The sequence below is a fragment of the Furipterus horrens genome, unplaced genomic scaffold (genome assembly GCF_987537825.1).
Source record: "Furipterus horrens unplaced genomic scaffold, mFurHor1.1.pri manual_scaffold_3, whole genome shotgun sequence".
NCBI lineage: Eukaryota > Metazoa > Chordata > Mammalia > Chiroptera > Furipteridae > Furipterus > Furipterus horrens.
In genome coordinates this window covers 102,585,669-102,657,757 of record NW_028327173.1, presented here as the reverse complement: position 1 = coordinate 102,657,757, position 72,089 = coordinate 102,585,669, and the positions used below count along the sequence as shown (strand labels likewise).

The window sequence follows — 72,089 nt, the reverse complement described above, 5'->3', positions numbered from 1 at the left end:
ATGCACCCCTATGTTCATAGCAGCACTATATACAATAGCCAAGTTTTGGAAACAGCCTAAGTGCCCATCAGTAGATGAGTGGATCAAAAAGCTGTGCTACATTTACACAATGGAATACTACACAGCAGAAAGAAAGAACTCCTACCTTTTGCTACAGCATAGATGTAACTTGAGAATATTATGCTAAGTGAAATAAGCCAGGCAGTGAAAGACAAATATCATATGATCTCACCTAATACAGGAAACTAATGAACAAAACAAACAAATGAGCAAAATAGAACCAGAGGCATCTAAACAAGGAACAGACTGACAGTGATGGAGGGCGGGGAAGAAGGAGGGAAAGAAAGGGAAGAGTCTAGTCAAGGAACTAGTATAAATGACCCATGGGCATCAGCAACTAAATGGGGATTGGCTGTGGGAGAGGGGGGAGGTGGGTGGAGCAGGGGAGAGCAAAGGGAGTAAAATGGGATGATTATAATAGAAAAACAATTTTTTTAAAAAAAAAGAGAATTAAGGGACAACTTAAACAAATGCAATATGTGGAATTTGTTTCAGTCCTGATTCTACCAAAGCAATTGTACAAATGGGGTTTTTAGATCATATGTACAATATAAAAAGTATTATTAATTTTGTTGGATGTAATCATAGTATGATGGTTGCATTTCCTAAAAAATCCTATCGGTTACAGATGCTTACTGCAGTATTCACAGTTTTAAAATGACATGATAAAAGAGATTTGCTCTAAAACATTCTGAAACAACACAAAATACCAGCATATGTAGGGGAAAAGGTAAAAATAATATGAGCAAAATGCTAATAATTTTTGAAGCTGGGTATAGGTATCTGAAAGTTTATTACATTATTCTCTCTACTATTTATTGTTTGAAACTTTCCATAATAAAAAGTTCTGGGGAAGAGAAGGAAGCTTTTACAATATCTATAGGTGAGAGAAAAGGGGGCCCTTGTACTCTGTCTCTACCTGTGGTGTGGTGAGGATAGAATGAATTTGGGATATATTTGGGGGAGTAGAGAACTATTTTTTGGTGGTTATAGAACAAACCAATTATGATTACTAGGTTTTTGGCTTTAACAGAGAAGATGGCATGAACTTATTGAAAAACTAAAGGAGGTGGAAAACTGGCAGAGACAGGAAGAACTCAGAAGTTCAGCTTTAGCCTTGCTAGGTTTTACATGGCAATTAGAAATGTCAGTCTACAATTGGACACCCACCTCTGGAGCTCTGGCAAGATGTTGGAGCTAACAATGAGGCACTCAATAAAAAGCTAAAAATATTCCCTGGCAAATGAGATAGAGAAACTGAGACAGATAGCTGAAAAACCCTGGGGAACACAATTTTCATTGAGTTAGACCTGACACTTGTTTTTGACTAACTTTTGTCATCTGAATCCAAAAATGACCCCAATTTTTCTCTATCACATCAACTTTTTAATGTATAGAATACCCTCCCTTTGTTCCAAAAATCATACAAAATGTACATACATAGGAAAGTAAAGAAAAAATTACCTGAATGTACTGTTGATTTAGAGTTATTTTATTCATATGAAGGCTATATATTGTTACTATAAGTCAAATTGTGTACAAGTAGTAAAGTTTTGCTACCAAACATACATATTAAGGTATTTTATCTTTTCAAATGACAGGCTAGGAAATGCCAAAATGAGATACTTCAAACAGTCTCCTTCAGTCGGCAAAGCTTTAACAAATTGCTTCATGAGACCCAGTTTTATGTGCAGAGGTGGGAATATACTATTCTTTCTGTCAACAAGTGGCTCATGTAGAATGTTTGGATCATCAGGTTTGAGGTCAGATCTTGGAGGCCAATTTGACTCCACCCAATGTTTCTCACAAGCTCTGCTGTCCCACATACACAGAAAACAGGGATACTTGGTGTATCTGCATTGCTGACCAAGAAGGAAGCAGACCACTTTAAGGTTGACACAGATGATCCAATTGTGCTTGTGATATTGCAACAGATCAATGACTCTCTTTATGCTTCATATTCTTCATGAAAACAGACTGAATGACCAATTGGGACTGCACCAAATAAATTGCCATTGTGAAGGAGGACACACTTCAAGTTCTGCTTGGACTATCGATGAACAGTTGCCATTCAGTTGTGTTATAGATCAGAATTCCCAATTCCTCCATTAAACTGTGTATATTATGCCAATACACAAAGCCACCATCACTTCGAAAGTACTGCAGAAATGCACTTTCTCTTGATCGAAGGTAGGATGCCTTCACTCCTTTTTCAAGCAAGTTTTCCTTGTGCAGTCTTTATACTAGGAGTTCTGAAGCCTTTTTGGATAGTCCCAAATCTCATGCCAAATCATTCAACTCATGCTGATCAAATCCCTTATGAACTGAGTCATCTTCAATTTCAAAATCTTCATCATTGCTGTCACTTAGTTCTTCACCATACTCCTGTTTTTCGAAAGACAATAGTTCAATGAAAACTGGCACTAGGATTTCAGCTGAATGAGGCACTGGGTGTATAGCTGATGGTAGACTAGGATACTCTATTTTACATTTATTTTTCTTGTTATATCCTGACATTTTCACTATACAAAAGTAACAGTCACTTGAATGTGCTCTCGCCAAACCATAGGTATACCAAATGGCAATTTATCACGTGTTCTCTTTATCCACATCCCTAAACTCTCAACACACTGCTTGCACATCCTGTGAGGGGCCCAAGACTTATCTTGATCACCAAGTTTTACTTTAAAATAGGCAAAATGGGCTTGCCTGACAAATGCGCTGATGCTTGTCCTTTGACTGGGAATGGTGAAACTGCCACAGATATAACAAAACGAATCAGGGTTGTTTAGGCACTTACAATGAGAAATAGCAGAGGCAGACATGATCTGAAGGAAAGGAAATGAGTATGTATGTAAATAAACAATAAATTCTTCTAATTCCTTATATACAGACAGGAATTGGACTGCTCTTCAGAGTATGATTCACTATATAGAACGGCACACCACCTCTCACCACACCTGCTCATGTGTAACTGAATAGCCTAGACAAGTATGAACCTGTCGCTGGTCTCCAAGGTCACCCCCCACCTCTCCCTGCTCGAGGGAGGTTTGCTCTCAGCCAACAGGAGAGCACTAATGCGTCCCTTGATCCAGGCTTGATCCAGCTTAGAGTGGTCGCATTAAGATAAGCTGTACAGAAAAAACTTGACGTGATAGAAGCAAACTAACTGCAGTTTTGAAATCAGCATGACTATTTAAGTCTAAAAGAGCTGAAAAATCAAACTTAACAGGAATTATATTAAACATTGTTCCCCTGTGAATTTGACTGAGCAATTTACAGCCAGATGCAGAAGGTCACTTCCCTAAAGATAATATCTAGGCCTAAGTTGTATTTCATCTCCAGGCCCAGAAGAGCAGCAAAACCAGGTGAGTGATGCCACACCAGCTGCAATTACTAATGACCCCCTCACCTGGCACTGACTAATCAGTGGAGACTACTACTTGAAAGGGCACACCTGGAAAACTGATGAATATTCTGCTGAGACCCTGCCCTGGGACCGCTCTTAAGATTCCCACATGCAGGAGAGATAAAATCCTTCAAGACTAAGGACCCAGTGTGCAAGATCTCTCTCTGGGGACCATGACCACACCTTCCCCTTCATTTCCTTCCTTCTTCACAGATGCATCTTCTAAACTCTAAGTTACCCACAAGACTTGCAACCATGGGAGCAATGGGCAGCAGCAGCTTGCACCAGGCTAAGCCCCTGAATCTGTCTCCAAAACCCCCTTTTCTCTGGCTTCCCAGTGAGCCAAAGCAGCTTAGCTTAGGTTCTCCTGTTACTTCTTCTATGCTAAGCTCTTCCTTGTTTCATTGTCCTCAGATTTAACAAATGTACCCTCATAGTCAGCCCTGGCTGGTTTAGCTCAGTGGATTGAGCGTCGGCCTGCGAGCTAAGTGTCGCTGGTTCGATCTTCCAGTCAGGGTACATCAGAGAAGGAAAACTCTGACTCCAAAAAACCTCCGCTGCCTTGCGGCATACCTCTTCTGGGGAAAGGCTAAGGGAGTAAACCCCGACAGAAAATCCGGAGCCGGAGTCCCTAAGGCGGTTTGACGTTGTAGTCAACACCGGCAACTCCTGCGGCGCACCTGAAGCCAAGCTGTATTGACTCCGTCTTTCCCTTGGACCCTTCAGCTGCGAAGAGAGGGGGGGTCTGCTGCATGGGCAACAGCAGACCCTCCATATCACCCTGCCCAGGCTCTGTAGCTTCAGCTTCACTGGAGAGGACACTCCAGCGTCATCGCAAGATGTCAATTCAACACGGGAGGAGACAGATGCCGTGTCATTCCCGAGTCGGACTGCACAGCCATTCTCGGCGGTGCAGATGGACACTTAAGAAGCTACACCATCGTCTCTCGAGACGGACGGCTGCCGACGACGACGACCCTCATAGTCACCTGGACTCATGTTGTGAAATCTTTCCTGCATGAAGTCAAGAACCCACACACTACTCGCTAATCCTAGGCAGATCCACTCAGGGCCAGGTCCCCAGTCCAGTAATAACAATATACATTTAGGCGTCATCAGACAATAGATAAGATTTTAAACCATGGGATCAAATAAAGTTATTAAGGAAGAAAGTGTGGTTAAAGAAAAGTAATGTGTTAAGAGTTAGAATTTTTCAGAATCTAAGAGAACACTAAGAAATCATCTGCAAGATTTCTCCAAGGTAAAAAAAAAAAACAAAAACCCAGACTTTTGCAGTAACCACATTCAAGCAACAGAAGCTGTGACTTGGCCCCTAGAACACTGTTGCTGGGAAGTTGCAGCTACACTGCCTGGGTGCAGCCTTGGATTGGAAATTTAAGCTTGCAGCCAGCACTCCACTTTCCAAAGAAGTGAAGTGTCATCCAAACCTGGATCCTGGCTGCTTGTCAATATTTGATTTACAGATCACAGAACCCAATGCATTGCTAAGCCTCAAGGCCTGTCACTAAAAAAAAAAAAAAAAAAAAAAATAGTAAGTCAACAGAAACTGGCCTGGTCAAACTATCTACTTCTAGGGACTTTTCCCTAGTTGGCTTGGTCCTGCGGGCCCCTCCCCCAGGATAGCAGTGCGGTGCTAACTCTAAGGAGCTTTTGTTTACTTCTCTGACTGTGTGGCCCTAAATGACAAGCCAGCACAATTCTAAATGTCAGTAGAAACCAGCAAAAAGTCACTCTTCTACCTGTTTGGAAAAACCTCTCACCATAACTTATTTCTAATGCACACCCTCATGAGCCCAGCAAACTTCATTGCTTGCTGATGTCTTTGAGCCTTGATTGCCAACAGAGTGCATGGTTAATGTGACAATGTAAAAGAGACAGATTGGAGGAAAGAGGTGGGATGGAACTCACATTGCAAATCCCTACCAATTTAGTTAGCAATTTTAGCTACTTCTTCTAGAGCAACAAGTAATCTGTGAATTGGTAGAGTGGGCACCCAGCCCCTTCTGACCTGAAATTCACACTTCCAATCTGAGATTTTGTTTCAGTATAAAGTCAATTGCCTTATTAAAATAACTCCAAGTTCTCCCAAGTTTATATTTGAAAGGTGAGGATGGCATGCTAAGGCTCTGAGGGATGCAGTGATAAGAGATGGGAGAGCACAGTGGCTCTGTGCCTGGAGTCTGAAGTCAGGTTCTGGATTGGCTGCAGGGACCAATGTTGAGCAAATTAACCTCTCTCTGCCTCAGTTCTCTAACCTCATCAGTCCAAGAGGGATGCTAATAGCATGTAGTTTACAAAGCTGTTTGGAAGTTTGACTTTGTTAACACAAGCAAGACCCCTAGAGTTGTATGTGCACATAGAAAGCCCAGAGGGAGTATTACTACAACTAATTGATCATGGCTCTCATAACCACCCTGCTCCCAGAGGTGCGCTTTTTCCCTGTTAAGCGTTCTGCTTCAAGTATGGACTAAACTTACTTTCTCTTAGCACTGACTTCCTTCAGGACTGCAAAATTGGGGCTCCATCACAGCCAGACACTAAAGCAGTCTGTGGAAGAAGACCCAGTTTCTGTCTGGAGCTTCCTTCTAAGAGTGAGGAAATCTTTCCCAAGGAGCCCAGCCCACCCTACCTTCCCCAAATGTCTCAGCCAGAACTGAGTCAGTGGTCCTGGTGAGGGAAGGGGTCTACATGGAGGCTGCATATGTTTAATAGTCATTGTTTGTGAATTGAGAAAGAGGGACACTGAGTGATAGTCTCTGATCTCAACTCCTGAGTAAACCAGGCCTGGACAACAGCCTGTTCAGGGACTGAGGATGACTGCTTAAATTGAAGGGCCCAGTGTTCAGCCAACTTAGGAAGGCCCTTAGGTTCAGTCCATTTTTCTGCCTATTGTTCTTCCTCCCAGGGCCATGAAAAGTCACACAGAGGGAAAAGCACTTGTCCAGGGTGCTGAGGAAGCCTGAACATTCTGGACCTGCATGTCTGGGATTGCCTCAAACAGTTACCTGATCCATGGCCACCAGGGAAAAACCAGAGAAAAGGAACCAGAAACATTTCTGATATCCCTCCTCACCTCCACTCCTCGTAGGTTCCAGAAAAGATGATTAGCTGGGTTCTGGTACCATGGGCTTTGGGAATACCATTCATTCAACCAGAATGATGAAAAATGCCTCCTCTATTCACGGGCCCAGCAGGAAATGTTCCACATCTGAGGCAGCAGCTTCCTCAAGTGCAGGCTCTTACCTCACCAGAGCACAGACACAGAGGGGCGGGGTGGGGGGGTGGGCCTAGCAGGTGTGTGACTGGGGAACATGGGGTCCTGTTCCCTCACACTTCCTTGACTCTCTCCTGTGCCCCTTTGGCTGGCCCAGAACTACACCCTGTGCACTCAGGATATCTGAGGGCCTCTCTCTGCATCAGGTGTGTGGGTGCCTTCCCATGCACACAGCCTCTTTTTCCCAGTTATGCTTAGGAATCCACCATTTGGAACGTGACTGTTGCCCAGTATAGGCATATTGCTCAGCCTTAGCCCATCACTGGGACCCATTGTTTTGTCAGACAATGTTTAGGCAAGGGTCGACCACTGGTCCTGGCTAGTGAGAAGTTAGAGGAAGTCTGCTGGAGGGCTCTGGAAAAGGGCCCCTCACTCTTGAAGGAAGGAGATGACCTCAGGCTGACCAGGGTCTTCCCAAAGTTGGGAATTAGGCCACCTGCCAAGGGTCTTTTTGAAAGAAAGCAGGAATGAATGGGTGTCTTCTGCAGGTGGTCTTTATGCCTGCAGCATTGGAGGAGAAGAGGAGATTCCTTGACTCAAAATAGGCCATGTATGGAGAGATCTCCAAGATGACAGCATAGGTAAACACGGCTTGCCTCCTTGCACAACCATGTCAAAATTACAACTAAACTAGAGAAAACTATCACTCAGAACTGGCAGAAATCGACTTGAGTGGAGGTCCTACAACCATAGACTTAAAGAAGAAACCACATTGAGACTGGTAGGAGGGGCAGAGACGCAGAACAGGCTGGTCCCACACCCATGTGTGGCAGTTAAAAATTGAGAGGGATATCTCACAAGTGAGGGTCCCAGCTCCACACCAGCTCCCCCCACCCCCCAGCACAGGGTTCCAGTGATGGGGAGATAAGTCCCCCTGGCTTTTGGCTAAAAGCCAGTGGAGATTAAGTCAGTGGAAGAAAGCTCTGTATTCCCCGGCAATTCCCCCTAAAGTGCCTGCACACAGACTTACTCAGACTCACTCCACTAAGCTCCAGCACTGGGGCAGCAGCTTGAAAGACACCAGTGCCATATATGGAGGAAATTAAGTGTATGGCATCAGGGTAAAAGCTGGGGGACAGCTTTCTCCAAGACAGAACAGCTGGCAGAAGCCATTGCTCCTCTTCTGAGCTCTGCCTCCCCTTCCCCCAGAGCAAGAGTGTGATGGGCACCATATATGAGATTCTATCCACCTCACTCACACTGTTTGCCCCACCCACTTATGAGCCCACCCAAATGGTTAACTGGCTTTTCCAGATAAATGACTTGTCTTGGCTCATGCTTCTTGTTGCCCTAAATTCTCTCAAATAAGCAGCAGCTGGCCTCAGCTAGCCCCTGTACCTTGCTAAGTGGCCTTAGACCCAACGCTAACAGCAGCTGGCCTTGGTTGCCAGCCTGGCCTCACTAGGGCACCTCCAAGCCCAGCATGAGAAGTAGCCAGCTACAGATCACTTTATACCTTATGCCCAGTGGCCCCAGACAGAACACAGTGGGCACTAGAGCCCTGCTGAAGTAAGCCCTGCTCTGTGAAGTGGGATCTGTACAGCTGATCCTCCACAGAGGGCAGAGGTTGGTGGTCAGTGGTCACAGCCAGTCCTCACAGCTGACTGACCTGGGTAAATCCATCTAATTGACCTGCCAACAGCAATCAAGGCTCAACTACAAAAATAAGTTGTACTCAGTCAACACAGAGGGTGCACCTCAAGTACCCAGCTTAGGTGAGAAGGGAGGCTGTGCCACTGGACCCTACAGGATACCTACTACATTAGGCCACACTACCGAGACAGAGAATCATAGCAGCTGTATATAATACATAGAAATAAACATAGGGAAGCTGCCAAAATGAGAAGGCAAAGAAAAATGGCCCAAATGAGAGAACAGAATAAAACTCCAGAAAAGGAACTAAACAAAATGGAGATAAGCAATCTTTCAGACGCAGAATTCAAAACACTGGTTATAAAAAAGCTCAAGGAACTTAGCAAGTACCTCAATAGCATAAAAAAGATCCAGTAGAAAATAAACTAAGTGAAATAAAGAACAATTTACAGGTGATCAACAGTTGAGTGGATGAATCCAAGAATCAAATCAATAATTTGAAACATAAGGAAGCAAAAAACAACCAACCAGAACAAAAAGAAGAAAAAAGAATAAAAAATTTTTAAAAAGAATAGTATAAGCAGCCTCTGGGACAATTTCAAGCATACCAACATTCACATCATAGAGGTGCCAGAAAGAGAAGAGAAAGAACAAAAAATTGGAAACCTATTTAAAAAAATAATGAAATAAAACTTTCCTAATTTGGTGAAGGAAATAGACATATAAGTTTAGGAAGCACAGAAAGTCCCAAACAAAATGGACACAAAGAGACCCACACCAAGACACATCATAATTAAAATGCTAAAGGTTAAAGATAAAGTATCTTCAAAACAGCAAAAGAAAAGCAGGTAGTTGGCTACCTACAAGGGAGTTCCCATAGAACTGTGAGCTGATTTCTCAAGAGAAAATTCGCAGGCTAGAATGGGCTGGCAAGAAATATTCAAAGTGATGAAAAGCAAGGACCTACAAACAAGATTACACTCTCCAGCAAAGCTATCATTTAAAATTGAAGGACAAAGAACTTCCCAGACAAGAAAAAGCGAAAGGAGTTCATCATCATCAAACCGGTGTTATATGAAGTGCTAAAGGGACTTATTTAAGAAAAAGAAGATCAAACCTATGAACAATAAAAGGGCAAAAACTATATATCTATCAACAATTGAATCTATAAAACAAACTAAGCAAACAAGCAGGACAGAAACAGAATCATAGATACAGAGGACAGTTTGATGGCTTCCAGATGGGAGAGGTAGGGGAAATAGGTGAAAAGGTAGTTACAGAATAGTCATGAGGATATAAGATACAGTATAGAAAATAAAGAAACCAAAGAATTTATGTGCATGACCCATGGACATGAACAAAGGTGTGCAGAATGCATGAGGGAGTGGGGGATGCTGGGACAGGGGGAAGAAAGAGGGAAAATTGGGACAACTGTAATAGCACAATCAATAAAATGTAATTAAAAATATAGGCCATGTGCCCTCATTGTCCCAGTCACTACTCCAAGTGTGCATGAGGCTCTCAGGTACCACAGCTGCCCTCTGCTCTTCCAGAGCTTTCACTTGCCCCAGACACTCAATGCTGGAACCCAGATTCAAACCTTGACAGTCTGTGCACTTAGAAATACTTTAACTTTCTTATTGTTTTAGTAAAAACCTCTATACCAGAGAGTACAGCTTCTCAAACTTGAATATGAATGTAAATTACCTGGCAATCTTGTTGAAGTTTGGATTCTGACTCAGTATGTCTAGGGTGGAGTTAGAGACTGTGTCCCTAACCAGTTGTCAAGAGTAAATTACCAGGCCAGGTAACCTTGGGCCTGCAATCCATTACTACCCTATTTAGAGCTAATCACCTTTCACTGTTTCACCTCAGTACAGTGCTTAACAACCACTCTCACCCCATAAGCAAAAGGTAAGATACAGTATTCACTAAAAATTAAAATTTTACAGTTTTTGTTGAGAACCAGAAAATAAACACCTATGTAAGCGTTTAAAAAAAGAATGAAAGAAAGAAAGAGAAATGAAAAGAAAGAGCAAGCTTGTTATAAGCTGGGAGCAGCAAAAGTTAGAAAGTGCTTAGAAAGCAAGAGAAATTTAATTGTCTCCATGCCTAATGTCCTCCATGCCAAATGAAGGAAGCTGAAGCTGAAACTTTCTTTCTTTTTATTTTATTTTTTTACCAGAACATCATATACCTTTATTTCAAATGTAATGGCAATGTTAAAATCAACAAGTTTATTATTAACTGCACCAAATAAACTTAGACATTTAAGTATTTTTAAAGTTATTCCCTCCAAAAAACTGAGGGAGCTTTTCTTTTCCACCCCTCATACCATGGTTCCCAATAGTTGTGTTTCTGGAGAACTTTTAATTGATGAGTAAACTGCTTTGGGGCTATTTCAGAACTTCTTTCCCTAAATAAAGACTAATCTGGACAAATTATATATTGCATAGATTTCTCTACAGATTCTTTTCTTTAGAACCCAAATAGAATTACCACCCAGTACAAATTTTTACCTATTTGCCCCACAGTAAAAATTATTTGTCCTGAAAAATATGTTGGATATGCCCTGTAATTATCCAGTTAATAGAATTATTTTACCTCAATAATAATTTTCATCATATTTCATAATAACCAAGTCAACATGAGACATTATTTCAGTCTTTCCTAACTCATAAGCATATGAACTAGTGTCCAGCTTCTACCTCTTCTATATCCTCCTCCTCCATAAGTGGATGGAATTATTTAATACAAATCTGATGTAGGGCAATTAACCCTTTACAAACATTTACAATTTAGGTTAAAGCCATTGACTATTGTGGAAAAAGAAACACTATAATGATAGAGAGCCCACATACTCAATTCAAAATTTAGTGTTTTTTTCCTCCTTAAATAACATGTACTTAATTGTCATGAGGCAGCTATTTGGTTTTCAATAACCACATTTACAAATACATTCATAGGACTGATTAGACAGCCTCGGTGAAATGATTATAGAAATAGAGACAGTGTCATCTCAGAAAACTCATTTACATATCAAAATCTATTTTGATATCTGAAAGTTTACAAAAAGGCTGAATCCTTCAAACTAATTATGCCTTTTGTAACTCAAGCATTCTTCTCTTGGCAAGAGAAAGCTGAAGCTTATCCATGAAGGTAAAGGTGCTTAATGCTAAACTTTTTTTTTAAGCTTAGATTTAGACTGCTGAAGAAACTGATACCCAAGAAACCAGCATGGTCTTTCTACATTTTTACTATTTTAATATTAGAACCCTATACACCCATTCATCATCTTCCTTTTCTGTATTATTCTTGGCACTCAATCAAGACTGCTAAAGTCTACTGTACTTTGTGTTTTCACATTCTCAAATAAGAATTTAAGATTGTAAAATGTGCATAAACAGTGTGCAAAATAGTTTTGTCATTTAACATATTTGGAGAGATGAGACTGTCATAGCAGAATTTACATAAGAGGATAAATATTATGAATCAACCTTCCTTTTAAAGTCAAATGACAGAATCTTCAAACTGTGCATTGTTTTAACATCTAATGAGATCGTTTGTTTGGCCACCAATATTGGCAAAGCAGAAAAATTTAAATATTGGAGATGGGACTATGGAGGAAAACAAGAAAATTTCAGTTGTCTCATATCTTACAAAAAGTTATCAACCCATCAAAACCATTCCTTATTCATCAGAAAATGATCTGGCATAAGCCAGTCCTGTCAGTAAAGGAGGTCACAGTAATATTTGCATTAGTAACACCTCTAGACTTTTACTTTTTCAAGAATAGAAGTAATATGTTGGACAATTCTCTCTTTTCCAAATCCTTAAACTCATTATCATAGGCACAGAATGTAAGCAAATATAGGATGTTCTCAAACAGATAAACAATAGCACAGCTATGCTACTCTCAAAAATACTGTCTAGTCTTTCCTATATACTCAAATGCTCATGGCCACACTTTTAACAGCCTGCAATAGCTGACATTAAATGCATTTATTGTGCCACAATTCCATCTAAGCTTCCTTTTAGGTATGTTTTAATATGTCCAAGAGACAACACCTGTGTCAGCATTCTTTAAGAGGATTGACCTATAAGGACATCAACTCCATTTTTAAGGTTAGACTAACTACTGTGAGTTTACTGAAGAAAAAGGACAGGAGAAAAAAAAGTTAAGTCACAGCAAACCTCTTTAGGTCAGTTAAAGGCTATTATCCCTAGCTGGGATATTAAAAAAAAAAAATTAATCTCACCAGCTCACACTCTAAAAGTTAATGCCACTAGTAACAACCAACAGCAGTAAAAATATACCTGCCAGCAACCAGACAACTCATTACCAAAAAGCAGTTTAATTCAAATACCGAGACCAAAGTCTAAGACTACCTACCCAAACTATCCCACCCATACTCAGCCACCAGCAAGCAAGGAAGGAAGAATTGCTTTAAAAAAAAAAGCAAAAAAAAAAAGCTCAGTATTTCTTACAAGGATAACAATGGTCCAGCTCCTGAGGTAGTACTTAGAAGGACAAAAGGTGGAGTTGAAGGTAATGTCTAGGGATTAGTATCCCACAACCAGTCTTAAGAAACCCAAAGTACCACAAACACACTAAACTTGTCCATGATAGAGAACAAGATATTGCTGCTGCTTCTTTTTGTATTTTGAAATATACAATATTTTGTAGGCTCTGCACTTCAATGTGAAAGCAGGGCATAAAAGCAAGCTAAAATTAAATTGAAACTGACATCTAAATTTTGGGGACCAAATATGTTAACTGTGAAATTAAACAGATCTAAACCTTCTCCTTCCCACAATCAATCCACCTCATAACAATAACAGAACTAAAACAGTCCAAACATGATGAATTGTGAAAGTCCTTGTGTTACAGAAACAGAGGAGTCCAAAAATCCCTGGAGTTTGTGGCTGGGGGATGGGAAGAAGGAAGCAGCTTTCAGAATGCCTCCACATGCCTGAGGCTGATGGCTGGTGTCTTTCATTATGTAAAATTGCTTGGATGCTTCCAAGGCCTCAGGTGGATGGGAGGAGCCTTGAACCAGGGGATGGTGTGGAAGGCACACAGAGCCTACGAGGGGTTCTGTGAATGGTCAGAACTATTGGCAACACCCACTGCGTCAGAGGACGCAGTCAGGGATATATAGGCAGCTGCAAACACTTTAAGGGGGGCGCGCTCTGGGGCTGTCTCCCTCACTGGTGAGTGTTCACAGAGGTGCTCTGGAGAAGGAGAGGAGATCCACGCGGTTTACAGGAAGAAGACAGTTCGCAAGGAGGCTGAGAATCCAGGTGGTCCTGCATTGAGAGCTGAAGGGCACCACAGCACAGAAAGGACCTCGCCAATCAGATTGAGTGATAGGCAGCTGCTGGTAAAGCTGAACTGTGCCTAGGAAGTAGGGAGACGGTGTTTCTGACCTCCCTAAAACTGGCTAGGTTTGGTAGGGGGGAGGCAAGGATATGTGTAACTGTTAAATAAACAATTTTTCTTTCCACTCAAATATAATATTCAGAGTTGTAATTCTGGTGGCGGGCAATCGGACCCCTAACTAAAGAGCCCGTGGGTTTGTTTTCAAGTGGAACAGCCCAGGGGTTTTGTAACACTTGGAAGTATTAAAACTTAGAGGGAAGGGGAAAAAAAGAGAAAAAACAAGAGCAAGGAGTGGGAAAAACTTTTAAAGAAGGGGGGGGCGGGAATCAATGGGCCTCTTTTTTATTTGGCAACAAGCAAGTGCAAGAAAGTCCATTTGCAATTTGTTCAGTTGTCTATCTTTTGCATGTCTGCATTCTGGCCAGACGGGACTTTGAAGTTTTTCTGCAGCACATGAGCATCTGCAGGCCCTATCCTCTTATAGTAGTTCTTCAAACCAAACTTCCTGTAGAAGTCAATTGCATGCTGATCTGGACATGCAGATAGATATTGTCAAAGTGCCATCTTTTTCACAGATGTTTAAGACATGATTTAACATTTTAGTTCCTATTCCTAACCTTTGATATGGTGCCAGACATCCTAGTCTCATGATGTAAATAAAGTCTCTTCTGATTCTGTGAATGATCCACCCTACAGCATACTGCGCCTATTGCAATATCATTGAAATAGCCAAGTTTTGCTAGCTCGCCTACCTCCAGCACATCCTTGTAGAACTTGTCACTGTAGCTGACTGGAAAGACGACCTGGTTTCATCTCTTCAGCTGCTTAATATTGTGTGGTGTCACATCTCCCGGCTAGATCCGGCTACCTTTCCTCTTCCCCGCCTGCTGAGGCTGTAGTTACCACCGCTATCAACACCGTTGTCGTCACCGACGTGAGCTCTCAGAGTCCTTAGGTCGGGCCACTCAACCCCACTAGCCCACCTCCCCGCCTAGGATAGGGAGCTGAGCCGGGGACGAAGGCCACGAGAGTGGATCGTGGCCTTACAGGTCTCTGAAGAGAGCGGGAGTGTCTCCCGTCGCCGGACTGGGGCTGCCGCTTCTACACGTGCGTATGGGGTAATCAATCGGTTCCAGCGCGGGACCCCGCCAGCCAGGGACCCCGCCAGCCAGGGACCCCGCCAGCCCGGGACCCCGCCAACCCGACCCGCCGCCGCTGAAGCTGAAACTTTCTAATGTGAGATGTGTTCTTGGAAATGGTGCTTTAAATGTTTTACAGGGATTTAATATTTAAAGTATTTTGAATGTTAAGCTATCCTAAAATAATAAATATTTTTGGTAAAGCATCTGATTGATTATTTATTTTAAAATTCCAAGTTTTCATATTCCATTTTCTTAACAGCTGATTTCCAGAACATAACTTTTCTTTAAGAAACTTTCCACCCTGTGGGTTGAAAAGAGTGATTACTTAGAGAACTTGGGAATGTGATCACACGCACAGACCATTGGAGGTCATGAGCCCTCTCTCTTCAGCATGTCATAGTAGATGTGACGAAATGACAAATTTGGAATACAGCCATTTGCTGCAAAACAAGTTGGGACGTTTCTAGGGCAAGGCTGCAATGATTCTAAAGTTTGCCTTAATAATCTTTCTGAATGTTTATTGCAAGGCATTGTGTGTTACTTTGGTTTTTCAACTGATTCACACACACTTGTGCTCATTTAATTTTGTGAGAAACAAAAGTCAAGGAGATTATGGAAATTCATAAGGTATATCACAATATATTTTAGTGATGTGACGGCACACATAGTAGTGGCCAAGCTCAGAAACACAGCCTGACCCACAAAGATCAACAGCAGGAATTTAATCTGGAAAATTAGGAACAGTGTATTAGGAAGCAGACAGAGCACAGTGGAATGCGCGGTGCCCAGATATTAATAAATGCAGAAATCCACTACCTCCCTAGGGCATAAAGGACAAAGAGGGGGAGGTGAAGCCAGGTGCCCAAAAGCCAGGACTACCTGTGTGAGCTGGAGTCACAGAGGGTGCTTTGTTGGAGCTGGGGCTATGGGTATGGAGCCACCAATCCAGAGCTGAAGCATAGAGAAACACAACCATGACATAGCAAGAGAAAGGAGAATGGGGAGGAGGTACCCTGTTTCTTTTCCTTTCTGCCAGTCTCTTGCCAGTACCTCCCATTCACCAGTCCCAACTGGAAGCTAGCAAGGGAGTCTGGGAAATGTAGTCTGATAGAGCAGAGCAGGGGGAGTATCAGGAAAGTATCTGAGAGCAAATGGTAAATAACTGGTACAGTCACTCCTTTTGTAGCTTGCTATCTATCTCATAGACCTACTCACATTTAAGTCCCATTCAATAACATCACAGCTCCAACTACCAGGATTAGCTCTTCTTAATATGCCCTCTCCCTCCAACCTCTGGATCAGTCTCAAAGCCCAGTATCTGTCAGATCCTGATGTGGCTTCAGGTGGCCCATGAGCTACCCCTGTTAATTATTGCCAATTCTCCTCATCCCAAATAATGGGCACTAGGTAAAGTGGAAATATAGGTGCATGTATGTATACATTTTTAATGTATTATATTTTTATATTTGTTTTATATTTTTATTATATTTTACTATTTAAATCTACTACAGTTCTCATTTCTGCAACTGTCATGAGGTCGATATCACTTTCTTTCCTTACCACCCATTCCAAGTTCTCTTCTCCATCATGTGGTAGCATGACACAAACCTTTATTCTGAGTAGTTTGACTCCTCAGTGGTCCAGCCTTTAATGGGGCAGCTGTAGTTTTCCATTAGATTTTATTTTGGACATGGAAGTACAAAGAGGAGTCTCCTAAATCCCCTGAGTGCCAAACCTGGTCCTCTTTTGTCCCCACTTCATAGTATCAACCCAGTGTCCCTTTGGAAATCAGGATGTATTGCCTAGTCAGCTAGTAAACCCTCTTTCTTCAACTGCCTGTTTGTTCCATGGTATAGGGAGGTCCCAAATAGTCCAGTCTCAGTATGCAAGGCAATGGAAACAGTGCTGCATCCCTTGCTGAAACATTCCCCTTGGTGAAACATTGCCCCCTTCACAACCAAGAAGCTAAACTTCCAGAATAAGTTTTCAAGGATGGAAATAATTTATCAAGTAATGGTGAGAGGGATCACTACCATTTCCACCTCTTGATCCCAGAACCTGTGAATTTCTGCCATGGAGAAAGAGGTACCACATTTTGCTCCCTGGCACAAAGCATTCTGTAAGGCAGCCAATCATGTTTCCTTGCTGATTCTATTACTGAATATATCTAAGATTGGACTCATAAAATGCCATGACACCTGCTATGACTGGTGTCATACTCAAGGCCTTATGGAAGCTCCCAAAGACCATATGAGAGGGACATATAAACTGGACCTGGTTTACAGATACATCCACACAACATGCTGGCACCACCAAGGACTGGACTGCTGTTGCATTTAGTCCCTTTCCAGCGTGGCTCTGGAGAAGGGCAGTGGTGAAGAGAAAGTTTACCAGTGTGCAAAACTTTCAGTACTGGAGAGAGCCAGAGGTAAAGATCTGGACTGATTCACAGACAGTGGCTAATGGTTTGGTTGGTTTAGAACAAAATCAAATGGTTTATGACAATAAAGTCTAAGGAAGAGGTCTGACCTCTAGAATGTACGGAGCATAATGATGTTTGTGTCCAATATAATTGCATCCCACTGGCATCCACTGCAGAGGAGACTTTCAAAATTCAGTGTACAAGATGATGTTAATATGTGAATATTATCTTTTCCCCTCAGTTTGCTCAATGGCCCACTTTTCTCACCAAGCGGCTACAGCACCAAGGATGATAACTGTGCGTGAGTTCAGCAACACAGATCACCTGTCACTAAGATTGTTGTGGCTACCACCACTGCTGGGTGCCCAACCTGCTAATGGCAGAAGCCAATACTTCTTTCTCAACAGGACACCAGTTCCAAGAGTGGGTGGTGACAGGCCAGCTCCAAGGTGGTAGGTTGGTTACATTAGGTTCCTTTCCATCATTGAGGGGGAAGCAGTTTGTCCTTACTATAATAGTCAGCTCTTCTGGTGTGGGTTTGCCTTCCCTGCCTGCAATGCTTCTGTAGCCCCGCTATTCATGGATTCAGAGAATATTTTATTTATTGTCACAGTATCCTGAAAAATCTTATTTTGACCAAAGGACTCTTACACATCAAAAGAGTAAGGCATTTTTCACTTCACGATGGATGCCTGCTGTGCATGCACAGCCATATGGCTTGGTGGGTCAGATAGAACCCAGTTCATGATGGCAACTTGACTTTCTGATCTGGTATCCCATGGTCAACTTTTCAGTCTCTACCAGAGCCCAGTAGGAGATCAGAGCTGTTTCTCAAAAGCATAAATTACAATTATCTATAGAAGAAGATATAGCACAGAATAATATTTGCTCTAAATTATAGAACACAGGGATATTTTGGCTTTATGAAGGTTAATGTCAATATGTATTTAGTGCTTACTAAGTGTTCAAAAGCCTCATTGTTTTTCTTCCTCAGATGCACACTAACCCTGGGAAATGATCTCAGGTCTCTTTGAGGATTGCTTGGAGGAAGACTCACAGGTTATATTTCTGACAGTACTAAAATTTCCTTCCTAGGGAGAACTGGCTTTCTCTTCATCAAGGGATTGGGGTTCCTGTGAGGCAGCAAAGGTCTGGGAATTGAAAGAGAAATAACTTCCTATTGGTTACTCAAGTCATGTTTCTGCTAACTGAAAAAATTTTTTGATTACAGAAATTAATGCTTTGATAGGATGCCCATTTGTTTCATTTCAAAGGTGACTGTGATTCCTGTAGTTCACACTTAAGACTATCTTTGCCCTTATTGCACACTGCAGTGATTGTTCTCACCGTGTCTGCTGATTAAGTAATATCAGCTGGACTGATTGCTCCAGGACCTCATCATACCTTCTGAGTCAGAAAGCCCATTTCAACGATGAGTCTCCCACTGTCATCCTCACAGGGCTTTTCAAGGCTGGTGGTTGTCTCCTTATCAAAACATTTCTCAAAGCCTTAATAAAGGGGAGTCTCTGGGTCCTCCAGGGAAACAGTCAGGTTGTGGGCAGGTGGGTTGCACAAAATAATTTCCTTTCAACTTTGTCACATTCTTAAATCTTTGTATTCCTTCCCTGATATCATCCCAGGGAAGTTCTGGCCTCTCTACTTCATTAAATGTAGGTCACTATTGGGCCCAGGTTTCAGTTAACCAACCATCCAAATTGTTAGAGCCATACCTAGCTCTTCAAGCTAGTACATGAAGTCGAGAATCTTGGGTAATAGTCCCCATACGAATAAACGTAGTCCAGTTCAATATTTTATTTTATCTTAGGTTCTTGTGGATATAAATTTAGCAAAACCTTGCAGTTGTTTTAGCACATAAGCTCTCTCCTCCAGAAGTGGACTTTGGATGTGTGGGTCTGACTGACAATGGGTTTGGAAGTAGTAAACCCTGAGAAAGAACACACCTACTAAAGGGCTCCTGGTAGCTAACTGGGTTAAATTTTTTAAAAACAGAGCCTAATAGCCATTTATATACTGGGGCTTCTCACACAAACTGCACTTCAGGGAGAAGCCTGCACTGAGCTGCCTGCCTGCACTGTTCCTGCCCTGTGAGCCAGCCCTTATGAAGGAGTTCCTGGAATCCTATTTCAACCAAGAGGACTGAGCTTTTTCTTGTTGCAGCTCTGAGTAACCAGAATGGCTCTATTCTGACCAATCAGAACAGTGACTTTTGGACCAAACTGCAAGGATTTGGAGCCCTCATTTGCATGAGGACAGGCCAATCAGGGACCAGGGGCGGGGACTTCTGTTCATATAAGCCATCTCCCCTTTGGCTCTGAGAGTGCACTTTCCCTTTCCGTGGAACACTGAAGATATCTTGCAAGTGTAGGGTACAGCAGGTGCAGAGCTGAGCTGTCTAGCTGAAGAGGGGCCTGACCCCAGGGACACCTCACAGTTTCGCTACATCACAATTGAGCCGTTTCACATCCCTGCTGTTTATAGCCATGCTGTGTCACCACTGAGCTGTTTGCACTAAATAAGTTCCCTTCTTCACCACATCCCAAATTGGGGATTTCTGTTAAACTGAATTGGTGCCAATGGCCATCAGTTCACAAAGTAATGAGCAGAGGCGATGCAAGTCTTCAGGAAACTAGTCATTTCCTTGAAAGGCAATGATCTCAAGTTAGTGGCTTCAGATGGTATAGAAGTGAATATTTCTGCTAGTAAGGAAGCCTCAGTGGATTGGGGTGCAAGGTTCTCAGATTCTTACAAATTCATCCAAGTGTTCTCATCTCAAACTCAATGTCCCACGAACCATACTAATAATTTCCTAACATTAACATAAGAGATATGACAAGGTTGAAAGTTGAACTTGTCTTGTAATTTGGAAGCCTGAAAACTATATTTTGAATCTAGTTCTCATCCTGTGATATAAAAATGAGACATTCTGTTAAGGCAATTATGGAATGTCTCAGTTTCTTTGGCTGGGCCTTCACTTGACCTACGAGTTGAAAGCTCTGAGATTAGCACTTTTCCCCCACTTATGATCTCTCTAGGGCAACAAGAAGTCAGTCCTTCTTCATTACTACTATAACTATCATTACCATCATAATGACTACCATTACCATCATTGCTATTATAAAAAGTGCAGTAGCTATTATAGTTCATGTTCCAGAATCTTGCTTTCAAGAGGTTATTCATCTCAAGTCAGTGCAGATGATAATTTAATCATTGTGATTTCATGAATTTGGCAGAGCTTATAACTGCTTTTAAGCTCAAGTAGATAGGCAGTCTCAGAATTCCTTGGACCATTTCTGGAATCAGCCAGAAACCAATGAGGGCAGAAAATACATCTAAAACCAAACAAATTTTTGGCACAGTAATGGACTTTAAGGCTTATACTCGATGATTTATTAGCTGTATGATCTTTAGAATGTTGTGTGATCTCTCCAGGAGTGTTCTCATTTGTACAGTGAAGGTGATATTATTTTTCTGTCCTATCACACTTTGCCAAGTGGCCATAAACTATATATCTCTACTCCCACTGCTTCTAGCTACAGATTTTTGGAACTTGGAGGACATCAGACAAGCAGCTCAAAAATGACTGGCAATGAAGGTTCTGCCCAAATAGAAAAACAGTTCCAATCAAGTCTCTCATTTGAGAATTAAAATAGATAAGGCCTGAAAGCTCTTCAAGATTGAAAAAGTTTGAGGGTCATAGATAAGCTGATGAAGAAGCAGAAAAATGGAGAGGAGAAAACTGAAGGAGGCAGAGACTGCGGAGAGTGAGGGCTGTCATTGGGTGTCAGCTTCTACCCCCACTATTCATAGGTTTCTGCCCTGGTTCCTCACTTAGGTTCCCTGAAAGGCTCCTATATCTTTATTTTAAAACAGAAACAAACAAGTACAAGTGAAACCCTCCCTTGAATGGTTTACATGGTCTGTCTTCCTTAAAACTAGAAGATCCTGGCCTGGGGGGGAAAATCTTTAATACATTGTTGTGAGTATTGTATGAGGTAATCTGTACAAAAATCCAGGTTTACTGGAAAAACAAACAAACAAACTTGTTTTCAGAATCAGATAACTCAGGTTAAAATTCTAAGCCTACATTAGCATGGCCTTAGCACCCTCCCTACACCTCAGTTTCATCATTAATAATTTGATTTGGAATGCTCTTTTGGACCAATCAATTTTCATTCACAAACCTATTTTTCAATGTCTAGTTCTAGAGACATTTCCACAGGAACTTCCTAAGTTCTTCAGGGGGTCACCTCCCTTCTCTGCCTCTGTAGGTTGATCTGATTCTGCCTGTAAACTAATTTATCTTCCTGCCTCATCTCTGCTAGGATATCATGAGCATCCTTTCACCCTTTGTCTCCTGTGGGGCATGGCAGTGAGCCTCTCAGATAGGAGGTACTGAATAAATGTTTCTTGAATGAGTGAAGCATTTACTGTCCATTAGAATCACATTCTTTCTTTCTTTCAATTTTATTTTTTCATTTTATTTTTATTTAATTTTTTTGGGTGACACTGGTTAATAAAATTATATAGGTTTCAGGTGTATAATTCTATAATACATCAAATCTATATTGTATTGTATGTTCACCACCCCAAGTCAAATCTCTTTCCATCACCATTTTCCCCCTATACCCTCTTGTAGACTTCTCCACTTCGTTCCCCTCTGGTAATCACCCTGCTGTTGTCTGTGACTATGATTCTTTTTTTATTAGTCCCTTTACCTTTTTCACCGGGCCCTACAACCTCCTCTCCTCTGACAGCTGTCAGTCTGTTCTCTATCTATAAGTCTATTTCCATTTTGTTAGTTTATTTTATTCGTTAGATTCCACATATGAGTGAAATCATATGGCACTTGTCTTTTTCTGACTGGTCTTATCTTTCTTTTAATTTTCAACTCCTTTTCTTAGAAATAAAATTTCAAATACATCCTGGCTTCATTTGTTGGGCACTTATCATATATAATTATTTCTGAAATATAGCTCATAATAATCAGCAATTACTAAATTATTTTTCTTTTGGTATTAATGTCATGTGAATATTCTGAGATTTTTTTTTTAGCTGAAACTTCAGTGAATACAGAATAAGGTCTCAAGGGACTGCTAAGAGATAAAACATGGTCTACTATGATTGTGTTAAGATAATGGAAAGAATTTTTTAAAGTAGGAAAATTCATAGGAAAACTGAAGATACACTCAATGGAGAAAAACAGACAATTGGTAAAAAATTAACTATAGAATGAGGATGATGTGACCAATTATCAAGAATGGGGCCAAAAAATCTATGGTATCGTTTGAACAATGATGTCATTTCAGGTAAATTAAAAACAACTTCTGAATTCCCTGCTTTTATGAATGGCCCAGACCTAGACATTACTTAACTGCTAAATGGTTGATGATCATGCTCTGTTGGGACACACAGACATCTCTGCATTGCAACGTACCAAACAGTTGTTTGTTAAGTAGAACTGGGACACTCACAATGGTGTTCGCTATGTTCCCAAAGAAAGAAAAAAATACAAGTATGCAGAATAAAGTCCAAGTTGAAATAAATATTTAACTTAGTTATAGGTTCCTGTTTTGTTGTATTTAACTATTAAGAATGGTATCTGTAGTAAGGGGGAGGAAGAATCCATTCTCAGAAGGGCATCTGAGTTGACTGAAAGTTTCAAAGGCATTAATCAGCTGAATTTGTCATTAATTGCTTGATGTGGAAGTCTTACCCCAAGTTCATAACTTAGAAATTATCTCAAATCAGAGTTATGGTATATAAGCTAATTATCATTTTTTTCCTGAATAAAATTATTTCCTTCCTAACAAGCATAAATCAGAATTTTAACACTCTCTCCTTATTTAAACAGATCAGCACGATAAGATCCCTTTAGAACAAGCCTGAGTCATAGTGAAAGGATCTTTTTAACCCTATTAGAAGATTGACAAATGACATCAGTGACATCCCAAGAAGGAAATAAATAGACGAAATCAAATAACAACACCCCAGTGACTTTGGCTCCATGTTAAAGTAAATGTTGGTTAATATCAATCATAGTGCTGTCTTCTAATGGGAGCTCTTTTGTGATTTACTCCCAGCTTGCAGCTAGACACTGAGACAGTGGGAGGGGCCATGGGCTAGACGGACCCAGGTTGGCAGGAGGGGTGGGGCACAGCCTCTTCAGCAGGTACTGAGTGCAAAGAAAGCTTGTATGGCAGACAAAGTGTGAAAGCCCAGGGCCCAGGTTTACAAAAAGAATCAGCAGGCGCTCCAGATGAGGTGAAGGGGCTCTAAGGCAAGGGGAAGCAGAAGGTCCAGGAAACCTGAAGGGCCATGTCTGCAGGGTCCCAGTCCTCATTACCTCCAAGAACAATAAAGCAAAGCTCTAGTCTGAGTGGGAATTGATATTCTTGATGGATTAGCTGGACAGGGCTCTTGGTGGCCAGGGGCCAGATGATAACCTAGTTATGAGATCTGAGGCACATACAAGGTAGAGACACAGAATGAGTTACAGGAACTTAGCTCTTGTCTCAGGTCAGGATTGGGCCTGTGAAATCAAAATGCAGAAAGAACTGAGCCTACAGGGTGGGATCAAGCAGTCCCCATGGCCAGGATGAGTGGTAGGCTGGGCAGGCAGCCTGATAAAGGCTGTAGAGGGCTGGAACAGCAGAGTGCTGGTTTTGATTCTGTGCCCAGTGACTTTAGACTAATCTCTCAACTTCATTCACCTCTTCTGAAAAAAGAGTGGTAATAACACCACTCTCTCCTACAGTTTGAATTAAGATCTCATTTTGCTTTCCTGGTTCCTTGTCATTCATCTGGTCCAGGGGTATATGGAAGATGTTAGTCTAGCATCAGTCTTCAGCTTCCTTATCTCATTCTATATTCTCTCCCTGGATTCCCTCATTGACTCCTACTGCTACATATTTAGTCCTGGCTGGCTTATCTGTTTTAACAAATAGATATATGATAAGTTAGTAATGGCCTAACCACAATAGAAATGTTCTTGCTCAACTAAGCAGCCCAAGGCCATGGTGGGAGGAAAGAATGACTATTCCATGCAGTCTTTCAGGGACCCAAGTTGATGGAGGCTCTGCTGCCTTCAACATATAGCTTCATGGTTGTTGTGTTAGAGCTGCTAGTGGAGGGGAAGGGACATGAGGGAGCACAAGAAGAATGTTTTAAGGGCTAGGAATGAAACTGAAAAACATTTTTGCCTATATTCCCTTGTCTAGAACTCAGTCACATGATTACACCTAAATGTAGGGAAAGCTGGGAAATATAGACAGGTGGTGAGCTCAGAAAGTGAGGGACACTGGGTTTAGGGAACAACTATAAGCCTCTCCCACATTCATCCTTGGTTTCCAGCTATCTTCAGGATATATCCCTGCCCCCACAGGAAACTCAAACTAAACCTGTTCAAAGTCACATTCACTAATGTTCCAATAAAACTTGGTCCTCCTATTATATTTCTTCCTCTGTTAGTGGTAATATTTATTCAGATGTTCACCTATAAACCTCTGAGTAACTTCACTTCTCCCTCTTTCAGTAAGGTCTTCTTTTTTTTTTTTTTTTTTTTTTTTTTGAGAGAGAGAGAGAGAGAGAGGAAGGGAGGGAGAAAGAGAGGGAAAGAAAGATCAGTCCATTGTCCCCTGCACACACCCTGATGGGAACTAAATCTACATCCCAGGCATGTGATCTACCAGGGAATTGAACCTTTCACTTTGTGGAATGATGTCCAGCAACTGAGCCACACCAGTCAGGGAGGGCACTGTCAGTAAGGTTGAGTGGTGGCCATAAAAATGCACAGCTCATGTCTTCTGCTGTGGGGAGCATGATTGATTGAAGGCCCAAGCTGTTGAAGACCCCTTCTGGGTCCATCTCCATGCTTGCACTGCGACCACACTTCCCATGGGCTACTCTCAGCCTGTGACTGAGCATGCACAGCTCATTCCTGCAAGATGTGGGACTCTTTCAGAGGGAGACTTTCGCTTGAGTACTCCCCATCAGACTGACAGAAACTTTCTTAGATTTATGTTGAGTCTAAGACTCCCCTCCCCACTACTCCTTTTTTCTTCACCAAGATCAGACCTGCTATGTGGTCTCCTGGCTCTTTATCTTTATCTTTCACAGGTGTTTTACCTTTATCTTTCACAGGTGTTTTCCCCAACGAATCTCTCACAAAGAAGTCTAAAACATGTTGGTACATGCTTTTCAAAGGACCTGAACTAAAGCAGTTTCAAAGTTTTTCTCTTTTTCATTCCCACTTCCATTGCCCTAGTTCAGGTGAATTCTCTTTCTCCCTTGTACTATTTCAAAAGCTCCTAATGGTTTTCCTGCCTTCAATCTAGTTGTTTTTAAATGGAGCATCTATCCTGCCACAGAATTCCATTTCTAAAATATAGGTATTAACATGTCATTCCTCTGATCAAATGTCTTCAATTGTTCCCAACTGCCACCTATGGAATCCACCTAAATTCCTTAAAATATGGTTCAAAAGTCCTTCACAGTCTCTCTCCAACCTGGCATTCTACCACTGTCCTTCCCATGCTTGGAACATTTGCCTTTCCCTGAACTATATTGCCCTCCCTTTGTCCTCCATCTACCTGAAATGGTTTCCAGTCATTTCTCATTCCATCAAAATATTATTCATTTATTACAGCCCAAATCAAAATCCTTCCTAATCATTAAAGACCCATTTCTTTCCTCCTGTGGGTTCTCACAGAATTTTTCACATATCAGTTACCTTGCATATTTTTATTTAAGTGTATGTCTATCTCCTCTAGTAGCTGGAGATTCTTGAAGAAAAATATGGTGTGTCATTTATTTATTCATTCAGAAAATAGTTTTTGAGCACCTGCTATGTCCTAGTTCTTGTCTTGGGTGTTGGGAATAAATCAATTAAAGATTTTTAAAGTTTCTATTCCTATGGAGTTTTATTCTAACATATACCCAGTGTTGAGTGGTACTCTTGCATATCGCAAATGTCTCACTGTTTGTGCATACTGAGAAGGAAATGATCATTTAAAATGCCTACTAACCAAACATATAGCTAATGGCAATGCTGAAACTCACATCTACCTTAGGAGGAAAAGCGGAATTATGGCTTGGAATATCTACAGAATTTGCAGAACTACAAGAGCCACAATTTAGGCTAAGAACTTGAGGCAAAATGTGGGAAGGTTGATAGCACATCAAATGAAAGGGAAGAGCCTCTGTGTTGAAGCTAATAAGAATCCACATGTCAGCAAAGAGAACATACTTGTCTAGGAGTTATATTCAGAAATGATTTCTCCTCCAGTTGGCTTTGGGAAAAAAAGCATTAATAGGTAGCAGTTATTTTAAAATATGTTCTAACTTTAGGTAGTATCTATAAACTCCTTGTTGTGAATAAGGAAATTAACATTCTTACATTTCTCTTCCTTTCTCTCCCAACTTCCTGAATTTGCCAACTTTATACTGTAGAGATTTACATTTTTATACTGAAGCCACACCTTTACTATAGTACAAGCTTCATTCTTTGTTTTTTCAGTCATCCCTCTTTACCAGTATTTTTACCATGGTTTCTCCCTCCCTTCATTTTAAATTCTGATTCATCCCTTGGCTGGCTAGACTTCATTTTCAGCTACAGTTTTAGGGGCCCTTAGGTGTTAATTTCCTCAGCTACTGAAGAATGCCTGTTACCTTTAAACTCGAAGCACAAGTTGGCAAAATAAAAAGAGATTGGACAGGGCCCATAGACAAGATCATCCATATGCCTCCTGCAGCATTCTGTAATACAAGTCCAGGGAGTATGAATTAATTTGCCATTGACAGTCCCTCATTAGTGCACTGATATCACGTAGTTCCCAAGTCTCTGGAATCAATAACCAGAAGTCAGACCCTGAGTTGGGAAAGGAGCCATAGCAGCTAGTGGCTCAGTGCTAACCCAAGCCTCCTTGTTTGCTCTCCTTGCCTCTCTTTACCTAGGGTATGATCTGTTTGAAAGCTGTGTAGTAAAGAAACACTAGGTGAACTGATGGTTCTAGATCAGTCTCACTTCCAAACTCTGGGATCTGAGGGGGCTCAAGAGAGCCAGTAATGTTTCACTGTGAAATGAACTGCCTGATTCCTATGGGAACGTAGACATATGTGTGGATCAGTGAGATCACAATGGTCAATGAGGAACGTGAAATTTATCCAGGCCATCCCTTCATGTATTCCTTCAACAAGCATTTATATACAAGAAGTTTTCTCCAGTGTAAGATCTACCACAGTCTTGCTTTGTGTGTGAAATGTTCAAGAGAAGTCTTTTTCAACAAACTAGAAAGACTGGAGCCAAAAAGCACTATGTCATCCTTCCTGACTCTTGTCTCCTTGCACTCTGCTTTCTTATTTCCACTCATATGACCCTGGAAGTCATGAAAATGGGAGTCAGGCTTTTCCTTAGCATCTTCACCGCCCATGAAAGGGCAGCCTTTCCCAGCATTATTCTCCACCACTGTACTGGACATGCTCTCTCCCATCCTTCATCTCCACTGACTAATAATTAACTTTGCTGAGTTCACTTTAATTGTCTTTCTTAAAAAGGAGCAGCAAATCCCACAGACGGGCATGTGCAGACACATTGAACACACCTATTGCCCAGAGTCTGGGCTGTGCAATATCATCAAGCCCACTTTCAACCTATTCAGCACTGCCAGGTAGGAAGTGCCAGTTTTGCTCTAAGCATGGGGATTACCTGAATCTGAGCAGAAGCCATAAAGCTGACATGACATGACAGGCTCAGGAAATTTCAGCTGAAGGCAGGACTGGAGCCTTTCCATGAAAAGAAAAGGAAGTATTTTTTTCTCCCCCAAATAAGGAGGCAAGCAAGATATTAACAATACAGTTAAGTACTTTGCAAACTCTGACTTAGGAAGGCAAGATAGCATAGTATGTTCATTTTTCATGGTGATTAAATTCTGTGAGCAATGGGCATGCCTACAGTTGGAGGCAAATCTCCAGGGGAATCTGTGATGCAAACTTAGAAGAAACAGCACTGAGTTTTTCTTTGGTGTTTGTTTCTCTATCATCTGTCTATTAACTATCTACCTAGCTATCTATCTATCATCAATAATTCATTTATCTCTGGACATAGTGACACTGTTGAAAGTAGACAAGGCCATAGTCATGATATGTGAATTTGAGAGAAAAATACAGTTGTCTTTTCAGAATTCAGGGTGTCATCTCTGAGGTTTTCCACTTTTGCTATATTCCTTACTAAATATGATCCCATCACTTTATAACAAATTATCTGTTTTCTGAGGTTCTCTCATGCCCTTTCTCATCAAAACCTACCCATGTTTTCCTCTTTCAGTTCTGTTGGGAGTCACATCCTCTGGGCACCTTTCTCTGACTCTCCAGGCCAAATCAGAGCTCCTCCCCTCACCTGTGTTATAGGAAGGCTTGGTGTTGGCCGGGGTCTCACTATCTCTTAGGATCTGGGTAGGATTAACTCAGGTCTGTTATCTAGCTTCTCAGACTGGAAGTCAGTGCCTATCCCAAAATTTCTCTGAATTTAGGTGTATGTGTGTTTGTGTGTGTGTGTCTGGGGGGGTGGGTTGTGTACTCAAGTCACAAATGTGCCAATTTGGAACCTTCATCAAACTGTTTGATCATTTCTCAATATGTTGTGGCTTTTCTTTCATCTCTTTCCTGACTTAGTAAGAATTGAGGCCCTTTCTCTTTGATCACATCCTTCATGGTAAAAGTGAACTAATTTCTGCTCAGAACAGCAGAACATTTATTGAAGGTTTATGGGTCATAGGGAGTGTTTTTAAAACCAAAGAACTTATAACCCACATTACTCTTTAAACTTGTCCTCCAGCCAAGATTTGTCATAGGTCCTCCTGTTACCGAGCAAACTGGGGCTCCTTCATGTGGCACCTTGGTGTATGACCTAACATTAATATTGTGAAAAACGGGTCTTTCTTTACAGTATTCCAACCTGTGGGAGGGGCTGGGAGTGTTACTGGAAAAACCCGGGTTCTTCTTACAGACACAGTAAAGAATTACAGATCAGTGAGCCTACTAACATGCACATAAAGCTTATTAGTGAATGGGAGAGCAAAAGCAAGAGTGGCCAAAGGCCAGGGTGGCAAGCTCACTCTAGGGTAGCCAGATGCCTTGTGGCCAGAGAGCCAGGAGCACAAGTTCTTTATTCTGAGAACTTATATAGGTGGTGGGATGGGAGTGAAGAAGTTATATATTGATTAATGGATGAAGGTGGTGTCAGCTTTTCTTGGGGAAACGTGACTACCCAAACTTAGGTATGCATGTAGGTCTATTAGCCTGAATCCTTATCTTGCTCCAGACTCCATTTTTTCATCTTATTGTAAAACACATAAGTGAAGGGAGGCAGTTAATTAAAGTTGGGACTATTACCCAAAGTTTTTTAATGCCTCTTTCTATAAGCATTAGGGACTCCCTTGTAAAACAGTTAGTGACCAGATGTAGGCAATTAACCAAAGTTGTTTTATGGGCTTTTTCTTTGGGTACTGTGAACCCCCTTTCAGGCCTTGGAATGAAAGCACAGTTTCAAAGGCTTTCCTTCCCAGATAGTGGAAAGGATACATAGAATTTCAAGGGCTTTCCTCCTCTAGTGCTAACGTAGTGTTTCTTGTGATGTTGGAACATCTGGCAATTTTATCAGACCAGGCCCAGGACTGCTGAGTTAATGGGAGAGACATGTCTCCCTCTGCTTCTAGCCTCCTCTATTAAGTTCTTTGTTAGATTGCAGTGGTGAAGATCCTGCCTTTATTTCCCCTCTGCTACTCATTCTACTGTAAGAAACACTCACAATAAGTCACCAGGACACAGGACTTGAGCAGTAAAGCGAGGCATTTATTCACAAGTCTGCAGAGTCGGGTGCACTGCCAGCCAGGAGAGTGTGCGCAGGAAGTAAACAGAGAAAACTGGTTTACAGTAATGTTATTAGCCACACCCCCTTCTTATTCCCCGTTTCTCCATTGCTGGTTAATCCAGGTTCACAATCTAACTCAATTAACTACTTAACTCAGGGTCTGATTAACAAAGGGTAATTTAGCTATAGGTCTATCTCCAATTTATTTGCTAAGTTATCTAGCTACATTTCCCCATTTCTCTGTGTTTGGTGATGACAATCTTCCTCCTTTTGATCCCAGAGATATGTGTGAGAAGCTGCAGAATGTCATTTCCTCACCCCTTTTCCATGATTCATCTGTTAATTATCTCCTACTGGTTTCAGAGTCACTGGCTTGCTTCTTTATCCCTAATACTACTGTAACAGGAACACTTCAGTTTGGAGCCCTGTTCCCGCATGACACCTAGCACTTCCCTTGCTCCTCAAAAAGCTATAAACCAAAACCAGGCCCAATTGTTATTTATCCCTTATCTGTCAGCTCTCTCCTTCAGGATCTGGGGTATGTTGTCTTCAGCAGGAAAGCATGTGCTGTGTTACTCTGGATTATGGTGAAGTCCAGGAAAGGCACAAGTCCTAAGAGAGTGTCCCCTCCATATGTCCTGAGTTCCAAGAGTCCAGATAGAGCTCAAGTCTGCAAGGTGGAGTCCTTGGTGGCTTCAGAGTCAGCTAGAGCTGGCATGATTAAAACAGCAGCATGCCTGCTTTCTTACTAGCCCAGGCCACACTACATAACTGCTTGCTGCTTTCCACGTCACTGCTACAACATCCTCTTACATCATGGCACCCACCCATGATGCTTCTCCAACATGTTCCTTCTCAGATCGTGGCACACCTCCATCATGGTTCTCAACTTGCTCCTTCTCTCAAGGCTGTCTACCCTTCCTTTTAAATCTTGAAAGTCCCATATACCTTTTGCCCTGGGACAGTAGCATAGCTATTATCTAGCTATTATTAGCTTGCCATAGATATGCAAAGTACCTTGAAAGCTATACTATCTCCTTTCCTCATCCCCCAAACTATGAGCTGTGGGAAATATCTGTACCCTGTTTTACTCCTCTTCCTTTCCTTTTTAGGAACTCCCACCCTGACTCCTTCTCCAATGATATCAGTGTTCCCATGTGCCCAGTCCAGACCCAGATGTTTATCAAGTTATTTTCTCAAATAAAGCCAGTTCCCTCTCAATGACAAACTCTGGTGTTGACTGTTTAGATAAAAGTTTTTATTTCCTTATACTAGCAACTACCACACTAGAGTATAATCACTTGTTTCTGTTATCTCTCTTTAAAACCAGGCTGGACTCTCATTGAAGGCCTCATGTTTTGATCTATGTATCCCCAGTACTTGGCAAGGGGACTCATAAGCACTCAATAAATCTACCTATTGTAAGGCTGAATAACTAACTAGAAGAGAGTAGGCAGACAGGCCTGTCAGACAACATTCCTGTGGTGGTTCTACTTCACAGGAGTCTGAGGGTCATACCAGGAAACTTGTTGCTAGGTTTTGATGCAGTTTTCAGGAAGGATGTGCAGTATTGCTTAGCAACATTTTCTCACTCTTCTGTCACTCAGAACATAAACGACCAAACAATTATTATGGCAAGACTAGTTCTTTGACCTCTGTCACTTACAAATAGGTAAGCTCTCTCCTTTTGTCTCAGCTCAAAATATGTAAGTTTATAAAGGGCCATAAGGGCCCTGACTGGTGTGGCTCAGTTAGTTGGATGTTGTCCTGCAAAGCAAAAGGTCACTGACTTGATTCCTGGTCAGGGCTCATGCCTGAGTTGGTCGATGTGCATACGAGAGGCAACCAACTCATGTTTTTACCTCATATCAATGTTTTTCTCCCTCTCTTTCTTCCTCTCTTCCCCTCTCTCTAAAAATAAATAGAATCTTTCCAAAGGACCACAAGAAGAAAAAATATTGAGAATCTCAAATATTCATACCCATGAATCTACTTCATCAGAAGGTTAGCTGAATCTGAAAGACATTAAGAGGATTTCCAAGAGTCCACAAACTGTCTCTTGCTCCCTGAAGGAACAAATTCAGTGAGCTGTGGCTGGTAATGCTGCTGGTCTGGAGTCATGTGAGTCTCTCCTGCTGGCTCAGAGATGAAACTCGCTCACTTGGCATGACCTAAACTGGGTGGTCTTAGGTTCAGTAAGAGCCTCAAAAACCCCCACCCAATAAGTTGATTAGTAGGAAGTAAAAACCACAAACAATGACTATTGAGCAGTCCAGCGAAAAGTTCCTCAAATCTTGCAAAGCACCAGTAGGAGGTAGAAAATTTTTTACTCCCTTATTCTATTCTTCTCCCCAGCAACATGCCCAATAAATCACCAAGTACCTTCTCCCCAGCAACATACCCAACAAAACACCAAGTGCCTCGTTGTTCCCACCATTGTTCGTGCCATTACCCCCAGACTCAACTCATTGTTCCTGCCATTACCCCCAGGCCAAACCAATCACTAGGTGCCCCGATACCCTGTTCCGGTCATCCTCTATCCCTCCCTTTAAAACCTTGTCAGCCTGTACGCCAGCTGCTGTTCTCTCCTTTGAGACAGCCCGGCAGGTTCCTCTTAATAAATCTTGCATCTCAGCTTCCTTGGTTTCGGTTCTTACTATTTCTAACAGGTGGGCTGATAACCAAAGACAGAAATGCCTTCTGTATATGGTCCACATTCCCCTCTTAGCTTAGCTCAGCTCTTAGAACATTCACATTTAGTGTCTACCTAAAGCCTAGAAAACATTTGTGTGAATGTAAGTATCTTGAAATACTTGCACTGGAAAAGTTGCACATGAGTCAAATACTGTAGTCATAAATAGTGAAGCAGATTTTCCTCTATGTCAGGGAATGTGTTACAGAAACAGGGGAGTCCAAAAACAAACCCAGAGTTTGCAGCTGGGAGATAGGGAGCAGGAAGCAGCTTTCAGGATGCCCTTGCATGCCTGGAGCTAGTGGTTGGAAACATTGTTGCAAAGATCCACTTTACTTCCAAGACTCAGGAAGATGGGAGGGATCTTGGACTGTGGGCTGGTACGGAAGAAGCAGACAGAGCCTATGTAGGGTTCTGTGAATGGTCAGGACGGTTTGCAACACTCACTGCGTGAGAGGACACAGTGGGGGAGAGAGACGAGGCAAGGAGGAAGAGAAGCAGCTGCAGACATTTTGGGCTGGCTCTGGCTCTAGGAGGCTCTCTCTCTCAGGCTCTCTCTCTCTGGCCCTCACGCCCTCACTCTCTGGCTCTTGTGGGCTCCCTCAATGTGGCTTGGAGAAGGGGTCTCCAGGCTGCTTAAAGAAGAAGCTCTCGCCAGGTGGTTTTGAGAAGGAGAGGAGATCCACGCGGTTTACAGGAAGAAGGCAGTTTGCAAGGAGGCTGAGAATCCAGGCGGTCCTGCATTGAGAGCTGGAGGGCACCACAGCACAGAAAGGACCTCCCCAATCAGAATTGAATGATTGGCAGCTGCTGGTAAAGCTGAACCGTGTTTGGAAAGTAGGGAAACGGTTTCTCTAACTTTTCTAAAACTAGCCTGGTTTGGTAGGGGGGAGGCAAGGATATGTGTTTATGGGTGTTTTAAAGAACATAAGACCTAACAACAGAAATCCACAAATAACTAAATCTATATAACTGTTAAATAAACAATTCTTTTTCTTTTCCCTAAACTCGGTATTGAGAGTTATAATTTTGGCAGCGGGCAATCGGGCCCCTAACTAAAGAGCCCATGGGTTCGTTTTCAATTGGAGCAGCCCAGGGGTTCTGTAACAAATGCACATACACTCTGTGACTGTCTTTCTTCTTTTGCTTTCTTTCTAGCTTTCACAAAGGGAGGTTGGGAGGGCCCTAGAATATGGATCCAGGTTGTGGAGCTTGGCTCCTGTTGAAACCAGAGAAACCAGAGGGCAACTGTGTGTCGGGCTGGTGCTGCCTGTCACTGATCGGGCAAAAAGCAGAGACACAAGTATTAGATTATAATTGCACTTTTATTAATATCAGAAGCCAGCAGTGTGAGAAGGTGGCAGGTTAAAACCTTAACATCCACCTTACCTTGAGCTTTCAGAAACAACTTTATATAGGGAAACATGGGAATTTGGGAGTGGGAAACAGCAAAGACATGCTGTTTCTCTTGAAAGGGATAGCTGAAAGGGAAGTCTGAAGCTTCTTCCCAAGCTGGCTCCTTTGTTCTGGTGTTATCTCCATGCTTGCATTAGAATTCCTCTTCCTCTCTTCTCAGGAGGCCTGTCGTTTATGGCCAGAGAGGTTATGTATTCTCTGATAAGGTCTTGTGCTCAACTGTTTGGCTTTGTTTAATTTTCTTATTTCCCCATTCCAGTTGACTAGAAATTTTCCTAACTTCTTAATATCCTGTCTTACTGTCAAGTCTCTGTGGGTTCAGGGAAGGCCCAATGGCCTTTTAATATGGAGCCAACAACTCCCTCAGAGTGGTGATCTCTAGTTGAACTCAATTCGGCATATTGTGGGGGCAAAATCAGGGAGTACACTTAGAATCATTTAACCACAGCATTTAACAACATGTGTGCTGGAATAGGTGCTGCAAAGGCAGAGAAGTTCTCCGTACACTCAGAACTATCTAACCGGGAATCAGGCAGCTGACCTGCAGGCAGCCCTACCTCACAGCTTTCTCCAGGAGTAACATTCTATAAAGTCCCAGTGAACACTGAACTATCAAATACTGAGTCATTACCACTAAGGGAAGTATAAAGGCTGTGAGCAGAGAATTTTCACCAACCAATCAATACAGAACCTTATTTATATATGTTTCTCTCTAAAGATACCTTATTTAATATTAGGGTGGCTGGTGACATGGGCTGTGAAGGAATTCACAAAGAGAAGAAAGTACAGAGAGAAAAGTTTTTATTCACTCTTCAAGAAAGGAGAGGGGCATGGTGTGGAGAGATATACCAGCATTGAATGGCAGGGGATTTAGGCTTTTACTGAATTATAATTTGTTAGGTTGGTGCCTGGAAGAAGGGAGGAGTTGGATGTACCAGTTCAAAGCCTTTATTAAAGGATGTTCAAGCAGGCAGACTGAGTCCGAGCAGACTGCAGCCCCAAGGGAAGGGGTAGAGGGATTTTTAAGGGCTTGGAGCAGACCTTCAGGGGGATGCGTCACCCTGTTGGTTGGCTGCAAAGTCAAGGGCATAGGTGTTTGAGAAAGAACATGTCCCCTGATTCGGGATGGCTGTCAGGAGACTTACGGTAAATGATTAAGGAAAAGGGGAAGGGTCAATGGATATGTAATTAGCTCTCAGCAGGTGTGGTGACTATTCCTTCATCACCTCTGTTAATGGCTGGTGATGCAGACTATTTGTTTTGGCACAGGCAGTGGCTCAAGTCCTTCATGACTGCAGGCCACAGTTTCCAAGGGCACAGTGACCACTGGCCACAGCCTGTTTTGCAAGGCCTGACTCACGTGGCAGGTTACAGGGCAGGCAACATGGGGTCTCTGGCCCTAACACAATTGGATTATAAAAGGATGGGGGTGGGTGTTGTTGTGAGGACCCTGGGATGTTGGGGGATGTTATAACATGAAGCTGCAGTTTGTCCCAATGTTATCTTCTGCCTGTGGCTGTAGGGAGTGGTTAGTTCTGTTCTGTTCTTGCTTCGCACTAATTTACAGTCCTGGGGATAAGCTCAGAAGAGTAAAATGGCAGTCATGTTTAACAAGTCCATAGTGCCTTCTCAGCAAATGGTACTGTCACAAGTGGGCACAGGTAACCAGGTTCTTGGTGTAAGAAACAAGGACATAGTGACTCCCAAACGAGTAGAAAATCGTAAGTAACAAAGAACAAATGTAATTAGAGGGTCTCAAGGGCAAATGTAATTAGAGGATCTCTGAGAAGGAAGTTGACAGCATTAGCATATTTACAAATCACAAAAGGGGCATTTAGATAATCGAGTTAGATTGTAACTCCGGAGTATCCAGCACGGAGAAATGGAGAATGAAAGGGAGAGGGAGGAAGGCTTTACATGCATTAGGGATAAAAACAGTCAGCTCCCTCTTTTTGGGTGCACATTCTCCTGGCTGTGAGGGTGCGGCTGACTCTGCAGACTCGTGAATAAACACCTCACTTCGCTGCTCAAGTCATGTGTCCCAGTTTTTATTGTGAGCATTTCTCACATTGGTGATCATAGACAAAGAATTGAACTGAACATACAGAGAATTTATAGTACAAAGAGAGAAAGCAGATTTATTAAGTAGTAGTACACTCCACAGAACATGGGAGCAGGCCAACTCTGAGCAGAGATTGACCTCAGGTGCTAGGGGGATTCTATTCTTATAGTGCAGATATTTCCTGGCTAGTTTTGGTGGGCTTTTATTTTACATGTTCAAGTAGTTATATTACTTTTAAGCTACTGCACATGAGGTCTCCCATGATTGGCCACCAGAGAAGGGGTTACCACAATGCTAATTTATTATAACACTATTATAATGAAGCAGGTCACGTAGCATCTTCTGCACTGGTACAGTCATGATTCACCATGATTCTGTGCTTTTCCAGAAAGCGGGAAAAACCAGTCATAGAACAGGGTCTTAGAACAGGGTCTTAGAACAGGGTTTCTGTTCACTATTGATGTCCTTTGTCTTAGTCCTGAGGTGCCTCCAGAGTTTCCTCTCTCCTATTTCCTGCCTCAGTGCCACGATAGCAAATGGTGCTGGCTTTGTCCTTTCATTTAATATAAATTATTAAACTCTGCCATAAGTGTTTGTTTTCCGATATAGTCTTTCTTGGAAGCCAGCCTTTGATTCCCACTCAGGTTGTGTAATCCGAGCCCAGGGACATGGACAATGGTGTGGAGATTGACTATGGGAGTAGGGGGTGGGCTGGGTGGAGAGAGGCAAGAGGGAAAAATTGGGACAACTTTAATAGCATAAACAATAAAATATTTTTAGAAAACCCCAAAAGCACTGAGCTGCCTGTACCATCACAGTCGTACAGGTGACACTGGCACCAAGAAATAACAAGGAGTCAACATGGGCCACTATGCTATTCTCTTGACTTTTATTAATGCAGATTCAATCCAAATCCATACTAACCTGATAATAATAATCACTCAGAAACGATCATTACATAAGAGGACTGGGGGATAACAATCCCGAGTTCCAGAGTCACAGTCTGTGGGCCTGGGAAAGAGCATCATAGGCAGGGGAGCCGTTAGCGTCTTACAAGGCAGAATCTCTGGAGCTGCTCTGGCAACAGGGCAAATGAAGTTCTTGGTCCCGCAGGGCAGAGCCTCCTGGCAGCAGGGCAGTCAGAAGAGCAGCACGATGTGGGGCAGCACCTTTAGTCTGTGGAACTCATCTGCCTCAGCAGTGGTCTGAAGTCTATCTCAGTGCACTCTTGAGAGTCATGTTCTTTACCCCTCTGGGTCTCTTGATAAGTGTCTTGGGACCCCTGATGGCAAATGTGGAATTTCCCCAGGAGCCTATATGTGGATGGTCCCACTCTGAAGACATGTCTTTTCTGGTCACATGTGCAGATATCTTTGGTGTGCCTCCTTTCCAGATGTGTCATGGAATGAAAGTGTCATGGCTGACTGACAGCCATCTTGGTTGACATGAGTGACACCATTTTGTTTTATATACTTTATCCTATCTTGACCGGACCAATGCCATTTTATTGGTCCTGCTCTCCACAAACTCTTGCCAACAGTACTCTAAGTCAGGCTGAGTAAAGCTCATCTAACACATTTATTTTAACCCTATAGCATATCACAGCCTTCCTGCCCTTAGCACCAGCTGATAGCATTTCAGCATTGTGCCTGGGGATCATTTTCAATGGGAAATCACCTGCAAAAAGCATAAAATATGAAGAATAGACCATGAGAAGAACACTTGTTTATAGTGTGAGAGCTGAAACAAAAAGTGGAGCCTCACTCATTTGACCTCAGCTGAGAGTGTGCAAGATGGGCAGCTCAAATTTTTCTCTATTCTGTCTATGTTTGTTTATAAATGAGCCTGAAAGAACTGCAGGCATTGGTTTTGGAGTTACAAGTAAGTATTAGAGAGCAGGCAAACTCATGAATACAGAAACTGTTAATGAGGATCAACTATATGTATGTATATGTATGGCATTATCTATTAAAGTTGAACACACACAACACCCACATGCATACATATGCAGGTGTTTAAAAGATAAAATTTAAACTCATTATATAATATGTAGCTACTTCACTATGAGAAGGCATGACCCTAAAGGCACCCAACATCAACACCACCTCCTATAGCTGACTGAAATAATTTTCTGGTTGCTTGGTATCAGAACACTTTAGAGTAGAAATTCCCCAATCTAAAAACCCCACACCATCTCAACCAGGCTAATCCTGCTAGTATAAAAGTTCCCAGGGCATCTTGTTAAAATTGTGTGTTTGTGAGTCCTAACCACATTCCTAACCTAATGAAACAGTCTGGGATAAGAGAAGATTTGAGGTGGGTTGCCCTCAACGCCCTCAGCTCGGTGGAAATTCACTGTCCAGCAGTGGTCTCAGGATTGCGAATGAGTGACAATAAGTAATCCAAACATTGTATTTTGTCAGGGAGGAGAAAAGGTGGTTGATCTCTCTAGGGGAAAAGAGCCCTGATCATGCCTTTCAAGCTCCTTTTATTGAAGAGGGTATCCAGGGTATACAGAGTCAGGATACACAAATCATCAATCAATTTCAAATGCTTGGGTTACTGTTAACAACCACTGATTACCAATAATAATGTAAGAAACACAATGAACATTCTAGGTCACGGTCTGTTAAACAATTTGGCACTATGGGGAAATCAGGTGCAAAGCTTTATACACCTTCCAGGTATTTGATGTTACACAGGGTCTACAGCTAACTTAAGAGATGAGAAAAACAGAGCAAGCTTCAAAGCAGAACATGCGTTCTTTAAATCCAATCCCACAGGGACCCCCTGAATGGGCTTTGGGGTCATATCTATCTCCAGCCTTCCCAGTCTTCCAGTCAAGACTCATAGGCCTCCTGAGGGGGGCGTAGTTTGTGGCTGAGCTACAGTTCCCAAAACCATGCATGGTGGTCCCCTACAAGGACTGGATTCTAGGAAGAGGAATCTCTATTTTATAGTTTACAAAGCTCACAGGTCAAGTCTGAGAATCACTCTGAAAAGGTTTCCAGACAGTTAGAGAAGTCAGCCCATAAAACTTTTGGTCTGACCCCAGGGCTAGAGACAAATCACAGACCCTTTTGGCCCCCTACCCACATCCTTTTGTGAGCAGATTAAACCATACAAAGTTGAACTCAAGGAGAGAAAAATTGTATGACTTGTGGAAGCCCAGTGTGTAGTTCCATTTAAAGTTGAGTGACCTAAGGAAGGTTATTTAGCTTCTCTATGTCTTATCTTTAAAATGAGGATATTAGTAGTTATTTCTTAAGGTTGTCATGGACTTAAAGATATTAATACACATACAACATGGAGAACAGTGCTTATTATTATTATTAACTCTTTCTGCTGTGATTTCAGTCAGATCCCTCCAGCCAGGCATCACCCTTTTCCTCATATTCACTTATTAGCCACATGAATCTCATTTTTTTCCTAAAGCTTTCCTATTTCAGTATGGATGTTTCTGTTTTAAATGATTACTTTTCAAAACAACTGTAATTAAAAGAAAAGTAGGACCACATATCCATTTGGAGTGATGAAATGAAAAAGATAGACAATGCCCAGTGTTGGTAAGGATATATAAGAAGTAGAATTTTCAAACTGCTGTTGGCAGTATAAATCGGTACAATCACTTTGAAAACCTTTGGCATTATTAAAGTTGAATATGCACATACATTGTGACCCAGTAATTCCACTTCTAAATGTATAGGAATTGTAAGGGAGAAAAAACTTTTCATTTACCCTCTTGGGTTCTGTGACTGGGCCTGAGAATTAAACTGACAAGACAGACTAACAACAGAAAAACATACACATTTTATTTAATATATTTATGTGTACATTGGAGCCTTCATAAGAAAAATAAGACCCCCCAAAAAGATAGGCCTGAGAGCTTTTTAGCAAAGAACAATAAATTGAATTTCAGATAAATAATGAATAATATTTTACTATATATGGATGAGATGTACAACCTGCAGTATTGATGGATATGTGGGAAGACAGGTATTCTCATATACTGTTGGGAGAGTGTAAATTAAAACACTTCTCAGAGGGCATTTTGGTAATACCTACAAAAGTTAAAAATAAACACACCCTTTGACACAGTTCCACCATACAGAATAACCCAAAATATTTGTAGAAAGATATTTACTGCAGCACTGGGTAACAGTTAAAAAAGCCAGAAGCATAAAACCTAAATGTCCACCAACATAGGAGTGACAAAATAGATTGCAATTTCTTTGTAAAACTGAATTCTATGTGACTGTTAAAAAAAAATGAACTAGGTCTGTATATACTGATATGAAAAGATTTGGGTAAAAATGGCCTCATTTCCTTATACAATAATGATCTCACTTCCTCATCAATCAGAAAAGCTTGTGTGGGGGGTATACATGTACGTGTGTGTGTGTGTGTGTGTGTGTGTGTGTGTGTGCTGTAAATGATGGTGATAGAACTGATGGAAGAGTTTACACTTTGATTGGGGACTGGGTGGAAGCACAGGTTTTTGAGGAAGATGAACCAGAGCAGGCTGAAGGTCTGACTGTAGTAGGATCCTGAACTTACTGTGTGTGGTGTGTACTCTGAGGGCTCCCCAGATGGGACTGAGATGAGCTCTTTCCCCTAATTCTCAGACTCATAAAGCCTGGGACGGTGCATGCTGGGCTGCAGCTATAGAGCAGGGATAGACAGGGATCCACAAAGGGACCACAAGGATAGGAACACCAAGGTCATAGAAACATAGTTCTTAGGGGAGGACCCATGGTCCCTGTGTGGCGTGAGGTGAATGTTCACTGTCAGCCTAGACAGCAATGATTACTGATTACTGTTGGCAGTGATGCTGACTGTGGAGCTGTTCTGTGAGGCCCTCCATAGCAAATGACATGAACATGAGCCATGTCATTTTTCTCAGCAGGCCTGCCTCTGAGTGTGACCAGGGACAAACCATTCCTTTTCTTTATTTTTTTCTACTTAAATAAGAAACAAGCAATGTTTTCTCTTTAAATGTCTCTTTAAGTGTTATCCAGGACTCACATGTCTAAAAGTTCTCACTGGGTGATCTCAGTGGAAAGAGCTTGCCCTGACTTTTGAGTGGTGGTGATTAGGAAGGGGAGATTAAATCATTCATTCAGTCAAAATGTATTGAGTGAGAATCTAATAGGTTCTGGAGAAGACACCAAATTAGAACATTTCTTAATCCTAGCCCTCAATGGACTTATGATTTGTTAGGAAAAGAAAACTAAACTGCATAATAGCATAGGAGTAATTAATTGAAGGTTAAACTGTATAATACTACAAATAAAAACCACCCCTAGGCAGGGATTGGAAGCACTAAAGATGGAGAAGCCTTTGTGAAGAAGGTAGGACTTGATTTAAGCAGTGAGAGGTGCACAGAATTTAGTTAGGTGGGAGGGGACAGGCATAGGAGAATGAGCTGGAGCAAGATGACCCAGAGAATGGAGCCTGTGGAGAGGATGGTGGGGGTCAGCCTGAGAGGCCACAGTAGGAGTGAGATAGGCTTGGGGAGTGTGGCCAGGATGTGAAAGACCTTGAAGGTCCAGAAAATCAGGGAGCAGTAGGAACATTCAAACACTGACTCATGAACCCTGAGTCACATGGAAGGCTTCTATAACTCATGACGTTTCTCTGGCAACTCCCTCGGTCCATCTGATTAGGTGACTATGTCATGAGCTAAGAGTGGAACAATATGATCAGGCACAGAATAAATATTACTTCAAGAACATACACTAAGTCACTTCTTGTGTTCCTGTTAAGCTGTTGAACTTGAATACTTCAGTAATGACTATCCTCACAAAAATACTGTATATTAAGTAGTAAAGGCAGTTTTCCAGGGCAGAATTCATTATCAGGCTGGAATTCTATTGATAGAGCACTCTCAATGGTCTTCTGCACCATGACTGGGCATGATCCCCTTGTCCTCCAAGACCCCATTCCTCCCTGACCCCTCAGTATTGTTACAGGGAAATGGGGGCCAGGGGGCGGTGGTAGTTACATTTGGTCATTCACTATATCTTCCCTGTTATTATTTGCTAATAGTTATCTGCTCATTTTCACTTTCAGTAGAGACTACTTCATGTTCTTCTTTTGTGCCTTCCAAGGACTAAACATAGTGCCAGGTCCACAATGCGTTAAAATTCAAAAACACTTTCACTTCCCCCAAGTTAATTAGAGACAAAGTCTATATTTTTTAATATTTTATTTTTTAGAATAAACAGCATTGTAAAGGTACAAAAGGGAAAAGCAAATTTTCCTTTGTTGTCTGCCTTTCATTCCATCTAATTACCTTCAAGGCAAACACATGTAGGTTTCTTGGGAATTCTATGTGAAATAAGCTATATGTCTATGAATACTTGTGAATATATATTATTGTTTGCACACAAGTGGCAATATGTTATTCTTAATTTTATGAATGTTGCTTTTGTCATGTACCATTTTATCTTGCAGCATTTCCCATATTAATACACATAGACCTGATTTTTCTTGTTTTAATAGCTGCATACTATCCCATTTTGTGGACATACACGAGTTATTTGACCAGGTCACCACTGATAAATGTGTGAGACAAACAACATTGCAATGGATATGCTTACAAATACATAATTTTGTACACATACCAGTGTAACTGTAGGATGATTACTGAAGAGTAAAATTATGGGTCTTGTGGTATGTATATTTCAAATTATGATAATTATTGTCAAATTGCCTTTGTAGGGGTTGTACCAAGTCACACACTGACAAGCAATATATGAAATATGCTTTCCATGCTCTTAAAAATTTGCCATGGTTTTAAATCTTGAGGCAAAAAATGTTTTCTGAGCTTTCACTCTGTGTGTGTCACTCTGCTGGGTGAATATGTGGAAAACTGAAATAGAGAGCAGCCCTGCCTCCACAGGTGGCTATCCTCGACCTGTTGCACTGGGCAGAACAACCCCAGGAGATTACCGACAACATATACGTCAATGAGGTCCTCAGAGGGCTTGTCAGTCTGAGGGTTGTTGGTTAGCTATGGTTCTGGTTTGTTTTGAAATGTCATTTTGTGGGAAAGGTTACATTAAGGTTATAAAATGTGAGGAAATGGTTCTGAGGGTACGGAAGGTACAGTAATAGTGTGAGAAAAGATTGCAGAGTGCTTGAATGACCTCTGTGGTTAGTCATCAAGTGCTAGAGAATGGAGAACAGCGAGGAACACAAGGTGAGATCAAGTTTGGGATACAATGGGGGGGCGGGGGTGCAAAACCATGAGGGGAATGTGGGTTTTAATGATTTTCTGGGAATTTTCACAGAAAGGTAATTTTAGAGATATTTATGATTAATTTGGTAAACTTTGGACTTCCCTCATATGCCAGCCTCTGTTCTTCAAACTGCAATACCTTTTTTTAAGTGTATTTTATTGATTATGTTACAGTAGTCCCAATTTTTTCCCCTTTGCCCCCTTCTGCCCTGTACCCCACTCCCTCCAGCAATCCCACGTCCCCTTAGTTCAAGTCCATGGCTCATGCATATAAGTTCTTTGGCTTCACCCTTTCCTATGTTATTCTTAACTTCCCCCTGTCTATTTTGTACCAACCAGTTATGCTTCTTAATCCCTGCACCATTTCCCCATTTCTCCCCCTTCCCCCTCCCAGTTGATAACCCTCCAAATAATCCCCATACTTATGATTCTGTTTCTATTTGGTTTGCTTAGTTGGATTTTGTTTTTATTTTTAAGATTCAGTTGTTGATAGTTCTGACTTTGTTGCAATTTTAATGTTCATAATTTTGATCTTCTTTTTCTTAAGTAAGTCCCTTTGACATTTCCAATAATAATAGTTTGGTGATGATGAATTCCTTAAGCTTTACCTTGTCTGGGAAGTACTCAATCTACCCTTCCATTCTAAATGATAGCTTTGCTTGATAGAATCATCTTGGTTGTAAGTCCTTGCTTTTCATCACATTGAGTACTTCTTGCCAGTCCTTTCTTGCCTGCTAAGTTCCTTTTGAGAAATCAGCTGATAGTCTTCTAGGCACCCCTTTGTAGGTATCTCTCTGCGTTTCTATTGCTACTTTTAAGATTCTCTCCTTATCTTTAACCTTTGGCATTTTAATTATGATGCATCTTGGTGTGGTCCTTTTTGGGTCTAGCTTGTTTGGGACCCTCTGTGCTTCCTGGACTTGTATGTCTATTTCCTTTGACAAATTTGGGAAGTTTTCTTTCATTATTTTTTCACATAAGCTTCCAATTTCTTGTTCTTCCTCTTCTCCTTCTGGCACCCCTATGGTTCGAATGCTGGCATGTTTAAAATTGTCCTAGAGGTTCCTAAGCCTCTACTCATTTTTTTTGAAAACTTGTTTCCTCATTCTGTACTGGTTGACTTTTTTTTTCTTCCATATGTTCCAAATAATTCATCTGAACCCTGGTTTCCTTCCCTTCACCATTTGTTTTATGTGGATTTTCTTTCCTTCATTTCATTTAGCATAACCTTTACTTCTTCCCTTATATATTTTTTGTACTTAAGCATATCTGTCAAGCCTGTGAGCATCTTTATCTCTAGTGTTTGGAACTCTGCATCTGTTAGGTTGGTTATCTCCTCATTTTTTAGGTTGTCTATCTCCTCGTCGCTTAGTTCTTCCACTGGAACCTTGATCCATTCCCTTTTGAGCCATACTTCTCTGTCTCCTCATCTTGACAGGTTCCTGTTTTTGTTTGCCTCTGTGTCTTAGGTAGAGCTGTCACTCCTGTTACATTGTAAGGGGAAGAGCCTTAGGTATCTGTCAGTGGAGGGCGACCCATTTCACCATGTTGTGGCGCTCTGTGTGAGGGAGGGGTCCGAGAGGGAAAAATGCTACCTGCTCAGTACTCACCCCTTTTCCAGGCACTTCTCCCACTTTTGTATGGGACTGGTGCCTCTTTAGCTGTCGTCTTGGCTGTGGTTCCCAGAGTGGGTGGGCCTGTGAACATTCTAGGACTGTGGGGGCCCTTTAAACAAGCGGACTCTGCTGAAAGACTGGCAGTTTCTGCCTTCACTGCAACCCCCACTGGTTTTCACAGTCAGAAGCAATGAGGCTTGATTTTCCCTGGTGCTGTGACAGTGGGCTGCGTGGTCTAGTCTGGTGCCAAGAGCGCTCCCCAGGTGTCCCTCCCAACTTTTTAAAATGTGTGACTGCACTTTCCGCTGGCCTGCCACTGCCACCGCTGCTGCGGCCACCACACCATGTCCTCTCCACCCTGGCTCTGCCCCTTCTACCTGTCTGGATGAGTATTTCTTCTTTATATCTTTGTTTGTTGGACTTCCATGCAGCTCAATTTTCTGGAACTTCTGGTTGTCTCTAATTTTGAAGTAGGTGTATTCCTTCTTAGTTGTGAAAGGAGATGCAGTGTGTCTGTCTAGGTCTCTGTCTTGGCTGGAAGTCTGCAATACCTTTTTCATTTAGATGGTTTCACCATTTTTGCTCAGTAACTTGATGACTGGATATCAGTGTCTTGGGAACCATTGGCAATGTTAGGTGCAACTTTTGAGAAGGGTTTGAGAGGGCCTCCTAGGATTTTGCTAAAGGAAGTCAAGGCCCTGAATCAGTGGCTTCTGAAAGGTGGAGAGGAGACTGGCTGTTTTATAGATGAAACTGAAGCACCTGGCTCAATTCTTACATAAGCAAACTGGTTTCAGTACTTAAAGTTCAACTCATTACAGAGCTGATAAATGTATGTAAAGTTGTTTACATTTCTAAGACTAAACTTGCTGATTTGAACAGGAAGAGCTTATATCTTAAATATGCCTATGAAAATGAAAAATTGTTCACAGTATCATAAATGTTTTACAAGATATTTACCCTTTAAATGCAGTCTCCTATCCTGCATAGGGGACACTTGATTTCCTTTTACTCAGAAGCATTTTATTTTCATAGCCATCATGTACTTACACATATTGGTCTGCTTGTATAGACAGAGTGCCTTGTCAAGCACTCATTAAGCTCAATGCATTCAATTAAGTTACTTATTCATTAATTTATTTATATCAGTATGGACTCAAGAATACTTATTTTATTGGGGGGGCAGTTATAATCTAGCATTATCATTATTTATATTGTTGCTCACATTGTCCCAGCATTGACCATCAGGATTTCTTCAAATTGTCCCTTATGTCCTTTCTACATGCCCCCATTTGATTTTTTGAGCACATCCTTACTTCTTGGCAGTATAAGGTGTGTAAGCTCATCTTATATTTTCCTTTCCTCATCCCTGAAATTATCCCTTTTCCAAGAGCCCTGTTTGTTTTCTTGGAGAATTGTGTCTCGGAGCTGTGATAATGTCACTGCTTCTAGAGCTTATCAGTAACAGAACTAGAAAAAATATATGTTTTATATATACTTACTATATCTATATATTTTTTTAAACATCATGAGTTGATATTAATACCTTGATGTCAATTGTGCACCTCCAAGGTATCCTGGAACCATAAACTCTGTGGAACAACTGCTGCTTGGACATGTGGACTTCACCTCCTCCTTGCAGTTTTTGCCTTCCTGTTAATCTAGCCAGCATCCTTCCTTTACAAGAAAGAATTTTACTTTGTGATTTTTGCCTTTATAAACCCTGTCTTTCTTTGTTCTCTCTGGAGAACAGTTTGGGTTGCTACCTGAATCTAAGTCTCCAAGATTCAAATCTTTAAGACACCTGAAATAAACTTTTCAACTGTTTTATATCTTCTGGTCTTTATTAGTTAATAAAATAGATCTAGTTGGATCTCTACTTTTTCCATCCAAATGAAAATACAATAGTTTCCTCTCACTCCACCTGTGCCCATATCTTTATTTCCTGGCAGGCATTTTGTAGGAATTTGTTACCTCCCCTCTTCAAAATCTGGTAGGCAGTTAGGAACAGCCTTGTACCTAGAGACGGGCTATTAGACCAGAACACAATGCTTTGAAAACGGAGAGGGCAAGCTTGCAAAATAGTGCAGTTTGGTTGGGCAATATGAGGCCTTTCACAGGCCTCTTAGATGAACCTTTGAAGCCTCAGTGGTCCTAGCATTTCTTTTCAAATTCATTTTGGATAAAGCAACAGTGTAGAACATGAACTTAAACTTAAATGTAAACACTTTTTTATCTTTTGCATTTGGAGTCAATAGGTGTGAAGAAGGGAAAAAGTCAGCAGGAAACAATTTGTGGAGAGATTTACATTTGTCTGTACATATTTTCAATACCTGCTTCTCACTAGCAATGACAAAAATCTAGCCACACCTCAGACTCCCCCAAATTGCCTTTTTCCTCTCCTACACTCTGGCTCAATCTAAAGTTCCTTCTGCCAAGCACTCTCTTCCCCTCTCCTGCTACCTCCATGATATTTCTAAAAGCATGTTCAAGCACTTCCCAGGAAATTTGATACATATGCGTTGGATTATCTACACTTAACTCATAAAAGCCAATCCTTTGTAAGAGCTAGTCCATTGCCAAATGTCTAAGAACAACAATAAAATGTTTTTCTAAGAAAAGGTGATAACTGAATTCCTCTACCTTACCTAAAATTTTCTTCAACTTTACCAGCATTTATGAAATTTTAAAGTGTATATCAGGTACACATTGGAGTAAGTACCTAAGGGTACAAAGATAATGTTAACTGGTTCTTGATCTCCAGGAGTTATGAGTCTAATGAGGGAAGTAGAAATGTATGATGCTGATACTCTTATTAACTCCTTGGCTTGTTCCTGGCACATGTGACAAAAGAAGCCACCAGGTACAGAGGAAATTCAGAGTCAGCTGAGACTGCATGACATGCTTAAGGTCTTGTTGTGAGTCAGAGACTGGGCCATCCTTTGAAGCCAGGCCTGCCTTCCCATCCACCTACTGCTCACTGTCAGTGAGCCATGAGAAACACACTGGGAGCCATCTTGGTGGCTCAAGAATGCCAGACCCACCCCTGCCTGTCTTTGTTTTTCCCTTCACCCCGCTTTCTTCCTTCTTGCACTATTAGAATCAGAGTTCTGGACATTGGCTTTCTGATTATGCCTTCCCAGTCATGGCTTTGCTCTCTGTTCCTCATACCACTGTGGGGCCCCTCACCAGGTCAGGTGACATCTGGTTCTTCTGGTTTTAGAATGTTCAGTCATCAACTCCAGAGCAATCAGCTCCAGCCTGCTGCAAGGCAGGTTCTTTACAAATGACAAAGACTTGGGTGTCTCCCAGCACTATAAAACTGGGGCTAAAAATATGAAGAAATGATGGGAGTGTTTATAGTAGTCCTGCTGGAAGACCAGCAAATATGTTTAAGGGAAATGCATTGACTTTCAAGTAACAAAACCATCACAGTCAGTTGCTGGTGATTGGTAGAGAAACTTCCTTTATATAACAGGTTTTTAGTGCATAGCGCATATTGATAGTGGTTGTGGCCTAAACAGGGGATTTGATGGAGAGCCACCCAGAAACACAGATCAGTGACTTCCACTGGATTAGTATAAAGCTCTGCTGAGCTGTTCCTGAGGGACCGAAGGCCTGGAGAAGCTTGTCTGTGGGTTCACCTGGGCATTTCCAGAGCTCTGCTCTGAGCTGGATCAAAGCAGCAATGCTCAGAATAAACTGGCATTTGGCTAGAGCTACTTAGCCTCAAGGAACCATGTAGGCTCACAACAGATTTCACAGAGCACTTTTCAACTTCTGCAGACCCCCACAAGTGGCATTTGGAGCTGCTTCAGATGATCTCATGGGTCCTAGGCTCTTACTCCTTTACTTACCCCTGTCTCTTGAGAGGTAAGAGTGGAGGTAGGGACAGACAAGCAGTAAGAAAGCAAATCTATACAGTGAAACTGGAACCTTTGTGGGTGTCCTAGACATACACAACCCTATTCCCAATTATAAGCATCCTGGAAAGTTTGTGATTAGTTTTCTTTTTTTGGTTCATTTATTAATTTATTTTGCTTTCATTTTTTCCCCCCGCTAAAAATATTTTTTTGTTTTTCTGTTATAGTTGTCTCACTTTTTTCCCTATTGCTTCCCGGCAGCCTGCTCACCCCTTCTCCCACAGTCAGTCACCATTCAGTTGTCCATGTCCATGGGTCATTAATACATGTTCTTTGACTAGACCCGTCCCCTTCTTAATGCCCTTCTCTCCCTCCCCCCGCCCCCCTTGTCATTGTTGTCTACTCCTTGTTTATATGCCTCTGCTTCAATTTTGCTTGTTTGTGAGTGTTGTTTATTAGTCTCCTGTAATAGGTGATATCATATGATATTTTTCTTTCATAGCCTGGCTTATTTCGTTAAGCATAATTCTCTGTAGTTCCATCCGTGTTGTTGCAAATGGTAGAAGTTCCTTCCTTCTTTCTGCTACAGTGTACTCCATTGTGTAAATGTACCACAGTTTTTGGGTCCACTCATCTACAGATGGGCACTTAGGTTGTTTCCAGCACTTGGCTGTTATAAATAGTGCTGCTATGAACATAGGGGTGCATAGGTTCTTTTGAATTGTTGTTTCAGGATTCTTCAGATATACTCCTAGCAATGAGTTGCTGGTTCAAAAGGCATTTCCATTTTTAGTTTTTTGAGTTAATTTCATACTGTTTTCCATAGTGGCTACATCAGTTTGCATTCCCCCCAACAGTGCACTAGGGTTCCCTTTTCTCCTCATCCTCGCCAGCACATGTTGTTTGTTGATTTGTTGATGATGGCCATTCTGATTGGTGCGAGGTGGTATCTCTCTCTCTTTTTTTTACTGTGTTTTATTGATTATAATGTTACATTTGTTCCAATTTCCCTTCCCTCTGCTCCCCTCCACCCGGTGGCCCCCCTCCCTCCAGTAGTCCCCCCATTTTAGACCATGTCCATTAGTTGTGCATATAGTTCTTCTCAACCTCTGTCTATTCCATTCCCTCCTACCATGATCCTTAATTCCTATATCATCTTCCTCCCTCTCCCTGTTCCCCCTCCCTGTTGACCTCTCCCCAATATGTTCCCCATAACTATAGTTCTTTTTCCACTCTTGTTGCCTGTTTAGTTTGCCTTTGTTTCAATTCCCTAGCTTCTGTTGTTTCTTGTGATGCAGTTTTCATTTTAGATTTCATACTTTTGATCCTCCTTTTTCTAAACCAGTCCCTTTAACATCTCATATAACAGTGGTTTGGGTCTAATGAACTCTTTCAGTTTTGTTTTGTCCTGGAAACACTTTCTCTGCCCTTCTATTCTGAATGACAATTTCGCTGGATAGAGTATTCGTGGTTGTAGGTTTTTGCTTTTCATTACTTTGAATATTTCTTGCCAGTCTCTTCTTGCCTGCAGGGTCTCCCTTGAGAAGTCAGCTGATAGTCTAATTGGGACCCCTTTGTACATGATTCTTTTCTTCTCTCTTGCTGCTTTTAAGATTCTCTCTTTATCTTTAACTTTTGACATTTTGATTGTAATGTGTCTTGGAGTGGTTCTCCTTGGGTCCAGTTTTTTTGGAACTCTCTGTGCTTCCTGGACCTGTAAGTCTATTTCCTTCCCCAAGTTTGGGAAGTTCTGCTTTATTATATTTTCACTTAATTTTTCAATTTCTAGTTCATCTTCTTCGCCTTATGGCAAACCAATGATTCTTATGTTGGACCTTTTATAGCTGTCCCAGAGGTTTCTGATCCTCTCATCCTTGCTTCCCATTTCCTCTCTCTGCACTGGTTGACTGTTTGTTCCTTCTCTATGTTCTGGTTTGTTGATATGAACTCTGGATTTTTTTTCCTCACCATCTGTCTCGTATGTGGTTTTGTTCCTTTCATTATGAGTGTTTTTTGATTCTTTCTCATCTTTTTCCAGATCTTTTGTTAATTCTGTAAGCCACCTGATAACAATGGCCCTGAACTGAGCCTCTGACAGGTTTCTTATTTGTTCATCTGTCAGATTCCTCATCTGTTGCCTGGTGAGCTGCGCCACCGGGATTTCTATAGTTGTCTGCCTCATTTTGACAGATGCGTTTTGTTTTCTTAGGCCGGCTATAGGGGGCAATGCCTGTGTACTCGTCACGACCCAGCGACCGGCGGCAATCCGCAACCTTCTTCGCCGCGCTGTGGCCCTTTGTCGTCACAATCCAGCGACCGGCGCCTATCCGCAACCTATTTCGCAGCCCTGTGGCGCTTTCTGTGGGGGCGGGGGTCCAAGATGGATTCACACAGTTATTCCGCTAGGAGACCGGAATCCGTCCTCCTGCCCCCTGGGCCTCACTGTTCAAGGCGATGTGGTGGCTGCTTTCCCCAGCGTTGGGGTCGCGAGCCGCCGGGGTTAGACTGCAGCCGGGATTGTTCTCCCCGCCGCTGTCCCTGGTGCGACCGCAAACAGCACCACCCCCTTTCACTCTTCTTACCTGCTCAAAGGGCTCCGCTGGTTTATAACTTCATACGTTGGGCTTCTGTGTAGTTTTATTTTCTGGAACTTCTAGTTATCTTTTGTTTTGAAGTAGTTGTATTCCTCTCTAGTTGTAGAGACAGACCGAGTGTGTCCGTCTAAGCCTCCATCTTGACCGGAAGTCCTCGCGAGGTGGTATCTCATTGTGTTTTTTATTTGCATCTCTCTGATGGCCAGTGATGTTGAGCATTCTTTCATATGCCTATGGACCCTTTGTATGTTCTCTTTAGAGAAGTGTTTGTTCAGGTCCTTTGCCCATTTTTTAATTGGGTTGTCTGTCTTGGTGTTGAGTCTTATAAGTTCTTTAAATATTTTGGAGATCAACCCCTTGTCTGAGGTATCATTGGCAAATATATTTTCCCATATGGTTGATTCCCTTTTCATCTTGCTGATGATTTCTTTTGCTGAGCAGAAACTCTTTAGTTTGATGTAGTTCCATTTGTTTATTCTTTACTTTATTTCTCTTGCCTTAGGAGATATATTGGTGAAAATGTTGCTATGTGGGATATCTGAAATTTTCCTGCCTATGTTTTGCTCTAGGACTCTCATGGTGTCACGACTTACATTTAAGTCTTTGATCCATCTTGAGTTTATTCTGATGTGTGGTGTAAATTGGTGGTCTAGTTTCATTCTTTTACATGTCCCTGGCCAGTTCTTGCAGCACCATGTGCAGAAGAGGCTCTTTTCACTCCATTTTATGTTCCTTTCCCCTTTGTTGAATATTAGTTGATAATATAGACCTGGGTTTATTTCTGGGCTCTCTATTCTGTTCCATTAATCTATATGGCTGTTCTTATGCCAGTACTAGACTGTTTTGATTACTGTGGCCTTGTAGTATAGTTTGGTATCAGTTATTGTGATTCCTCCTAAAGTGTTTTTCTTCCCGAAGATTGCTGTGGCTATTCAGGGTCTTTTTTGGATCCATATAAATTTTGAAGCATTTTTTCTAGGTCTTTGAAATATGTCACTGGTATTTTAATAGGGATTACATTGAACCTAGAAATTGCTTTGGGTAGTATGGACATTTTAATGATGTTGATTCTTCCCATCTATGAACATGGTACGTGCTTCCATTTATTTGTATCTTTCTTAATTTATTGAGTGTTACAAAGTTTTCTCAGTACAGGTCTTTTACCTTCTTGGTTAATTTGAATCCTAGGTACTTTATTTTTCTTGTTGCTATAGTAAATAGGAATTTTTTCTAGTTTCTATCTCTGATATTTTATTGTTGGTGCAGAGAAATGCCTTTGATTTCTGAATATTGACTGTGTACCATGCTATTTTGCCAAATTCACTTATTAGGTCAAGTAGTTTTTTGGTGGAGTCTATAGGGTTTTCTATGTACATTATCATGTTACCTGAAAATAATGAAAGTTTTACTTCCTCTTTTCCAGTTTGGATGCCTTTTATTTATTTTTCTTGTCTGATTGCTGCGGCTAGAACTTCCAAGACTATGTTGAATAGAAGAGGAGAGAGTGGACATACTGGTCTTGTTCCTGATCTCAGGGGGAATGCTCTCAGTTTTTGCCCATTGCGTATGATGTTGGCTTCAGGTTTCTTGTGTATGGCCTTTATTATGCTGAGGTATGCTCCATCTATTCCCATTTTGCTGAGTTTTTTCATCATAAATGGGTGTTATACTTTATCAAATGCTTTTTCAGCATCTATTGATATGATCATGTGGTTTTTTAAAATTAATTATTTATTATTTGTTTTATTTATTTAGTTAGTTTTAGAGAGAGGGGAAAGGAGGAAGAGAGGGAGAGAAACATCATTATGTGGTTGCCTCTCACTCGCGCCCCCAACTTGGGACCTGATGTGCAACCTAGTCATGTGCCCTGACTGGGAATCGAAGCAGCAACACTTGGTTCACAAGCTGATGCTCAATCCACTGAGCCACAGCAGCCAGGGCTTGATCATGTGGTTTTTGTCCTTCATTTTGTTTATGTGGTGTATTATGTTTATTGATTTGCAAATATTAAACCATTCTTACATCCTGGGATGTATCCCATTTGATCGTGCTGTATGATCTTTCTAATGTGTTGCTGCATCCGGTTTGCCAATATTTTGTTGAGAATTTTAGCATCTATGTTCATCAGCGATATTGGCCTGTAGTTTTCTTTCTTCATTGTGTCTTGACCTGGTTTGGGAATTAGAGTAATACTGGCTTCATAGAAAGAGTTTTGGAGTCTTTCCTCTCCTTGGATTTTTTGGAATAGTTTGAGAAGGCTAGGAGTTAGTTCTTTTCTAAATGTTTTGTAAAATTCACCTGTGAAGCCATCCAGTCCAGGGCTTTTGTGTGCCAGGAGTTTTTTCATTACTGCTTCAATTTCAGTAGCTGTCATTGGTCTGTTCAGGCTTTCTGCTTCTTCTTGATTCAGTTTTGGAAGATTATATGATTCCAGAAACTTATCCATTTCACCTAGGTTGCCAAATTTCTTATGATTCAGTTGTTTGTAATAATTTCTTATAATCCTTTGTATTTCTGTGGTATCGGTTGTGATTTCTCCTCTTTCATTTCTCATTTTATTTATCTGAGTCCTCTCTCATTTTTTCTTGGTGAGCCTGGTGAAACACTTGTCAATTTTGTTTATCTTTTCAAAGAACCAGCTCCTGGTTTTATTGATCTTTTTAATTGTTTGTTTAGTCTCTATGTCACTTAATTCTGCTCTGATCTTCATGATTTCATTTGTTCTACTGGCTCTGAGCTTTGTTTGTTGTTGTTCCTCTAGTTCTTGTAGCTGTAAGGTTATATATATATATATATATACATATATATATATATTAGTATTTATATATATATACTTTTAATGTATTTTATTGATTATATTGTTACAATAGTTCCAATTCTCTCCCCTTTACTCCCCTCCTCCCAGGATCACCCTCCACCAGCAATCCCCCGTCCCAAGTCCATAGCCATGGTTCGTGAAAACTAACTATCCCTCCCTTACAGATATTAAGACCCTTTGTAATCTTGTAAAGGACAATGGGCGAAGGTCTCAAGCTCCTCTAGCTGCTTCAAGCTGGACATGGTCGTCATCCTACCTACCCTTGGGTCCAGAAAACCCTAATAAGAGTGGGGGTGTGGAGGAGAGGGTGGCCTTCCCACATGGGGAAGGATCGTGCAGACTCCAGGTCAGTTGGCTGTCCCCAGACAATGGCGTGCTTGGTTTAACAGGCTGGCATCCTTGTTGTGTTCTGGGGGCAACAGATTTGGCGAAAAGGGTTAAAAGACATCATTCAATCCATAACTACTAGATGACAAAAGGCAGGGATTAATTTTTCAGTGTCCCACATTAGGGAAAAGAAGGGCTTCTTTTGAGGAAGGTGTGCCAGGCACATCTCACCTGTACAAAACCCTTTTGCCCACCATACTTAGTTTGGGCTGAGGGAAATAATTTAGGGTTCCCCCCTCTCAGACCTCTGGGCCCTTTCTGTCCAAGCCATTAGGATAGAAGAGAGAAACCAGTTTTAAAGTGAAGGCCACAGACCACCCCATTCTTCACCAACCCAGCAATTTAGATCAGCCAAACCATTGAGTCTCAGGAGGCAGCGCTGCAGAGAGGATTAAGTGAGGCCTATACGTACAGACAATCACTCAGGTAATGCGGTCATAGGCTTATGTCCTTTGAAAATAGAAAACACATGTTAATTTATGTAACATAACCCACAAACAAGTCTCTAAATCTGTAAGACTGTCTTATTGGGAACATATCCAGTTGCAAGGCACTTGACATTCTACTTGCCTGCAACTTGAATATCTTTGATGATATCACAGACATGGTTTAAGTTTCAAGTGAAACCATTTTTTAAATGAGAAGAAACTTTTAAGACTCTTAGTTGCCCTACTTTTTAGTCTACTACTGATCATTGTGATTTTCCTTGCATAATGATTTTTCTCCCTAAGATTGCCCTCCTTGTCTTTAAAGGGACTACATTAAGTTCATTTTTAATTTATCCTGTTTATTTGCATAAACATAACAAGAGCAGCAAATGATCACTTATGATCTTTAGTTCTGCTTTGCTGGAACTTACCCAAGGAACATTTAGGGCGACCCTCAGTCTGCTCTTCAGGGCACAGAAGCTGGGCCACATACCTGGCATTCATCCTTGCCTGTACACACATGTTCTTTCCAAGTATTTCTGTCTTTTCATTGTGCCTTAAGGTCCCTTCTAGCCATCTTTCAGGAAAACAACCTTCGTTTCTTCCCTGGAAAGATTGCTGTGGACCGCACAACCAATCATGGTACCAGGCCTTTTATCTCGCGGGCTTTTATTACCTTTGAAAGTCATTCCCAGTTCCTCATGGCTTTTTGGTAACAACCTGAGCCCAAGTATGTCTCCTTTAGGCTTGACATTCCAGTCAGAGACTTGGTCAACAAGACCTATATTAACAACTGGTCTTATTAGTCCTATGCAAAGAAACTTATGTCATTACTTGTTTAGAATGCCAAACTCTGGAGGGATCAAATAGGGAGAAAAATATACAACGTGAAGGAAAATCTTTGTCCTAATATTCACTGAACTGGCATTTCCATTCTTCATATTTTCATTTTTGCCCCACTAAAAAAAATTTTTTTTTGTTTGTTTTTCCATTACAGTTGTCTCACTTATTCCCCCTCTTGCTTCCCTGCCCCTCCCTTCCCTCGCATTCAGTCCCCGCTCAGTTGCCGATGTCCGGGGGTCATTTATACATGTTTTTTGACTTGACCCTTCCCCTTCTTACCCCCTTCTCTCCCTCCCACCTCCTCCCTTGTTACTGTTAGTCTGCTTCTTGTTTACATAGCTCTGGTTCAACTTTGCTGATTTGTTCGTGTTGTTCATTAGTTTCCTGTAATAGGTGACAGCATAAGGTATTTTTCTTTCGTTGCCTGGCTTATTTCGCTAAGCATAATTCTCTCTAGTTCCATCCATTTTGTTGCAAATGGTAGAAGTTCCTTCTTTCTTTCTGCTACATAGTATTCCACTGTGTAAATATACCACAGTTTTTTGATCCACTCATCTACAGGTGGGCACTTAGGCTGTTTCCAGCATTTAGCTATTGTAAACAAGGCTGCTATGAACATAGGGGTGCATAGCTTCTTTTGAATTGGTGTTTCAGGATTTTTCAGATATAATCCTAGCAATGGAATTGCTGGTTCAAAAGGCAGTTCCATTTTTAGTTTTTTGAGGAAATTCCAAACTGTTTTCCATAGTGGCTGAACCAGTCTGCATTCCCACAAGCAATGCACCAGGGTTCCCGTTTCTCCGCATCCTCTCCAGCACAAGTTGTTTGTTGATTTGTTGATGATGGCCATTCTGACTGGTGTGAGGTGCTATCTCATTGTGGTTTTTATTTGCATTTCTCTGATGGCTAGTGATATTGAGAATACTTTCATATGTCTATGGGCCCTCTGTATGTCTTCTTTGGGGCAGTGTTTGTTCAGGTCCTTTGCCCATTTTTTAATTGGATTGTCTTTCTTGGTGTTGAGTCGTATGGGTTCTTTATATATTTTGGAGATCAATCCCTTGTCTGAGATGTCATTGGCGAATATATTTTCCCATATGGTTGGTTTCCTTTTCATCTTGCTGATGTTTTCTTTGGCTGAGCAGAAACTTTTTAGTTTGATGTAGTCCTATTTGTTTATTCTTTCTTTTATTTCCCTTGCCTTAGGAGATATATCAGTGAAAATGCTGCTATGTGGGATATCTGAAATTTTCCTGCTTATTTGTTCCTCTAGGACTTTTATGGTATCACGGCTTACATTTAAGTCTTTGATCCATTTTGAGTTTATTCTGGTGTGTGGTGTAAGTTGGTGGTCTAGTTTCATTTTTTTGCATGTCCCTATCCAGTTCTCCCAACACCATTTGTTGAAGAGGCTCTTTTCACTCCATTTGATGTTCTTTCCCCCTTTGTCATATATTAGTTGACCATATGAACCTGGGTTTATTTCTGGGTTCTCTATTCTGTTCCATTGATATCTATGTCTGTTTTTATGCCAGTACCAGACTGTTTTGATTACCGTGGCCTTGTAGTATAGTTTGATATCAGGTATTCTGATTCCTCCTACTGTGTTCTTCTTCCTCAAAATTGCTGTGGCTATTCAGGCTCTTTTTTGGTTCCATATAAATTTTTGAAGTATTTGTTCTAGGTCTGTGAAATATGTCACTGGTATTTTAATAGGGATTGAATTGAATCTATAAATTGCTTTGGGTAGTATGGACATTTTAATGATGTTGATTCTGCCCATCCATGAGCATGGTATATGCTTCCATTTATTTGTATCTTCTTTAATTTCTTTCTTCAGTGTTATGTAGATTTCTGAGTACAGGACTTTTACCTCCTTGGTTAAGTTTATTCCTAGGTATTTTATTTTTCTTGTTGCTCTGGTAAATTGAATTTTTCTTTCAGTTTCTATCTCTGAGTTTTTATTGTTGGTGTTTAAAAATGCCTTCGATTTCTTAATATTGACTTTGTATCCTGCTATTTTCCCGGATTCACTTATTAGGTTGAGTAGTTTTTTTGTGGAGTCTATAGGATTTTCTATGTACACTATCATGTTATCTGCAAATAATGACAGTTTTACTTCCTCTTTTCGAATTTGGATGCCTTTATCTCTCTTTCTTGTCTGATTGCTGTGGCTAGAACTTCAAAGACTATGTTGAATAGGAGTGGAGAGAGCGGACATCCTTGTCTTGTTCCTGATCTCAGGGGGAATGCTCTCAGTTTTTGCCCAGAGTATGATGTTGCCTTCAGGTTTCTCATATATGGCCTTTATTATGTTGAGGTATGCTCCCTCTATTCCCATTTTGCTGAGAATTTTTATCATAAATGAGTGTTGAACTTTATCAAATGCTTTTTCTGCATCTATTGATATGATCATGTGCTTTTTGTCTTTCATTTTGTTTATGTGGTATATGACGTTTATTGATTCATGAATATTAAACCATCCTTGCATCCCTGGGATGAATCCTACTTGATTGTGGTGTATGATCTTTCTAATGTGTTGCTGGATCCGGTTTGCCAATATTTTGTTGAGGATTTTAGCATCTATGTTCATCAGCGATATTGGTCTGTAGTTTTCTTTCTTTGTTGTGTCTTGACCTGGTTTTGGAATTAGGGTTATACTGGCTTCATAGAACGAGTTTGGGAGTCTTCCCTCTTCTTGTATCTTTTGGAATAGTCTGAGGAGGATAGGAGTTAGTTCTTTCCTAAATGTTTTGTAGAATTCACTTGTGAAGCCATCTGGTCCTGGGCTTTTGTGTGCTGGGAGTTTTTTGATTACTGCTTCAATTTCGCTAGCTGTTATTGGTCTATTCAGACTTTCTGCTTCTTCTTGATTCAGTTTGGGCAGACTATAGTTTTCCAGGAATCTGTCCATTTCCTCTAGGTTGTCAAATTTCTTGCCATACAGTTGTTCGTAATAATTTCTTATAATTCTTTGTATTTCTGTGGTATCAGTTGTGATTTCTCCTCTTTCATTTCTGATTTTATTTATTTGGGTTCTCTCTCTTTTTTTCTTGATGACCCTGGCTAAAGGTTTGTCAATTTTGTTTATCTTTTCAAAGAACCAGCTCCTACTCTTGTTGATCTTTTGAATTGTTACTTTAGACTCTATGTCATTTAATTCTGCTCTGATCTTGATGATTTCCTTCCTTCTACTTGATCTGGGTTTTGCTTGTTGTTCTTCCTCTAGTTCTTGTAGCTGTAGGGTTAAGTTTTTTATTAGAGATTCTTCTAGCTTTTTTAGGTAGGCTTGTATTGCTATGAACTTTCCTCTTAAGACTGCTTTCGCTGTATCCCAGAGGTTTTGGGTTGTTGTGTGTTCATTATCATTGGTTTCCAGGAACTTTTTGATTTCTTCCTTGATGTCATTGTTAACCCATTCATTATTTAATAGCATGTTATTCATTCTCCATGAGTTTGAATGTTTTTGAGTTTTTTCCTTGAGGTTGATTTCCAATTTTAAGGCATTGTGATCTGAGAAGATGCTTGATATAATTTCAACTTTCTTGAATTTATTGAGGCTTGTTTTGTGTCCTACCATGTGGTCTATCTTTGAAAATGTTCCATGAGCACTTGAGAAATATGTATATTTTGCTTCTTTGGGGTGTAAACTTCTATATATATCAACTAAGTCCATTTGATCTAAAGTGTTGTTCAGTGCCTCAATATCTTTGGTGTTTCTTTGCTTTGAAGATCTGTCCATTGTTGACAATGGGGTGTTAAAGTCCCCTACGATGAGTGTGTTGCTGCCTATATCTTTCTTGGAGTCTTTCAAAATTTTCCTTACATATTTGGGTGCTCCTAAGTTGGGTGCATATATATTTATAAGGGTTATATCTTCTTGATGGATTTTTCCCTTAAGTATTATGAAATGCCCTTCTTTGTCTCTTTTAATGGACTTTGCTGTGAAATCTGTTTTGTCTGATATAAGTATTGCTACCCCGGCTTTTTTTTCATGTCCATTTGCTTGGAATACCTTTTTCCATCCCTTTACTTTCAGTCTGTGTAGATCTTTTGTTCTAAGGTGGGTCTCTTGTAGACAGCATATATGTGGGTCATTCTTTCTAATCCATTCAGCTACCCTATGTCTTTTAATTGGAGCATTTAATCCATTTACATTTAAGGTTATTACTGATAAGTACTTATTCATTGTCATTTTCCCCCTTTGTACTCGTGTTCTTCTCTGTTTCTCTCTGTTTCTTTATCTTCTTAGAGCAGACCCTTTAGCATCTCTTGCATTGCTGGTTTGGTGGAGATGTATTCTTTTAGTCTTCCTTTGTCTGAGAAACTCCTTATTTCGCCTTCCATTTTGAATGAGAGCCTTGCTGGGTAGAGTATTCTTGGTTGTAGGCCTTTGTTTTTCATTGCTTGGAATATTTTTTGCCATTCCCTTCTTGCTTGTAGTGTTTCTGCTGAGAAATCTGAGGATAGCCTTATTGGAGCTCCCTTGTATGTTATTAGTTGTTTCCCTCTTGCTGCTTTTAGGATTCTCTCTTTGTCTTTGGATGTTGCCATTTTAATTATGATGTGTCTTGAGGTGGGCCTGTTGGGGTTCATCTTCATTGGGACCCTCTGTACTTCCTGGATTTGCGTGACTCTTTCTCTCCTCATGTGAGGGAAGTTTTCTGTCATTAGTTTTTCAAAGAGGTTTTCTATCCCTTGCTCTTCTTCTTCTCCTTCTGGAATTCCAATGATACGGATATTGTTACGTTTCATGTTGTCCTGCAGCTGTCTTAGAGCCTCTTCAGTCTTGTTCAGTCTTTTTTCATTTTGTTGCATTGTCTGGGAGTTTTTGTGTACGTTGTCCTCCAGCTCGCTGATCCGATCTTCTGCTTCCTCTAGCCTGCTTTTAATTCCTTCTACTGTGTTCTTCAATTCAGAGATCGTATTCTTCATTTCCTCCTGGCTCTTATTGATAGCTTCCATGTCCTTTTTGATGCTGGTATAATTCTCAGTAAGTTCCTTATAGTTCTTCTGGAGTTCACTGTAGTTTTTCTGGAGTTCTTTGTAGTTTCTGCTGAGCTCATTTAGCTTCTCCATAATCCATGTTTTAAATTCTGTATCTGATATTTTGCTCCCCTCTATTTCCTTTAGCACTCTTTCTGGGGATTCTACCTTTCCTTTTGATGGGGGGTTGTTTCTCTGTCTCCCCATTTTTGTGATTCCTTTTGTTTGTTGGTGCTTCTTGGAATGATCAGTTCTTCCTGGATCTGCCTCTGGTAGCGTCAGATCATGTACCAGACTGGCCCTAGGCAGCCTGTTGGAGACTTCCAGGGATCTACTGCCTTTGTCTCTCTTCTTTAGTTGTTACTATACTCAATCTGTGATCAGCCGTCAGGCTTAAGGACCGTGGGTGTGGCAACTTAATTCCTGTAGGCAGGGCTTTTATTTCCCCTTAGTATGACACCACTTGGAGGGGGATGGTCTGTCTGCTGTACTGGGGCTGAGTCAGCACTGGCTGGTCCTGGGAGGGGGTTAGTGTAGCTTCCACTTACTCCTCCGCCCTCCTGGATCTCCGTCTGTGTTGTCCTTGATGATATTTCTTTTATCTGTCTGGTTGTATTTCAGCTACTTTTTGGTGGATCTTTTTCTCTGGTTAGTTGATTGAGAGTCACTCTGCCCACCTTGTCTTGAGATCTTTTGTGAAGGTGCTGCTAAAACATAATTACACAACCCAGGCAAGAAACCCACACCCTCCAATGTCTCCCCCAAATACAATCCCACTATAGGCTGCAAATGAGCCCGTGTTAATATACTTGTGGAGATACTGGGACTCTTATTTCGTAGGAGAAACAGAAAGGAGTTGTTTTAAATGAAGGAAGGGTAATTTTTGAGCTGAAAGTTGATAGAGTATTAATATTAGCAATTGGGATCAAGGTTATGTAAGAGAGCAATTAACACTTACACTGTCTGTTTGAAAAGGAGGGGAGGGTTACAGTGTGGAGAGAGAAAGTGGAAGTGTATAGTATTAGGATTATATAATCGGTATATACTATATGATTAGCGTGGGAGGTAGGGTAGACACAACAGACATCCAGGTAGACAGACAGCCAGAAATTGAAAGAGAGGGCTGGGGAGGTTAGAAGGTAGGAAATAGATTGAGAGAGAATTTTTTAAGGATAAAAATACAGAGTAGAAAATAGCAAGACAGGAAGGGAGAGAGGAAAGAGAGAGAGAAAGTAGAGAAGAGAAGGGTAGGAGAGAAAACAAAAGAAGAAGGGGAGGTAGAAGAGAGGGGACTGGATTAAAATTCTTTTTTAAATTATATGTTATAATAAAGATTAGGAGATTAAAACATGATATAAAGTTGCAAGATAGAGAGAAAAGGTGAATATAGAGAGAGAGGAATAGGAGATAGGAAAGCAAGAGGATTTGGGAGGAAAAGAGCTCAGAGGAGGGAAGGAAATCAGGAGGAAGAGGAGATATTAGGGAGGGGAGGATTGAAATTGAAGAGTTGGCAAAAGATAGGATGAAGGAGAGAAATACAAGAGGTAGGGAAAGAAGTGGGGGGGTGGGGTAGAAAAAGAGAAGGGGTAAGAATAGGAGAGTAAAGGGAGAGGGGGATAGATTAGAATCATAATTTGAATATTAAGAGATTAGAATATAAAGTGTAATAGGGAGAGAGAGAGATTATGTATAGGGAGAGAAGGAAAATAAGGACAAGAGATGAAAGAAAAATGAATGTAGACTGAAGGGGGACAAAATAAAGAAAGAAATTTAATAAAGTTGAAGGTGCGTAGCGCAGAGAAAGGAGAGGGTGAGAAAGGGAGAGAACTTAAAATTATAAAATTAACTGAGAATAGGATGCAGGGGAGAATGCTAAGGGGAGAGAAGGGGGGAAGGGGAGGGGAGAAAAGGAGCGAGAATAAGAAGGGACTGACGGTAGGGGTAGTTAGAGAGAGAGTGAGAGATAAAAGAATGAGGATTTTAACTCAATTCAACTTTTATGCACAGTCTCTGGATATTTTTGGTTTGTTTGTTTTTTGGTTTTTCCTTGCTTCCTTCCTGAGTCTGCTCCTATTCAAAATTCCATGAGTTTCAAATCTTTTCTGGTTGGTTGGCTGGCTGTGTGAGGGTTCTGCTTGATTCTGGGGTTGCTAGTCTTTTTTTCGTGGGCCTACCACCGCTCTGCTGTGAGCTGCCTTTAGTTGTTCCCTCCTGAGGCAGCCTCAGCCCTCCTCAGGCTGGTCCAGCTACTCCTTCCCTCTGTCGGTCCAGCCTGTGCCTGCCAGCAATCCCCGCCCTGCCTCCAGTCCTGTCTCTATTCCCAGGCTACAGCTTCTGCTCTCTTCTCTGTCTATATGCCTGCGCACCCTATCTCTCTCCCTGTCTCAAGATCGTCCTTTTGTTCTGCAGGACTCTGGCACAGTCGGTCAAAGTGCCGGGCCCAGTGGCCCTTTCCTGCCCAGGGCCTCTCCCCTAGTCTGGAGCTTTGCAGTGGCTTTCCTGCCTGTGCTCTTCTCCTTGCCCCAAAACTTTCTCTATTCCGAGCTACCGCTTCCGCTGGCTTCCCTGTCTATCGGCCTGCGCGCTCTATCTTTCTTCCCGCCACAGCACCGTCCCTTTGTTCTGTGGGACTCTAGTGTGGTCGGTCAGCGCAGCACTCTCCTTCCCTGGAGCTCTCTGCCGGTCTGGAGCTCTGCAGCAGCCCTTCCCTGTGGGCCCTTCTCCTTGCCCTAAAACCGTCTCCCCTCCAGAACCTCCGCCTCCGCTCTCTTCCCTACTTACACACCCTGCACGTCCTATTTCTCTCCTAGCCCCAAACCTGCCTTTTGTTCTGTGGGATTCTAGCGCGACTAAAGAGCAAACACTGATTTCAAGAACACCGTTCTCCCCCGGTCCGGAGTTCCACAGCAGCTTTGCTCTGTAGGGCCCTAACGCTAGTGCTGGGCGCGCCCGGGATGCCGAGCTTTCTGTCGGAGGTTGCAGCTGAGGATGTTTCTCTCTAGACTCAGGTCACACAGCCTCTCCCAGTCCTGGTTGTTCACTGTTCTCTCCCTCCTCTGGCTTTTTTGGCCAAATCCTCTCCCTAACTCCCTACAAGAATTCACTCCCGGCTAGTGAGCTCTCCGGCTTGATACTGCAAACGCACGGAGTCTCAGAATGACTCAGCCTGCAGTTTGTGATAAACCCCTCCACCCCCCTCCACGCTGCTCCCACGATCTCCTCCCCGTTCACGTTATCAGATATTCCCACTCACTCAGTCATTCCTCCCCGAGTTTGTTCCTCCTGGATTGTCTCCTTAACAGGAGCGAGCTGAAAACACTGTTCCTACTCCGCGGCCATCTTGGTCCCCCCCAATAAAAAACATTTAAAAAAAATTTCTTCTCTCTCTTTCCTCTCAAAGTCACTTCCCTTCCCTCTAGACATCTCTTAAGCTTTTCTTTCTTTCTTTTCCCCCTCTTATTCTCATTCTGCTTATATTAATATCTGCTCATTTGTTGTTGATCATTGGGAATCAGTCCCCATGGCAATGGTGAATGTAGCTCAGCTCTGGTTTGGAAAACCGATAGGTATGAGGCGGCACACAGGAGCCAGGCCTGCAGATTGGCTTTCCTGTGGGGATCAGGTCTGTATTGTATCTAGGCTGCTTTGAAGCTTGCCTTTGCTAAAACTCCCTTACTCTGAGTTGAAAACAACAGATGTTTAATGTACAATTTTAAAATATTTTTTGTGGACTATTCTGAGCTGTTTCAAGGACAGGATATCGCTAGCCCACCTATCTTTATTGCTCTCTTGTATGCATGACATTCTTTACTCTAAGGAATAACCATCTAAAGCAACCTTGCCTTTAGCATAATGAGTTATGGCTTTGTTTAAGGTAATCCACTCTGAAGGCAATAAAAGCCTGTCCAGGCAAGAGTTGAGATGCTCTCTCACCTAGAGAGTGGCTACTCTGTCCCTTTTCTCCACAGGATTCATAAGTCCTTGTGATTTTGTTCTCCACATCCACAGTGCCATGGATACCACTGGCCAGAGTCCACAACACTTGCTATTGCTGTGGTGGATATTTTTCTCCAATTTGGTTTCTATTTTTTCACTATATTTAATTTTTTAAATTTAAACCTAATAATATATGCTTTCCTTCTCTTACTCCATTCTGCCTTCTTATCTCCCTTTTAAATTTATGATGTAAATTTTATTTTCTTTCTCTTTGCCTTGTTTCCATTCCCCACTCTTATTATTGCTTTTCCCTCTACCCTCTCAAAATCATTTTTCTTTCAGTTAGTCCTCTCATATTCATCTTTCCTTTCTTAGAATAATCTTAATATCTTTATGCCTTTATTAATATTTGTTCACTTGCTGTTGATAATGTGGTTGTGGTTGTTGGTTATTTGTGGGTGTGGGTTTGTTTCCTGAGCTATGTAGTTTTGTTCTGACAGAACCTGTATAATAGAATACAAGATGTGGTGGGCAGAATGACTCTCAGCCAACCAGCCAGAGGGAGGACCCAACAACAACCAAAGCCCAATTAAACCAGAGAGCCCACACAAATGTCATAAAGAAGATCCCAAGAGCATTAAGCTCAGGATATCGAGAAGACAGCACCACTGAATCCCACAGGTTTCCTACCACAGAAGGTCACACCACAAAGAGAGGGAGTCAAAGAAGATCAATATAACATACAGAAACAAACAATAGGAGTCACCTGAAGTGGGAAGACAAAGAAACAACCCTCAATTGAAAGGAAATGTGGAATCCACAGAAAGAGTGCTAAATAAAATTGGAGCAAGCAAACTATGAGACATTGAGTTCAAAATAATTATTATAAGAATGTTCAATAAGCTCAGTGAGAACGACAAAGAATTCCAGGGAAGCTAGAATAAACTATCTGTAAACTACACCACCATGAAAAAGGACATAGAGACTATGTATAAGAGCCAGGAGAAAATAAAAAATACAATATCTGAAATGAAGAACATAGTAGAAGGAACAAAAACAGGCTAGATGAAGCAGAGGATCAGATAAGTGAGCTGAAGGACAAGGTAGGAAAAAGTCCCAGGCAGAACAACAAAACAAAAAAGACTCAAAAAGAATGAAGAGGGTTTAAGAGAACTGCAAAATAACATGAAATGTAATAATACCTCTGTCATAGGGCTACAAGACAAAGAATAGGAGGAGCAAGGGATGGAAAACCTGTTTGAAAAATTATGGCAGAAGTCCATCCATGCTCTCTCAAAAGTGGGCTTCCATCCAAGGAGGCATAGGTGGACATGCTTTACCTCATGCACACGGCTAAGGATTGCAACTACCTCAAAACAAAGAAAACAACCAGAACTGCCAAAAAATTGAACTGTATTGAAGCCCAACAATTAAAGATTTTTAAAGGGGAAGTGTTCATCCAGATGGGTGGGGGGAGGTGGAGATGGGGAGCCGGGACAGAGAAAACTCAGTGTGGAGGCAGTAGCAGTGACAGGGCAGTGACTGTGGCTGAATGGCAGAATGAGTAGTCCCACATTATAAAAGCCAGGAGGGACACCTGGGGACCATTCCCAGCACCAAGCTAGACCACACAGCTCATGATTCCAGCACCAGGAAAATAAAGCTTCATAACTTCTAGCTGTGAAAACCAGTGTGGGTATGGGTCACAGAATAAACTGCCCATCTCTCAGGAGAGTCCATTTAGAGGGCCCCCATGGTCATAGAACATATGAAAACCCACCCACTCAGGGAACCATCACCAGTGCAAGAGAGAGGGGCACCAGTAATATACAGGGAGTGGGTGAAGTGGCCAGAAATGGGGCAAGTGCTGAGCAAGTGGCATTGTTTCCTCTCTGACCCCTCCCCAACATAGGCACCACAAATAGGTGAAGTGGGTCTCCCCACACTGATGAATATCTAAGGCTCTGCTCCTGACAACAATAGGTGCAGCAGCTCTACCTAACACACAGAGGCAAACGAAGGAAGGCTGTCGAAATGAGGAGACAAAAAAGTATGGAACAAATAAAAGATCGATCAAAACTCCAGAAAAAGAACTAAGTGAAAAGGAGATAGCCAGACTGTCATGTGCAGAGTTCAAAATGCTGGTAATAAGGATGCTCAGAGAAATGATTGAGTATGGCCACAAAATAAAGAAGTGAAGATTATACAAAGTCAAATAGAGAAAAAAATAAAGGGAAACAACAGTAAAGGGAAGGAAGCTGGATTTCAAGTCAACAATTTGGAACAAAAGAAAGAAAGAAACTCATCCAGAACAGAAAGAAGAAAAAAAAATTAAAAAAAATAAAAAGAGAGAGAGGCTTAGGAACATCTGGGACGATGTTAAACATACCAACGCCTGAAGCATAGGGGTGCCAGAAGGAGACGAGGAAGAGCAAGAAATTGAAAACTTATTTGACAAAATAATGAAGGAAAACTTCCCTAATTTTGTGAAGAAAAATAGACATAGAAGTCCAGGAAGCACAAAGAGTACCAAAAAAGTTGGACTCAAAGAGGACCACACCAAGACATATCATAATTAAAATGCCAAAGGTTTAAGATAAAGAGAGAATCTTAAATGCAGCAAAAGAAAAGCAGGGAGTTACCTACGAAAAAGTTCCCATAAAACTTTCAACTGATTTCTCAAAAGAAACTTTGCAGATAAGAAGGGACTGGCAAGAAGTATTCAAAGTGCTGAAAAGCAAGGACCTAAGACCAAGATTACTCTATCCAACAAAGCTACCATTTAGAATGGAAGGGTACATAAAGTGTTTCCCAGAAAGGTAAAGCTAAAGAAATTCATCATCACCAAACCATTATTACATTAAATGTTAAAGGGACATATTAAAGAAAAAGAAGAAGTTCAAAACTATAAACATTAAAATGACAACAAACACAACTATCAACAACTGAATCTCAAAAAACAAACAAACAAAACTAAGCATACAACTAGAACAGGATAAGAATAGTAGATATGGAGATCACATGGAGGGTTTTCAGTGGAGAGGGGAATGGGTGAGAAAGGGGGAAAAGGAACAGGGATCAAAAAGCATAACTGGTAAGTACAAAATAAACAGGGGGATGCTAAGAATAGTAAAGGAGATTTTGGATCCAAGATGGTGGAGGGGTAAGTGGAAGATATACTAACCTCCTCCCAGGACCAATCTGGAATTACAACTTAACTATGGTGAAATCATCTAGAATAACCAACTGAACACTGGCTGGAGAGAAATCTTATAACCATGGAGAGACAGAAAAGGCCATGTCATCACAATGTGACTGGCAGAAAGTGTAGAGATGTGAAAGGGCTGGCTGGGTTCCCGTGGATGGCAGCTGAAGGGACTGAGAAACAGCTCAGGAACAGGAGGTTTCCCCCTGAAAAGGGCAGATTCTAAACCCCCAGCTGGGCTTCCCAGCCTACAGCAACAGAGATGAAAGTAAAAGAGCATCCAGCTGTGAATAGCGAAAAGCCACAGGGTTTTTTGCCAGCCTGAAAGAAATAGCTGGAGACAAACAGCTCTTAAACAGATTATGTACAAAAATATTTTGGCACCCACTTACCTTGGGCTCAAGCAGAGAGAGGGCAGAGGACTAGAGGCACTTGGAGAGAATTTGGGGCTGTGGCTTTAAGGAGAGAACTGAAGAAGCAGCCGACCGGGTCCCAGTGCTGACTCATTCCCCATACTGCAGACAGACCATTCTCCTCCAAGTGGCATCAGCCTGAGGGGAAGCCAAATCTCCATCTGCAGAAATTAATCTGCCCCACCCTCAGTGGTTAAGCCTGACGACTGATCACAGATTGAATAGATTAACAACTAAAGGAGACAGACAAAGGCACTACATCTCTGGTAGCCTCCAATAGACTGTCTAGGCCCAGACTTGTTCAAAATCTTATGCCACCAGGGGAAGGTCCAGGAAGTGCAGATCAATCTAAGAAGCAGCAACAAACAAGAAGAGTCACAAAAAAATGGGAAGATGGGGAAACAATCCCGCATTGAAAGAAAAGGAGGAATCCCTAAAAAGAGTGCTAAATAAAATAGAGGAAAGCACACTATCAGACATGGAATTCAAAACATGGATTATACAGCTCAATGAGGTTAGAGAGCTCAAAGAAAACCACAAAGAACTCCAGGGAAACTACAAGGAACTCCAGAAATACTACAAGGAACTTACTAAGAATTACACCAGCATGAAAAAGGACATAGAAGCTATCAATAAGAGCCAGGAGGAAATTAAGAAAATGATCTATGAATTGAAGAACACACTAGAAGGAATTAAAAGCAGGCTAGAGGAAGCAGAAGATCGGATCAGCGAGCTGGAGGACAACGTACACAAAAACTCCCAGACAATGCAACAAAATGAAAAAAGACTGAACAAGACTGAAAAGGCTCTAAGAAAGCTGCAGAACAACATGAAACGTAATAATATCTGTATCATAAGAATATCGGAAGGAGAAGAAGAGGAACAAGGAATAGAAAACCTGTTCGAAAAACTAATGACAGAAAACTTCCAAAACTTGATGAAAGAAAATGTCATGCAAGTCCAGAAAGCACAGAGGGTCCCAATGAAGATGAACTCCAATAGGCCCACTCCAAGATACACCATAATCAAATAGCAACATTGAAAGACAAAGAGAGAATCCTAAAAGCAGCAAGAGTGAAACAGCTAATAACATACAAGGGAGCTCCAATAAGGCTATCAGATTTCTCAACAGAAACAGTACAAGCCAGAAGGAAATGGCAAAAAATATTCCAAGTAATGAAAAACAAAGACCTACAACCAAGACTACTCTATCAAGCAAGGCTCTCATTCAAAATGGAAGGTTAAATAAGGAGTTTCCCTGACAAAAGAAGGCTAAAAGAATACATCTCCATCAAACCTTCATTGCAAGAGATGCTAAGGGTCTGCTTTAAGAAGATGAAGAAACAGAGAGAGATAGAGAGGAACACAAGTACAAAAGGAAAAAATGAAAATGAATAAGTACTTATCAATAGCCACCCTAAATGTAAATGGTTTAAATGCACCAAACAAAAGACGTAGGGTGGAAAAAAAGTTCCTGGGGGCGGAGGAGTGAGGGGAGGCTGCGCTTTTAGGCTCCCAAGACCCGTCTATAGTTTGGGCTAATTGCAGCAGAACATCTCAGTGAGCAGCTGGACACTGGGAGGAGTCAAGCCTTGGCACTGCTGGATTAGAGAAAAACCACCTGGAACAACCTGTTTAGTGAGGATAGTGGAGGAATAAAGGGACAAAACGGGATTCCTGACTGGGGTGGCTGCCTGAGCTGTGGCTGGAAGTACACAAAGGCTTTTTGGCGACCACAGGCTTCCCCAGAGAGGAGTCGGGGGGAGAGCGGATCTCTGCCCACTGGCAGAGACGGGACTCGACCAAGTGGCCTTGGTGCTGAAGGACAGGAGACAGTGTACTGCTGTGCAAGTGAGAACATAATTTTCCTTTATATTTTTCTCTTGTGGACTGCAGAGAGGGGTGGAAGGTTTGGGGGTTGTAGGACATTCTTGAGGAGCGTAGGCACAGAGGTGCGCTCATCCACTCCCCAACCCTCCCCTTGGGTCGCGCAGATGCGCATAGGGAAGGGCCCTCATTCACTGGCCCAGGTGCGTGGCTGTGAGTCCAGGTGCCCCTCGAACACGCCCCAACAAACATAAGATCAGTGCCCCAATGGGCACAGAGAGGGCCCACTGAACACGCAGAGGACCATGCGCAGACACCCCTAGCCAGCTCCAGTGGGCGCCAGGACCCAGGCTGGAATGAAGACCACTTGCTCAGGCTCCACTCGTGCCCACCCAGACGGGTGCGAGAACAGCGGGCAGCTGTGGCACGGGAACAGCAGGCAGCAGCAACTCACAAACGCTTACTTTCACTGAGCACAAGTGTCCGGGGCCCTGCCCTAAGAGGCGAGAGACCAACTCCCGGAGCTCGGCTCAGCAGGACTGAGGCTAGCTCTTGGGCTGCCTTGCGTGCACACAGGCGCGCGAGCTTGGAAGCACCTCAGCCCGGCTTCAATAGGCGCCAATCACGCACTTCCACTGTGCCCAAGTGTCTGGGACCCCGCCCTGGGAGGCGAGAGACCAGCTCCTGGATCGTGGCTTGACAGGCCCAAGGCAAGCTCTTGTGCTGCCCTTCACATGCAGGGGCACGCATGCAAAGGCACCTCAGCTGGCTCCAGCGGACGCCAAGGGAGCGCGCCATGCCAGCCACCGCGGGTGCACACCACTGCTGCAAGGAACAAGAACCTCTGACCTGCCACGTTAGACCAGCTGGAAACGCAGAAAAAGAAGATGACACACGAAGGCTGAACTGAGTAAAAATATTCCTTTTTTTTTTCCTTTTCCCCCCCATTCCTTAAAAAAGGGGAAAAAAAGAGACAAGAGGAAGGGGAAAACAAAAAACAAAACTATATCTCTAATTTGTTTCATACAATCTCTCCTCATCCTTCTTCTTTAATCGTTGTTTATTTGTTTGTTTGTCTAGTTTAGCCTCCCTTTCACTCTAAGTAAATAGAATATAACTACTATATAAATCCCATACTATACAATCACACTTTCTTACTATATTCTGCATTTTCCATCCTTTTCTTCTATTTTTATTAACATACAATGTAAATATTACCTACTGTCTTGCATAGTCTAAACTATTATTAATCTATCATCCCCTCTTTCAAAAATCATATTTTCCCTCCCTAAAAATAACTCTTATCTATTCTTCCTATAGTATAAAAGCTCTAATCTCTCTACATTTATATTAATACTGGCTTGTTGGCTGAACAATAGCGGGATAGAGAGTGGGGGATATTTTTGAGGGTGTGAGTCTCCTGCTTGGGCTGTGTGTTTATGTTTTTAACAGCATCTCCACAAAAGAATTCAAGACAAAGTGGATAGTGTGACTCTCAATCAACTAGCCAGAAGGAAGATCCTACCAAACAGCATCTGAAATATAACCAGACAGCATAAATAAAGGACAT

The 72,089-nt window shown here is 41.7% G+C and overlaps 1 pseudogene; it reads right to left on the bottom strand.

The window, feature by feature from the left end:
- Positions 1–14,127: 14,127 nt before the first annotated feature.
- On the bottom strand, positions 14,128–18,729 carry LOC150015590 (N-alpha-acetyltransferase 50 pseudogene; annotated as a pseudogene).
- Positions 18,730–72,089: the final 53,360 nt, after the last annotated feature.